The sequence below is a fragment of the Hibiscus syriacus genome, unplaced genomic scaffold (genome assembly GCF_006381635.1).
Source record: "Hibiscus syriacus cultivar Baekdansim isolate YM2019G1 unplaced genomic scaffold, ASM638163v2 tig00110330_pilon, whole genome shotgun sequence".
NCBI classification, from domain to species: Eukaryota; Viridiplantae; Streptophyta; class Magnoliopsida; order Malvales; family Malvaceae; genus Hibiscus; species Hibiscus syriacus.
In genome coordinates this window covers 204,788-273,446 of record NW_024062686.1, presented here as the reverse complement: position 1 = coordinate 273,446, position 68,659 = coordinate 204,788, and the positions used below count along the sequence as shown (strand labels likewise).

Below are 68,659 nucleotides of genomic sequence, written 5' to 3'. Positions count from 1 at the left end.
AACTTAATCAACGTATTATCTACGTGAAAATAATATAATTTTAATTTTATATATTTACCGTACCACGTCAGTAAACCGTTAAAGATTTAACAAATGTTAACCTTCAGTAACTACATCTAAATTAAAACAAAAACGAAAGTGACCAAATATTATAATTTTTTGAATTCAATGAAAAAAAATTTTAAAACTCAAACGAAAGTGACTAATTCTATTGTTTATCCTACTGTATTTTACTTTACCGAAGTTGATATGACTCCTAGACTAAAATAAAAATGTTTCTGATGTTTAAAAAAGTAGCCGACCACGTACAAACTTGTTTATGTATTAAAAATGCTTTTAATTACATCTAAAATGTAATAGGTGAATTTCATTAAAAAAATTGTAATTAGTGACTAATTTCACTGTTTTCTTTCATATCCTTCTCCAAAGTGACCTGGCAGTGGCCGGTTTGGTTAATCGTATGTTAAATCATGCATTTGTTTTTACACATGGTTGAAGCCACGTGTTATAAATGACAAAACCTTGATAAATATTCTTATATCAGTGTACACCTTAAAATCTGAATTTTCTTCGATTAATTACTTATTTTACGGACGATGTCCACCTGAAATTTTATTTGTACCCATTTTATTTAAAAATTTTATGTTGTTAACATATGTGTACACACACTAAAAAATATTTCTGAATCCGCCACTTGATACAGTTATATAATATAATAATATTTTAATTTCATATTAATTTAGAACGAGTGTAAATTGACGATTGAGATTAAAAATTAAAAATAAAAATATATTTTAAAAAATTAATAATATATATGCATCTAGAGAGAGAGGGGAAGAAACATATAACATCTAGAAGGTCTACAAATAACTATTATATTATTTATGTTAATAACATTATACTATGCAAATGCTGTAGTTGAAAATTTGTTACCTTGTTTAGTAAATGAACATATAATTATCAAACATGACAAAGATTATTCCACTAACTAATTAAACAACCCTAATATAATAAAATGATAAATTATACCGAAGGCGACTTGTGAGAAATGGACGAAATTGAGGTTATTTTCTCTAATTTAAATTCATGCATATAGATATTAATAGTGTTTAAAATAATATAGTTCTTATTTTATAAATATTTTTAAAAATTATAATATAAAACCGATTATTTTGTATTTAAAATGATGATAATAATTCTAAAAATTATGTAAGAATATTGGTTTTATTTATTTATTTAAAAACATTTTTAAATTATTATATAAAAATATTTTGAAACTTTATCGTATAATATGCTAAAATTAATTTTCAAAACCAAAAATTAAATTAAAATCAATTTATAATAAAAATATGAATATTTTAAGGCTGTGTCTAGGATGCATACTTATCCTAATTTGGATAAAGAAAACTCCTAGATTTATGGCCATACAAAACAAAACTATAATATCATTAATTGATGTGCATATATTATATTAAGAAAAAAAATATAAATTAAACAATCTCTTTATTTTGTTAATTTTTTTTAAATATGTTGTAACTCTTTATATGTTAACAAGGTTTAAGATAGAATCTATTTATTTAAAAAAATTTAAATTAAAATTTTATTATAAGTTAAATCGGTTAATTATAAGGTAATATTTATTTAATTTTTTTCTTAATTATTGACAATGTACACGCGTTGATTAGATGCAAGTACTCAAACTCAGGTTATTTAAAGAGAGTTAAAACCATTAAATGAATTTATTTTATTTTAATATTGACATTAAATAATAAAATTATTTTAATACAAATAAACTAGTTTAATAAAAATTGAATTATTTTTAAATGATGAAATTTAATTCTTAAAAATAATATCCTAAAAAATTTAATTATATTTTTTATTAAATATAATTATAAATTCTAAACATAAATAATAAAACAAAAGATAATAAATAAATAAAATCCAGATAAACCCAAAAATGAAACGGCAGAGCACTAGCTGACTCAGCCGAAACTCGTTCTGTAGACCACCAGAAATCGGAAAGCAATGCATCAATTTGCTAAATCAAGAGATTAAAAGTCAAAATAAAATTAAAAAATAAGATAAGTAAGATATTATTTTATTGAATTTTTAACTATTAAAAAGTTATAAAATAATTTTTTGATTATTAAAAATTATAAAATGATGTATAATTATAAAAAGTTATTTTATTGAGTCCTTCAATTATTAAAAGTTACAAAATGATTACTGAGTGTTCATTATGTTCCAAATTTGTTAGTTTTCGTTAAAAATTAAAGGTCATTTGAATTGTACGTTAACATGTCGAGTGAGATATTTAAGATTATGAGATCAAAATTTATTATATCTTAGTCAATATGTGAATATCTAACTCAGATTACCATTAATTTTTAAAGAAAATATCGAGTTTAGAACATAATGAATAATAAATAATCATTTTATAACTTTCAATGGTTGAGAGGCTCAACAAAATAACTCTTTATAGTCGAAGGATAATTTTGTAACTTTTAAATGTCAGAGAACTCAACAGAATAACATCATATAATCAAGTGATGATTTGTGTTATTTACCCTAAAAAAACACAACCTTAACTATTTTCTCCCAATAAATTATTATATATAGTCCCCTGCCTCTCCAATTGTTTCTCGAAAAAAAGAAACTCCGTAACGGAATCATACGATGCTCTCTTCTCTTTCTATCTCAGCCTCTCTTTCAGTTTCTTCAATTTCTCCGCCGTCAACTTGCCGCGCCAGGGTTCGGCCACCTCACGCCTCTGCTACCTGGTCTAATACTTACACTTCTCAACAAGAGAAGGATCGGCGAGTGGTTATCTGAGCCGTCCAGGAATGGCAGCGTGCACGTCGCTGTACCAGGTTCTAGGGATTCCCATCGGTGCTTCGAATCAGGAAATCAAGTCGGCGTACCGCCGATTGGCTAGGGTCTGTCATCCGGACGTGGCGGCAATTGATCGGAAAGATTCATCGGCAGATGAGTTCATGGAGATCCACGCGGCGTACAGTACCTTATCGGACCCCGAAAAACGGGCCGTATATGACAGTAAAGTTTTTGGAGAGTCCAACGGCCGTTGACTTCGGATTCTAGGTTTTCAGGATATAGGGGGAGGAGTTGGGAGACCGATCAGTGCTGGTGAACGAGTCAACTCCCTCATTAACGCTACCGGGCTGTAATTCGGAACTCTATCAACGGTTTTTAGCCTGCAAAAAATCTATACAGTTAATCAGTCAAGTACATATCTCAGGGGGAAAAAAGGCTGATCTGCTAACGATAAAAAGAAAAAAAAAAACCAGCCGGGAAGTTTAGCGGGAAAAATCAGAGTCAATGAGTCATTGATTGTGTCACGCAAGAGCTTCGCTCTTTTTCCTTTCGCCTTTGTGATTTGCCTGATGCATCGAAGAAGACTCTGGGAAACCGTTGTACTTCTACTGTAGTTGAAAGAATTAAGCTTTCTTTGCTTAATTAACACAATTACACTCTTTTTATGTTAAAAATTATCTAGGAAACCCAATTGTTCGAGCTAGATTGTTTAGGAAAAATAAAAATAAAATTACTAATGAAACCAGTCAATGAGTCCGAGTTGATATTAAAAAAATTATTTTAAAATTATTATCTCAATTTTAATCTCATTCTTTTTTTGATAATTTTATTAGCGATATTAACTTTTTAATTATATTATAACATCAAATTGCATTACTTATCAACGATGATGTTATTATGTGCCTCTTTTGAAAAAAAATAAAATTTATAAATTTGTTAAAAGTACTAAAATAATATACAAAATTAACAGTATTATCTCAAATTTGAAAAAAAAATTATATTAATTTAAAATTTGTCAAAAAAACATATTAATTTAAAAACAAAATTTTAAAATATCTGTATATATTAAGCATGAATTTATAACCCAAAGTCTAAATTGGAAGTGCACAATAGAGGGACCGACTAGCATGTCGAAAAGCCAAATGGAAAAGAGTGATATGGACCTCAACGATTTGTTTATATGAAAAGCCAAATTTAAAATAATTTAATATTAAGATAGATAATTTTAAAAACAATTTAAATGTTGAACTGAAATAATTTAAAAAAAAAAGTATAGATTTAGAATGTTAGGGTAAAATAATAGTGAGATTAGAAATGAAAAACCTAATTTAAAATAAAAATAGTAATAAAATAAAAAAGAGAAATCGAGTCGACGGATATCCGATTAAGGGTAATTTTGTGATCTGGGTCCGACCTAAAACCCTGCCAAAATAACGGATCTGATAATCTACCCGCAAAATCAAATATTTACATTCAAAATAAATCATATTTTTATACCGGATCAGATAGTTCGAGTAGAGTATTTTTAAACACCCCTGTTACTATGCTCATGCAACGACGAAATGAAACACCTTCAGTTAATTTGGGATCATCCGTTAACTTGGAAAGCATATGGCCGCTGTTCTCTTCCACAACTTGAATGTTATATGCTGTAGAACCTTTTGGATTCTAGCTGCTCATTTGGACTTGTTTTTGTGGGAAAATGGTTGTCCTTTTTCTCATATATATGGGTAAGGGGAGGTAAGATAGTAGGCTACTACTAACATCAGGTTGAGAGCAGCTTCCGTAAGAGACCTCCGAATTATGAAATGCCCTCAGTGGGACTCGATCCCACGACCTCATGGTTAAGAACCTTGTGCTCTACCAACTGAGCTGGATGGTCATTTCAACCGAAGTGGTTGTCCGAATCCATTTCAGTTACGTTTTCTTAATTTATATGTTAACTGATGATTTAAATATAAAAAAAAATATGAGATGGAACAAGGTGACATCGGGATCTAGTTAACGGACCATCTAGTTTCCTTGATCGGCTTTACTTCGACTCTTGATTAGAAACTCCAATAACTTTTAAGATAATGCTTCATATTTTTACCGCTAATAAGAATTAAAATTAAAATTTAACTGATACCTTTATTTGATTTTATTAGCCTTTTATCTTAATCTCTTTAGTTTTTATAATAATGCTTTTTGAACATGAACCGAACGATTTAAGGGGTTTTATTCTCTTTAGAGATTTCAGGTTCGAATATGGGTAAATATTCATTGTCAATTGATTGAGATTTTTTAAATAAATGCTACCTTTTATTTATCACGTATTTATAAAAGTTAATATTTCTTAATTTACGTTTGTTTGGGAACTATTTTTATAGATATAATTAAGAGCCTCAAAATATTTCCCCATGAGAGAGGTAAAATGCCAAGTGGAGCATAATTTTAATGGTTGGAAATGAGAGATGGGTGGACATTAATACATTCACTCACACCGCATACAAGAGATGGATGGAAGTTGTATTAATATACGGTTAAAATAATAACAAAACCGGTAAAAAATAACCTAAAACATTATTATTTCTATCTAAAACATCAATATTTTTTAACATTTTCGATAAAATAACGTCTTTTTTAATCATATATTAAGATGTCGTACGTGATTATTTCCCCAAGAATAGAGATGGTTAAAATCCAAATCCGTCGGGACTTAACCCCACTCAAATATATAGGGACAATTTTTTTTTATTTCGGGATCGAGGTGGGATAGAACGAGTTATATGGTATAAAGTTTTGAGGTGAAGCGGGTTCGGTTTTAAGGTGAAAAATACTGACCCGACCTGACCCAATTATTCATTTATATATATATATAATATTTTAAAATTTTATTTTTATAGTATTGAAATATATTATTTAATTATTAAAAATATTAAATTGAATACAAAATATATTAATTTAATCTTTTAAAATATAATATATTATTATAAATATATTATTTTAATTATTTAAAATATTAATATATTAGGATTGGGTCAAATCGGGGTCAAGGTATTAGTCTAAAATCGGGATGGAAAAAAACCTAAAATTTATCGGGACATGGCGAGACCCGTTTTAGGTATATATTTTTGGTGGTTAGGTAGGCCAAAAAACCGCCCTATCCCAGGGTAGGGAAGTTCAATCAATTGGTTTGGTTAACTGATCGAATTGAATTATCTAAAATTTATTAACTAATTTTTTAAATTGTTTATTGAATCAATTTTTCAAAAATTTGTAATGAATTGAACAAAATTTAGTTAATTCGGCTGGTAAACCTAATTAACTGAAATCTTTGTATTTTTAATTTTTTTATTTTTAATTAGATTAATTTAAATTTATTAGTGTGTTTTCTCATTTAGCTTAAAATTTGATTGGATATTTAAAATTTGAGTAAATTACGTGTTTAGTACCAAACTATCAGTTTTGGCCCGTTTTAGTACCTAAATTTTCATTTTTTAAAACCATATCTAAATTTAGTTTTTGTTTCATTTTAGTCTCTCATTCAAAATTTAACGTTAAGTTTTAAAAACAAATGAAAATTTAGATACTAAAATGGATCAAAACTGATAGTTTATGTATTAAACATATTAAGTTTTTAACGGTGGAGTACTAAAATGAAATGAAAACTAAATGTTAAATATGATTTTAAAAAAATTGAATGTTTAGGTACTAAAACAGACCAAAATTGATAGTTTAGTCACTAAATGTGTAGTTTACCCTTAAAATTTTAATAGGTTTAGTATTATTAAAAAAATAGTAGGATCTTAATTATTAAGGAGTTTGAGCCTAAAATATATATGTAAAATATGTAAAATGTTAAATATTTAATAATTTAGGTTAATTCGTTTAATAAATTGATTTAAAACCGAATTAATGAATAATCAAACTTTAGAAAATTTCTTAACCTTTAATCAAATTAATATCAAATTAACCGATTGATTAACTGAACTAAATTTTGATTCGATGAGTTAATTCGTTTAAAACCAACAATGAATACCCCTACTACCGAGGGTACGCAAGCGCAGGGCCTAATGATGGTTCAGTTGGTGTCTTGCATACGAAATGCTGAATGATGGCAAAAAAGTGGGGTGTTGCCTGGAGCAACCCTAGAGGTGCAGACAGCAAGGTATTCATTTACCTGCAATAGATTGAACCATTGAAACGTAATTATTGGATGATGAACTACATGCAGGTCAGCAGGTGTACACTAATATCGTGGATGCGAATATTGGTTGGGCTCAAATAAAAAATGGAGCTTGATGAGGTCAAGTTATGACGCTGTTAGGTTTGGATATACAGAGAGCAGGAGTTGTAATTGATGATCCAAAAGCATGCTCACCAACAGTGACTGCATATATTGAGCCTAGTGGTGGATCCACGTTTAGTCTAGTTAGGGTGGGCACCTGCTCAAAATCCGAATTTTCTTCTGTTATTCAGTTTATTGATTATGTCCATCCTGAAGTTCGTATTTGCCCGCTCATGGCCTCATAGACTGCGCCTATCAATGTCATTCCCGGCTGCATTACTACTATTATTACCACTAGTACCATAAATTTGACAGTCAGCGGATAAGTACGTGTGTCTTCAAGTTCGGGCCTTCAAAATTATGTCATCGCCATGCATGCATGCATGCCTGGCTTGTTGTATGATACTATATTACTATATAAGTACGCGTCTTCGTTTTCTTGATAGAAAGTATGGTAAGAAGAAACTGTTTTGAATTTCACACCATGAAAGGCTTTTAAGCTGTTGAACCATTTGGAGCCACATCGATGCACCGGCACCGGCATCCTCATCGCCATGATCTTCAAATGTTTGGGAATGTTACTGTAAGTTATAGCTCTGCAACAACAGCAGGAGGCTAATTATAATCACTGCAACAGATAGTGTCAAGCACATGCAAAATCGGCGTCGTTATCAAACTATTTGCCGGCGTTTCGACGAAATCTGTCGATAATTAATGGGTTGAAGATGAACATCAGCGCAGCAAAGAGAGAATCCAACACACATAAAAAGAAGGAACTGCTGCCATTGTATATAATATTGCCCGTCTGCCCTTGGCTGGACAGATCATACCATGAATGCACCTTTCGGAAAGTACTTTGATTGGAGCCTCAATGCCATCTGTTTGAATTTGCAGACGCTCCAAAGCATTAGCCCAAGCGAGCTTCAATCCCTCTTAAGCATCCCTTTAACCCCGCTTGCAAAACTCAGCTGACGCCAACGCTCTTCTTGGTTCTTCTACTTCAATTGTTTTTACCTTATTCTTTTAAAAAAATTAAGGGTGTATTTTGATTTAAGTAAATTCAAATTATTAATTTTGTTTCTGATTTTTAATTGCATTAATTTTGTTTCGAAGTAATTAATTTTATAAATTTTATTGTTTAATAAACGTTGATCGTTATAATGCTAATAAGATAGTTAATAGTGTTGATTTTATGGTCTACTATATTGATGTGGTAACCTACCGTGACAGTCTACATATTTATAAAAAAATGAAATTTTTAGACCTTTGGATTTGATTTTGATATGAAATTTATGTTTTTGGATAGTTTTATTACTTCTCTCGATTCTAATTTATGGTTTGTTGGTGGTCTTTTAATAGTTTGATATACTTTTATGGTTCATTTGTCGTTGTTGTTGGATTTATTTGTATATACATTTTATTCAAGTTTATTTGGTTAATTTTTTAACCTTTTCTTGTACGTACGGTTCTTATATCATCTTAATTGACTATTTTATTTTGTTAATAATTATATAAAATATCCTTTTTATATATTTAGTTTATGAATGTAATTATAAATATTCATTGTAATTTGAATATTTTTTTAATTTTTAACAAAATTAACTGTTTTTATCTTATAAAATAAACATCCAACGTATTATCATTGATTTTTTTTATAAAAAAAATTGAAAAATAGTTTTCGAGAAACATGCTTGGTCTCGTACGTAGGGGTGAACGTTTGATCTAGTCAAGTCGAGTCAAAAACTTTCTTGTTATTTAAGTTGATGAGTCCTATTTTACAACTTGAAGTTGACTTGAAATTTTTTCGAGTCGAATCGAATTTTGAAGTTTGTGTTTAAATTTAATTATCAATATTTATAATATTATGATATTATTTTATTTCAATTTAAATGGTTTTTTATGGTCATATACAATACACATATATATAACAATCCATTCTTGTGTATTTTTGATAAAAATACAATATATGTATATTTTTTCATATGTGATATACATATATCATACATAATTAAGGGGCTCAACTCAAACTTGAAAATTCATCCACTAATTACTAAAAATTTCGAGTTATACGAGTTGTATTTTACAACTCGATTTGAACTTGAATTTTTTTGAGTCGAGTCGAGTTTATGAAATTACAATTCGAAGTTTTCGAGTCTAGTTTTTTTAATCGAGTCTAGTAAAAAAATCGATTTCTCTAGTCAAATTGTGTCGAGTTTTGCTCACCCTACTCGTACGTGATATAAAACAAATATATAATCAATACGATGGTCAATAGCAGCATTACATATTTTATTAAAAAAAAGAAAAGGGCAAACTACTCATTTAGTACAAACTATTAGTTTTAATCCATTTTAATACTTAAACTTTTAATTTTTTTAAAATCATGCCTAACATTTAGTTTTTGCTTCATTTTAATACCCCACCATTAAAAACTTAACGCGTTCAGTACCTAAACTATCAATTTTGGTCTATTTTTGTACTTAAACTTTCAATTTTTTTAAAAAAATTGACATTAAATTTTGAACTGAAGTACTAAAATGAAATCAAAACTAACTTTAAGTATGATTTGAAAAATTAAAAGTTTAATTACTAAAACAGACTAAAATTGACAGTTTAGTACTAAACACATAATTTACCCAAAAGAAAAACTAAAGTTACGACGATGGAGGAGAACTCTATTGATTTAATTTTTTTTGGATAAGTTACGTGTTTAATATTTAAATTATTAATTTTAATTCTTTTAGTAGTTAAACTTTTAATTTTTTAAAATTATACTTATTGTTTAGTTTTTGTTTTATTTTAGTATTTACCGCTAAAAACTCAACGTGTTTAGTACCTAAACTATAAGTTTTGACCCATTTTAGTATCTTAACTTTCAATTGTTTTTAAAAACTTAACTTTAAATTTTTAACGGTATACTAAAATGAAACAAAAACTAAACATTAAGCATAATTTTTTTAAAAATAAAAATTATGTACTAAAACATATTAAAATTATTACTAGTTTAGATACTTGTAGTTTACACTATTTTCTTTTAGTTAATGAAATCTCGGATTTTGGTTATATATTATAGACCGTGAAAATATAATAAGTCTACAATTTAAATTAGCGGTTAAGGATTATGCTCCCTGTCTATTACACTTTGGTTACAGGCTTAATTGAGTCTTCTTTTAGTGTTCCTCTTTCTTCTGCCCCTCTTATTCAATGGCTACTCTTCAAGTTTCCATTGTATTGGTTATGTTCTTCCTTCAACTGTTCTATGGTCACAATCATTTTTCTGATTGATCTCTCATGGTTGTTCTTGTTGTTGTTGGTTTTAATTGGTTTCCATATTTGTGTTACAGGTGCTCGGTCGTCGACATTTACGATTGCAAACAAATGCAGCTATACAGTTTGGCCAGGGGTGTTGTCAAGTGCTGGAATCCCACCACTTTCGCCCAAAGGTTTCGTTCTTCAACCAGGAGAATCGACATCTATTGGTGTTCCGGCATCTTGGTCTGGTCGGCTATGGGGTCGAACGCTTTGCACCAAAGACTCCTCCGGGAAAATTTCTTGCCTCACTGGGGACTGCGGCTCGTCTAAACTAGAATGCTCGGGAGCCGGTGCCATCCCCCCTGCTACTCTTGCGGAGTTCACATTGAACGGTGCCGGTGGATTGGATTTCTACGATGTTAGCCTTGTCGATGGGTACAATCTACCAATGATGATCGTTCCACAGGGTGGAACGGGCGGTAATTGTAGCTCAGCCGGATATGCTGCGGATTTGAACGGTGATTGTCCTCTGGAGCTTAAGGTGGTTGTGGGGAGCCAAGGAGTGGCGTGTAATAGTGCATGCAATGCTTTCGGCGACGCACGATATTGCTGCAGTGGAGCATATTCGACTCCGAATGCTTGCAAGCCGAGTTCTTACTCGGAATATTTCAAGGTTGCCTGTCCTACAGCTTATAGCTATGCCTATGACGATGGAACCAGTACCTTCACTTGTGCTGGTGCCGATTATGTTATTACTTTCTGCCCTACCCCTTCCACCTGGTACTAATTGCATTGCAAGTTCCTTGTTTATCATGATTAGTTTCAGTCATTGAAGTTCCTTGGAACAATCTGGCATTAACCAATCATCATCAGATCTAACTTATTCAAAATTTGTCACCGATATCGGTTTTTCGTTAGCAGTATTAAGTCGTCCAACTCCAATCCCGTGGCGGTCGATGTCTCAGCCGGTTCCGGTCCTACATCATCGGCTCTCATTGCTGGTGCATTCACCACTTTGGCCGCAGTATGGCTCTCTTGAAACTATTGTAAAATACAAGTACAAAATGACAGTGGTTAGTTGGCTAACGTTAATGCTTTGTTGGTTAGTGTTGTCATTTGTCTCCATTTTCTCATACGGAAGTGCCATTTCTTCTTTTTAATATATATATATATATATATATATATATTAGTTTTAATTTTTAATATCAAATTGACCAAATTAGAGGGGTCCCTCCCTTGAAATAAAACTAATATATATATATATATATATATATATATTAAAAAGAAAACACAAATTTTGAAATAAAACTAAAACTTTGAAAACTTTTATTTCAACCCCTAAACCCACACCGACCACCGCCTTTTGCTGTCGAAGAAGCTCCACTCCCCTCCCCTTGGCGACCAAACCCCCCATAAAATCATGACCGATCGATGGCCGATCAATGATGAATCAACGTTTTATACCCCGCGGACCGTAGGATAAAAATCGCGATTACGACGGTCAATCAATCGATGATTGGTCACGATTTCATGAGGGTTTTGGTCACGAAAGGAATGAGAGATCGGGTGGAGCTTCATCGACAGTAAAAGGCAACGATCGACATGGTTTTAGGGGTTTAAAATAAGGTTTTTAAAGTTTTGTGTTTATTTCAAAATTTGTGTTTCTTTTTAATATATATATATATATAATTTTAATTTTAAATAAATTTTTAAAACTATCAGGTTATGACACGTGTCATTTAATGGTCCGTTACGACCTAACCCAATTTGAGTTACAGAATGAAACGTTAGATACTAAATTAGAACAAAATAAACGTTAAACACTAAACTAGAATGAAAGACATACATTGGACACCTTTAATATGTTAAAGCTTTTTTCAATTTCTTATAGGTTGATCCGGGTTTATTAATAAATTTACATTGTAAATTAAAAAAGTAGGTACTAGCTAGTCATAAGTACCAATGAAAGTTGATTGATGTCAAAATTAACTTCAACGTACATCTGAACGACGATTTTTCTGACTAAGCTTTCATTTCCACCAAAGATTATTTTTCAGTATATTTAGAAACTATTCTCGTGACCAATCATATGTCGAACGCAAATTTCATATACAAATACTTTTAAAAAAATGAAAACTTTTCACACAATTAATTCTATTAGCATTTTGCTGAAGAAGAATCTGGTGTAGATGTAGCAATGGACCGTTTGCTTTCATGAATCCTGACATAAACATTTCTGGTTCTGATAGCCAACAACACATCCAGCCCCAATCCAAGAACGCATGTTATAGCCATAATCACAAACACAAGGCAGTAACAATGTGCCCCAACACACGTGTTACCTCCACCAGCAACCGGAGTGGCCTGGGCATCGTATAGATACCCAGCAAGCAGTCCAGAGAAAAGAAACGATCCCACGGGAAGATTGAGGATAAGTACGTTGTACAAAAGACCATAATATTTCAGCCCGAACAACTCCGAAGCAACCGGGACCGTTATCGTCAACCGGACCCCGTAGCATATCCCGACCAGGATCGATCCGATGTATAGTGAGCCTGGAAAGGAAAAGGCCATGATGATATATCCGATAGCCATTATAACTTGAGATGCTGCATTCCATAGAGGCCTTGGTGTCCCAAATTTCCTGCAAATATCAGATTAATTTTGTTGAGAGGATGAATGGTTTGGGTTTTTTCAGAGGAGCGGGAGAAGAAATTTGATTACCAGATGAAGTATTCGGATAATAAACCTGAAGCAATGCGTCCAAAGAAGCCCCAGATGCTAGTAAGAGATATGAAAATGGATACATCAGAGTATCCGACAGCTATCCCCATTTGTCCCATGTTGTTCATCACACACAGTCCTGTTCCAACACCGCAGAGAAATGAGAAAAATAATAACCAGAAATCGAATGTTTGTAGCATCTCGACCATCGTATGGTCTTGTCCGATTAACGGTTGTTTTCGTTCGGTATACTGCAGCTCAACACCAGCAGTTGTCGTTGTCGGTGTTGTTGTCTTCGACTTCTTTGATTGGTCCTCTAGCAATGGAACTTTCATCGGTTGCTCAATATCGGAATCGGACCTTGGTTTGGACAGAACAGAATATAATGGGATTCCCAATGGAGAAGCTAATAGGATGAGAAGTCCTACTGCAAATACCAATGACAGAAGCTGGCCATGACTTCCAGTGATGTCAAACGCCAAAAGATAGACAGCTAATGTGATAGCTATGCCATTGAAGACGTGGAAATATTGCGTTTCTTGTTCGAATTCACTTGGCTTTGAAGCCGGAGAGGTTTCATGGAGGACGATGGCAGCAACGAGGCAAACAACGGTCGGAACAATGGCTAGAATGAAGAGCAATGTAGAAGGGTCCGAAGAAAAGAGAGCCGTGCATATATCAGTGAATATTGCAGTGCCGAGTCCAAGGTAGCCCTTAAGGATCCCCGACACCGGGCCTCGATTTTTCGGAAAATTCCGCATGCAAGTCACTAGAACCGCCGTGTTCATCCATGTCGTGCTATTGCCTCCCAGACACATAAATATACAAATCTGCAATCGTTCATGTAATACAAAGTTAGCTAAAGCATCGCAGGCAGACACATGACACATCATACATTCATATGCGTCAATATAAGCAGTGTACAACAAGAAGCTTACCTGCCAGTATGGAAGAGGACGAATTCTCTGGCTAACAACAAGCCATTGAGCCCCATATCCTATAAGCCCTTCGAGTGATCCGACGATAAGTAAAACCGACGTCGGCAAACAATCGGAAGCGAAGCCTGAAACGAGTCCGAAAGCCTTGCCGACATCTTTAGCGACCGAAAGGTTATTGAGCTGCAGCTGAGTAAGAGCCATAAGTGATTTCAACGCATGGGAGTAATTAGCAAATGTGTAGTTGTTGCCACAAATTGCCTGAACCCAAATAGCTGCCACCAACCCGACCCATTTTCCGGTACCGGAAGTTGAAAACAGAGGATCCATGTTGTGAAAGGACGAGGAAGAAAGGAAAGAGATACGAAAATGTTGATATGCATGAGCCTTATGGAGAATAATATTGGCAATTGACCATCGATTTTTATAGTTTCCGTTTTACCTTTGAGTATGGTGAGGAAATTACAAAACAGTCGGCTGATGCTTAAACCTTGGTTGGTTTTGAAACCCACGACTGGAACCAGCGGAGAATGGAAACTGTCGGCTTATTTGGTTTGTTTATTACAGTGGATTAACTAGTACATACAATAAATAATAGGGTAAATTATGTGTTTAGTGCCTAAACTATTAATTTTAATCTGTTTTATTACCTAAACTTTTAATTAGTACATACTGTAAATAATAAGGTAAATTGTGCGTTTAGTACATAAACTATTAGTTTTTATCTATTTTAGTATCTAAACTTTTAATTTTTTTAAAATCACACCTAAAGTTTAGTTTTGGTTTCATTTTAGTAAAATTAGTTGACCCTTATTCCCATATGTAATGGGATAAAGGGAGGTAAGATATTAGGTTGCCCTCAACACCAGGTTGAGAGTAGCTTCCGTAGGAGACATCTGAATTATGAAATGCTCTCCGTGAGACTCGATCCCACGATCTCAAGGTTAAGAACCTTATGCTCTACCAACTGAGCTGGATGGTCATTTTAGTACCATCGTTAAAAACTTTTATTTCATTTTAGTACCCGTTCAAAACTTAACATTAAATTTTAAAAAAATTGAAGGTTTAGGTATTAAAATGGGCCAAAATTGATTGTTTAAGTACTAAACACGTTCAGCTTTTAACATAAGGTACTAAAATGAAATGAAAACTAAACGTTAGATATGATTTTAAAAAAAATGAAAGTTTAAGTATTAAAAAAATGATAGTTTAAGTACTAAATGCATAATTTACTCTAAATAATAAATGATTCGCTAATTATGTTTCAGTCCCTCTATTTTGAAATTTTGGATTTAATCTCTAGACATAATTTCGTCCTTCTACTTTTATAATATTATTAGTAGATTCAAATCGAAAAACTTGATTAATTATTTTTCTAAAGTGATATGTGAATTAATTAAACAATTTTAAGGTGTTCAACTTACACCTAAATTTATAAGAGTAAAATACACTCAATATGTACGTATTTGGTAACACACGAGTCATTTTCTTTAAATAAAATATTATAATTTGACCAATAAAATAAAATATTATTATAAACATGTCGTGGCCTTTTAAATATTAGATGAAATAGTGGTTTCAACTTGGTATAATAATTTTAATCTTAAAACTTTTATATTTTATTAATTTGGTCGTGGTTCGAAATAATTTAATAAATTTTACGTTTCATATTTAATTTTTTTATCATATTAGTGTTTGTTCTTCTCTTTTTTTTTTACAATGCGAACTAAATTTCATTAATAAAACGGAGGACTCAAAATTACAATGCATCTAAAAAGAAAATTGGAGACAATGGTCACCAAAAACTCATACATAAAATAAAAATATTAAACCTAAAGATACGAAGAAAATGAAACTTTCTAAACATCAATACAATCCAGTAACCTTCATAAAACTAATTGTTTATGTCGAACGAGACACTTTACGATGTGATAAAAGGAGTGGTGAGCAAACCAAATAATTTGATAGAATAATTCGCTACATAATTCTGATTATATCGGCTAACGACCATTTACAAAAGATGTGATCTAATAATATGTGCCCACCGATAAGCCGATCAGAAAATAAATGTCGTGAGAATCTTTGTAAAACACCAACACGACCACAAAAGTAAATGAAAAACTTATCGAAAACCATAAGGAACATGACACAAGAGCAGAGAAAAACGTGTCACAAAAACATAAATTCTTATTTAAAAATGAGAAAAGTCAAGAAAAAAAACAAAGACATAATATAAAAAAACTAAGAAAATAATAATTATCAACAGTAATAAAAAAATACACTCAATATGTATGTATTTGGTAATGCACGAGTCATTTTCTTTAAATAAAATATTATAATTTGACCAATAAAATAAAATATTATTATAAACATGTCGTGGCCTTTTAAATATTAGATGAAATAGTGGCTTCAACTCGTATAATAATTTTAATCGTAAAACTTATATATTTTATTAATTTGGTCATAGTTCAAAATAATTCAATAAATTTTACGTTTCATATTTAATTTTTTTTATCATATTAGTCTTTGTTCTTCTTTTTTTTTACAATACAAACTAAATTTCATTAATAAAAATGAAAGAATCAAAATTACAACTCATTTAAAGAGAAAATTGGAGACAATGGTAGCCAAAAACTCATACATAAAATAAAAATATTAAACCTAAAGATACGAAGAGAATGAAACATTCTAAACATCAAAACAATCAATAACCTTCATAAAACTCATTGTCTCTGTCGAACGAGACGCTTTACGATGTAAAAGAGTGGTGAGCGAACCAAATAATTTGATAGAATGATTCGCTACACAATTCTGATTATATATACTAACGACCATTTACAAAAAAGGTGATTTAATAATGTGTCAACTGACAAGCCAATCAGAAAACAAATATCGTGAAAATCTTTGTGGAAGCACTAACACGATCGCAGAAGTATGCGAAAAACTTACCGAAAATCATAAGGAACGTAACACAAGAACAGAAAAAAACGTGTCACAAAGACAAAAATTTTTATTTAAAAATGAGAAAAGTAAAAAAAAAGACATAATATAAAAAAAAACATAAAAAATAATAATCACATACAATCGATAATTAATATTAAGATTAGTGTCGCCGCTTACTAACAAAAGACAAAGGAAGAGAACAAAACGTCTTTGTTCTTCTCTCATAAATGTTATATTACTTTATTGATATACTAATAGTTTAACAATAATGTTTTATGGTTGAATGCAGTTAATAGAAATGGTTGTAGGTGTTTCCTTATTCCTTGCAGACTCATCTGGTCCGGTGAAACGGCGTCGTAAGCTTATTTGAGGCCCACTTTGATTTCTCGTGGTAATAATGGCTTCCCTGCATTGTCCCTAGCGTGTGTATATATATATATTCAAAGAGCACCTGTTGTTCAAATCAATACTTCGTCGTTTTCTAATCAGCAACCCATCCCCTTCATTTCAAGTAAAGTACCCAGATTAGATTTGTAACTTATTAGCCCAAAATTCTTCACTTTCTCTAGATCTTTCCTTCCTTGCTTCGTTTCTCTTCGCCGTCGTTCCACCATGGTGCTCGAGGTAATCTGGAACCTCAATTTCCCTTTTCTACCCCAAATTCAAAGCCTTTCCATTTCCTTTCACTTAAAAGGTGTTTTGATCTCAAACTTTTGTGCACTCGCAGGCAACGATGATCTGCATTGATAATTCGGAATGGATGCGGAATGGTGATTACGCTCCCTCTCGGTTTCAGGCTCAAGCCGATGCTGTCAACCTTATTTGCGGAGCTAAAACTCAGGTAAACAGGATTTCGGAAAAGGAAACATTTTGATTTTTTTAAGCAAAAAAAATGTATTTTGAGCTTTTATTGAATTTGGGGATCTAAAAAAGGAAACAATTTGATTGTTCGAGAAGGTTTGAGCTTTTATTGAAATGGAGGGTTTTGTTTACAGTCTAATCCAGAGAATACAGTTGGAGTTTTAACAATGGCAGGAAAAGGTGTTCGTGTTTTGGTCACTCCTACAAGTGATCTTGGCAAAATCTTAGCTTGCATGCACGGTTCGTTTCTTAGCTTATTTTAGCTATATGGATTCCAATTCTCTTAACATTGTACCATAGTATTAAAGTTTCTAAATTGGAGCTTTGGCTTATCAAATCTAGGCTTAGAAATAGGTGGTGAAATGAACTTGGCAGCCGGAATCCAAGTGGCACAGTTGGCGCTTAAGCATCGGCAGAATAAAAAGCAGCAGCAAAGGATTATTGTCTTTGCTGGAAGGTGCGTTTTTGTTATTGCTGTTAGCTGTTAACTGAGAAATGTTCTCTTTCTATGTTTTTGGTTGTGAAGATATGCGTTGATTGCTTGCAGCCCTGTCATGCACGACAAGAAGGCGTTGGAGGTGATTGGAAAGAAGTTGAAAAAGAATAGTGTAGCACTTGATATCGTAAATTTTGGTGAAGATGATGAAGGGAAGACAGAGAAGCTTGAAGCACTTCTTGCTGCTGTTAACAATAATGATACTAGTCATATTGTTCATGTTCCTGCTGGTCCTAATGCTCTCTCTGATGTTCTTATAAGGTTAGTGATTCAGTTGTTTTTTCTCTTTCCGGTATGATAATGGGTTACAATTATGATATTATTGCTGAAGCTGGATATTTCTTGTGTCCATGAAAGTACCCCCATCTTCACTGGGGATGGGGAAGGTGGAAGTGGTTTTGCAGCATCGGCAGCAGCAGCTGCAGCTGGTGGCGTCTCGGGTTTCGAGTTCGGTGTGGATCCCAACCTTGATCCTGAACTGGCCCTTGCTCTTAGAGTTTCAATGGAAGAGGAGAGAGCCAGGCAAGAAGCAGCTGCTAAAAAGGCAGCGGAGGAGGCATCAGAACAAGATGCGACAATGACGGAACATGCCAGTGAGGGACCTTCAGGAGCTGATAATAAGAAAAATGAAATTCCAGTCAGTATCATTATACTCCCTTTTAATCATGTGCCATTTGTAAAAGGGTTATATTATTTTGTCTCATTATTACTTTGTTTGATTGGATAGAGCTGCTTCAAGTGGAAGAATCATTTCATAAAATGGCACATGATTGACCCTTGCATATTCTTTCATGTTTAGACACAACTGAACTTTGCTTTTGTTCCAGGATGATGATAATACTTTACTACAGCAGGCTCTTGCGATGTCAGTGGATGAACCTGCCTCTACCCAAGATTTACAGGATACTGAGATGTCAGATGCAGCTGCTGAGGATCCAGATCTAGCATTAGGTATGTGCGCCTAAGTCCTTTTTTATAAGTACCCGCTGGAGAATCAGCAACATTTATAATAACTGTTCCTTGCCTTGTGAGAAAAACCAGTTACGTAGGTGTTAGGCAAAAGTTCAGGGCTGAACTGATTTCTTTTCCTCCAAAAATTTAGGGGCTTTTTAACCCTTAATCATAAAATGTTCATACCTTTTGTAGCTTACCATGCGACTCAAATCATCTTTCAAAATTAGTTGTCCTTTGTCCCCGAAATTTTTATGCAAGTTTAGACTGTGGATATGTTCCTATTAATTTCTTTTTCTTCGTATGCTGATTTAATCCCATGTATTTCCAATTCTCTCAGCTCTTCAATTATCTGTGCAAGAGAGTACAAAAGATTCATCTAGTGAGGCAGATATGAGTAAATTGTTGGCAGACCAGTCCTTCGTATCCTCCATCCTTGCATCTGTATGTCTGCTGCATTTTCTATTTATCTTTTTTCCCCCCTTGCACCATAGAAAAAATAAAGATCATTAATTTTAAAATAATTACTCGTGCAGCTTCCCGGGGTAGATCCAAATGATCCTTCTGTTAAGGAGATGCTTGCTTCCATGCAAAACCAGTCTGAGGTGAGCTCATCAAACTTAGCGGCTTGATAAAATGATTCTATAGCAGGGATTAGAGGACGTTTTGCACTTCTTGGTGGTTCACGGTTGTATTAAATACAGAGCTATCGGTTCCGTTTAGCTTCAATAATTTCTGATGATGTTTATGGTACTCTCAGTCCCAGCAGAAGCAGGATGAGGACAAGGCACCAGAAAAGAAGGAAGAGAAGGAAGAGAAGGAAGAGAAGTGATGTTTGTTCGGATTTGTTTCTCCTTCAGGTTGCACTCTTTGAATTTGCATACCTCATTATACATACGACCATCAATACATGCTATATATATATATATATATATATTTTAAATTAATCCCTTTGTGCAGATTTGGAAGCTCTTCATTGTAGCCACCAAGATGGATGGTGATAGTGTTATTATTTGTTTCAAAGGCTTTGTAAGCGCTTCAGTAATTTTCATTGAATGCGTCTCATTCATGTTTCCACCAATTCTGTAAAATATATATGTACTATAGAGCGACTATATTCTTATATGTGGAGACTTATTTGCAATGGCATCATTTTCTCGTAACACTTGGTAAAGGAAATTATTGATTGTTATGTTATTTTTTAAAATTAATTTGGGGCAAAGGCAAGGTAATATTGTTCAAAGATAAACTTTTAACTTTTTGACATTGAACGCTCACACTCATGACATCTATGGTGCTCGAAATTGGGTACTCAAAGAATAATAATAATTTTTTATTACGGAGGTCACTTAATTCGTGCTTTACTTATGTTATTTGAATGTGTACGAAAAGAATCTTTTTTTTTTCTCATTCATGAAACACATACATTGAACGGATAGAAACTATGATTTTGTCTGTAAGAGGTATAGTTAAAACCAATGACATATGTGTCGTTTTAGTTTTGTCCGAATCTTATATCTTATATTTGGCATTCACGGATTCATCATTGGGTCCCTCTACTTGAAATGTTACCTCACTTTATTCTCATTGTTTCCCTGAATGTTACCTCACGGATTCTACATATTCAAAACTGGCAAAAGTTGAAGTATAGAAGATGTTCAATGGAAGAACGGTATGCATCAAACTTCTCACATGTACAACGTACATGCATACATACATGCATGCATGGTAAACACAACTTGAGCTGGGTTTTTGGGGTTACTTTGTTTCAGATAAAGGAAGTGAAAGAAAAGAGCTTAACGACAAATCAAGCGAAGTCTGAGATGAAGAAATTGTCATGGAAAGTAGAAGGTAAGAATGGAGAAGAGGCTTCCCCTGTTAGAGGTGGTCCTCTTAACAACTCAACTCTGATAGTGGAGCTTGGTCCAATGGAGATCCGCACTTTCCTATTGAAATTTTATTCAAGTACCGGGATTTAAATTGGGGTTTTGGTCGCGTTTTTGATGTGTCGCGTTTATTGCGATTGCGGACATAATAGATATTATTACGGTGATTACGAATATCACGGTCATATAACAACAGTTTCGAGCTCTAAAGGACGAGTTCTAAACAGGAAACGATATAAGTTCAAGTCTGTTTTTAGCATCATATATATGTACAAAATTCATTTATTGACAATATAAATTATGCTCGTGAATGACGATGAATGATTACTAAATTTGTGTTTAAAAATTAACGAACAAAAGTTTGACCTATATAGAATTAAAGCCTTAGATGGTTGATTGGTAGGTTTTGTTCTCGTGTCCAAAGATATTTAAATAATAATCTCACATTCAAACTTTAAAAAGTAAAATCTCTACTTATTTGAATTTATAATAATTTTTTATTTTTGGTTGCCCTCTCGATTTCAAGGCTTCGTCTTGACTAATCTGGACCGACCCACGGCGTACACTTGGTTTTGGTGGGTGAGTCTCCCAACAGGGATTTTCTGCATACACAAAGACTCGAACCTGAGATCTTGCTTAAGCGAAATCAAGCTGTTTACCACTTGAACCAACTCATGTCGGTAATAATTTTAGTTTATTACTTTCTCTAATTTTATATTGAATCATAGTTTCATATTTTTAAATTAATAGATATTTTTTTACATGCATATGTATGTCTCAAACATTGATAGAATGAATTGATTTATGTTCGCAATCTTTTGAATATCTTGTCAAATGAATTAGTATACAATTAATTCTAACCCATATATTTTAGATTCTTTATTTCATCAAATGAAATCTAGAAGTTGAACCATTGGTTGAATAAAAAAAGCATTATTAAAAACTCAATCCCCTTATACATCCTCCTAAAGATTTGCTAGTTTCTAGTTAAATTATTGTTTTTATGACTTAGTCCTAAATTGGTTCTATTTCGTTATTTGGTCGATATTTTCGATTTGAGTAGCTAGCTTTTGGATTGTTAATTTTAATCATTGTTTAGGTTATTTTTAACAATTCTCTATCCGATCTTTATTTCGATTTTGTTTACTTCGCATATATGTCACCGTATTTATTTTACCCTTCATTTTAGTCCTTCGTGATTAATGCAAGAAAATGTGTTTAATTTGTACTTTTTAATCCTTTAATTCCCACTTCATATACATGAGTCGTTATTCTAATTTTACATACATACATATATATATATATATATATATATATATATATATTAAATATTAATGTATCTATCAAGCATTTGTAATTATTTAGTTTTATATAAACTTTAATATGGTGTTTGATTTTCGCATTCTGTTTTTGTACTTCGTGGATGTATATTATTTTGTGTTATATGTATGTATATACATTTATATATGTTTCTTAACCATCATATGCTTTTGTGTATTGTATTTTTATTTTTATGTTATTTATTTATTTTAATTTATAAAATGTCCATTTATCATTTTTACTTAATAATGATGTATTTTGAATATTTTATCTAAATATCTTCAAGAACACATATTTGTAGAACGGGCGTGAAAAGTATCACTTGATCGAAGTGATACAATCTAATACGACGTTTGAACGAAATGAGACTTGAAATAAATTAGTTTATGTTACTAATTAAATCTTTTATGATTCATTGTGTTTTTTATATAGCAATTTAATTTGTGCAAAGGTCGATAGCCAATTTATATTTGATTCTCATCTTTTAAATCAATGAGGATGGAAGATTCTTTTACAAATAAGAAATAGTTGAAATAGATTTCCCGATGGAGGATTGCGAATTTTAAGATTTCTTATCGTGTAAAAGGATTTTCTTTAAATAATTAACTCGAAGCAAATTAATCAAAGTTTAATAAATGAATCATATTTTAATTTTATATTCGATTCCTAATTTTCACCATTTACGACAACGTGTAAGCTACATAGTATCAATTTTGGGTGCTATGGGATGCTAATCCTTCCCCACGCATAATTTACTCCAGAATCCATTTAATTGAATATTTGATGGCGCAAATTAATTTTTGTCTTCTAAAATGATTTTTCTTAAAATTGTTTTAAAATACGTTTTTAGTTATTCGACTTACCTAACCCAAAGATCGATGGCGACTCCCTTTCTATTTAATTCAAATCAATTCAAAACCGTTAATTTTCCAAATAAAAATCATAATTATTTTTTAAACTTAATTATTTTAAAAAAAATGGTTACGACACCCATTGTTTCCCTCAATCCTTTTTAAAGTCAAGAAAATCCATTTATTTAATCCCCATTAATAACTTCCTATAAAGTGAGCTTTGGCCGGCTGCCAGCAAATAGCCCGCAGTTGGTTTGTTTTGTCTTTTTTGTTATTTCCATTTATGATGCTTGGAACTGTCTGCTCGGTTTTTATAAATGTAACAATGACATTGACAACAATGCGGAGAACTGGATTATTGCTGTGAAAAGATGAAGAAAATGATCCAGCATGAGATTTTTTCGGCTTCAGCTTTTGTTGTTCTTGTTTGTTGTTTTTATGTGAGGACAGTTGAAGGAGTTTATGTGAAGTACGATACCGGAGCCCGGATCGTTCCCGGGAAACTGAACGTTCATTTGGTTCCACATTCACATGATGATGTTGGTTGGTTGAAGACTGTTGATCAGTACTATGTTGGATCAAACAACAGCATTCAGGTTAATTGATATATTTTTTTAGCAGTTCACCATGTTAATGTTGCTATTGCTCTGTGGTGTTCGATGATTTTAAGTGATTTTATTGTGCAGGGTGCTTGTGTTCAGAATGTGCTTGACTCGGTTGTCAAAGCATTGCGTAGCGACCCGAATCGAAAATTTGTTTTCGCTGAGATGGTAAATCCATCCAGTTCATCATATTGGAATCTGTTTCCTCGCTTGTTTCTCTTCTAGTTTTGAGTTTGATTGTTACTCGGCATCGAATAATGAAGTTTGATATGAAAATAGGCTTTTTTCCAACGGTGGTGGACAGAACAAAGTCCGGAAATACAAGAACAAGTGAAAAAACTTGTAGATGCAGGGCAACTGGAATTCGTGTATGTTGATTCCCAAGCAACTTGATATCTGAGGTTTTGATTTTTACATATATATTGAAACCGGCCTTTTGGGATGTATTTGCAGTAATGGTGGTTGGTGTATGCATGATGAAGCTGCAACACATTACATAGACATGATCGATCAAACTACTTTAGGTCATCGCACAATAAAGGAACAGTTCAACACGGTTCCTCGAGCCGGATGGCAAATAGATCCTTTTGGTCATTCTGCTGTGCAAGGCTACCTCCTTGGTGCTGAGGTGCATCTCAATAATTTAGTTGCTTTTTGTTTTCACCATTTAATCTGGAGAATAACACATCTTGGGTGATTACATTGTTCCTGCAGGTAGGCTTTGATTCAATGCATTTTGCAAGAATTGATTACCAGGATAGAGCACAAAGGAAGAACGACAAATCTCTCGAGGTCATATGGCAAGGATCCAACACTTTTGGTTCTTCATCTCAGGTTTGGAATTGAAAAATCCTGCAATTTTAACCTCTTCTTCTGAAAAGGAGTTTCATTGAATGAATAGTTTACTTGTTGGACTATCTGTAGATTTTTGCAAATGCTTTTCCCGTTCATTATAGTCCTCCAGAAGGTTTCCATTTCGAAGTGAATGATGACTCTGTGCCTGTCCAGGTTCTGTAATGTTTTAACAAAGTTTATGTGATCTATGTACCGACTGCTTTCGGGTTATGTGTTCGTCATGTATTTACTTTCCACAACTGCAGGATAACCCTCTTCTATACGATTACAATGTTGAACAGCGGGTTAATGACTTTATTAACGCTGCAATGATCCAAGTAAACTATTTGTTCCTTTTCGGGTTTTATTGTTTTTCGAGTTGTGATGTTGGAATCATGTTGGCTTATATCTTCCTAGGTGAACCATAAGCATTCGTATGACAGTTTTTATGTCTCCTTTATTCTGTCTATAGGCCAATGTGACAAGGACAAACCATATTATGTGGACAATGGGAGATGATTTCCAGTATCAATATGCCGAAACTTGGTTCCGACAGATGGACAAATTTATTCACTATGTTAACAAGGTAGTTCTCATGACGAAATCGATTTAATCACTAAAATTTTCAGAATTATAGCTTCCGAGCTTGAATTCACCTTTGATGCACAATGGATTGTTTCAAACTACATGTTTAAATAACTAGAGAAATCTGTGATTGCAGATATAAAATTAGTTTAAGTTTCCACTTTGTCTTTCTTTCTCAATATCACTATTTTTCTGCTCCATTTCCTCAGGATGGCAGAGTTAATGCATTGTATTCTACACCATCCTTGTATACTGACGCAAAAAATGCTGCAGATGAGCCATGGCCAACTAAAACCGATGACTATTTTCCGTAAGCACTCCATGTTCTTCTCCTTGTCGTTGTTCTCGTCTTCATATGCTTTATCACTTCTTTTCCAGTTAACCTGGGCTAGTCTACTACATATATGCTTGTCTGATCTGATGATTCTTGGCAGTTATGCTAGCAGCCAAAATGCTTATTGGACCGGATATTTCACAAGTCGGCCAGCCTTTAAACGATTTGTTCGGAAGCTTAGTGGATATTATCTGGTATGACATCAAAATAACTCCTGGGGCAGCAATGTTGAAACAGAACGACATAATGAGGAACTCATTTCCTCAAAACCTTTATAGATTGCATTTGCTTGAGGAAACCCTGAACCTACCACGACTTTTGTATATGAGTTTCAATTTATAATTGTCCATGTCAATGTAAAAATGTTTGCAATGGACTGATGGAGCCTCTTTGTGCATGTTGTTATGGTACAATCGAACTGAAAGTTTTGGTATATTTGAATAGGCAGCAAGACAACTTGAATTCTTGGTGGGAAAGAGAGCCAATGGTTCCAATACATTTCGTTTGGGAGATGCTCTAGGTATTGCACAGCACCATGATGCCGTCAGCGGTACTGCCAAACAACATACAACCGATGACTACTCGAAACGCCTTGCAATAGGAGTCACTGAGGTTGGCAACAAACTTCCTCCTTACTTCGACCCCATTGGTTGTTTTCGATTTCATATCCTGCAGTATTATAAATGTCAGATTTCTATTTTTCATCACTGAAAATCGAACAAGTTACAGGCCGAAGCGGTTGTATCTTCCGCTCTCTCATGCCTAACCAAGAAAAATTCTGGAGGTAAATGTGAAGAATCTGGAAATACATTCAGCCAGGTAAGACATTAAGAGGTGTTAATGTCTCCTCATATTGTAAATATCTGAGATTTTCTTTATTCGAATTTCGATATCTTACTTTGAAAAGTTTAGTTTCCTTTCTTTGTCTGACACTGCAACTTCCAACCATTTCAAACAGTGCCAACTACTCAACATTAGTTACTGTCCACCAACAGAGAAGGATATTCCACAAGGGAAGAGCTTGGTAATTTTTCTGCATTGTTCTTTCTTTTTCTTCAAGAAATCATTTTTTTTATTTCATTAATTGGTTTTTTTTTTTTTGAAAATGATCACTTTCAGGTGGTGGTTGCATATAATCCTATTGGATGGAATCGCACTGAAATTGTTAGAATACCAGTGAGTACATTTTGACACTTTATCTTTCTGGTTTCTGTTGATTTAGTATAGGTGTAACTTTTCGGTCCCGTCTTGAACCATTTACAGGTTAACGACGCCAATCTTATCGTCAAAGATTCTTCTGGTAATAACATTGACGTACAATATATAGCTTTGGATAATGTTACAAGAAATGTACGGGAGTTCTATACAATGGCTTACTTGGGACAGTCCTTGGGTACGGCTCCAAAGTACTGGCTACATTTTCAAGTATCTACACCACCACTGGGCTGGAATACTTACTTCATTTCTAAAGGAGCTGGTAAAGGTAGAAATTTCGCTTTATTCAATTCTGGCACCAGACTGCTGTTGAAGTCTTGATGTTGTATGCGAAAATGAAATTTCGTACATGACTGTTCTATCTTGTTTGTTACAACAATGGTGTAGGACGACGCACTGCTGGAATAGTCTCAGCGATGCCACAAAAAGGGACAATTGAAGTTGGAAAGGGAAATCTAAAGATGTCTTTTTCTACTATTTCTGGCCAACTCCAGCGGATGTATAATTCTCGAACTGGAGTAAGTTGTTTGTAGTTTCCAGACAATAATCATTATATGCAGCAGTGCAGAATATTTGATTTTTCCATTTCACCAGGTAGATGTACCAGTGCAGCAGAGCTACCTGTGGTATGGTTCAAGCCCTGGTGATTCTGATCCCCAGGTAAGCAATAACTGCACTCGGATTTCAAATGAAAGAGTTCATGTCGAGATCGTAAGAGCCTGTTTAAATTCCAGTCTTATAACGACGATCAATCTTACAGGCATCTGGTGCATATATATTCCGGCCTAATGGCTCACCTCCAACTGTTGTTTCACGATCAGTAAGCCCCTCATAGAGCGTTTTCATCAGACCACTGGTCAAATAAATTCTAATATGCATTATCCCCGGCAGGTGCCATTGAGGGTTACTCGTGGTCCCATAGTTGATGAAGTTTACCAACAGTTTAATGAATGGATACACCAGGTCATTACTTTCTTTGAGTTTTCTTTAGTTCTTCCCTCCCACAAAAGTTGCTAATTTTTCTATTTATGTCCATTCATTAGGTCACCAGACTTTTTAAAGACAAAGAGCATGCTGAAATCGAATTCACTGTAAGGCAGTCTAAAACGAATTCGAATCTTATCATCTATATTTTCTTTCTTTTCCGTCAAATGAATTTGAACCGTCTGTTATCGAAAGCAATGCCTGAGGTGAATGATATCTATTGTCTATAAAGTAAAATGTCGTTATTTCTCTAATTGATTGTTGCAAAGTGTTCATGTTTTATTTTGAAGATTGGTCCGATCCCCATGGACGACGGTGTGGGGAAAGAAATCATTGCTCGGCTGACAGCGAATATGGTCACAAACAAGGTGTTTCATACTGATTCTAATGGGAGAGACTTTCTAAAACGGGTAATTTCTGAAATATTCCTTCAGTTTGAGAATCTGAAAGTCTTTACGTGAAGATCACACGCATCTCAACATATCATAATGTTTCTTGTTGTTGGCTGGTTTGATCTTGAGTGCCAGCCTGAAATGTTAGATCATGGTTCCATTTCAGGTACGAGACTTCAGAGAAGACTGGAACCTTACAGTTACTCAACCTGTAGCAGGAAATTACTATCCAGTAATATTCTCAACTCTGGTTTACAAGTCAGAATTTACAGCCATTACTTAGCTAGTTTACTAGTCGAAATTTACGATCAGTACTTAGTCATAGGCTTGGCCAGCAGGCCAAAGTTGATGCAAAATGCTCCATGATATCTTGCTGTGAGTACTGACTCGGTTAAATGACACACATTTTTCCAGATTAACCTAGGAATTTATACGGTGGATAAGAAATCCGAACTATCCGTGTTGGTTGATCGTGCCACCGGAGGATCAAGTATTAAAGATGGAGAAATAGAATTCATGCTTCACAGGTTTCCACATTCAGCTTTCAAACATTCCATACATCTGTGTCCAATGTATGCTGACGAGGCAACATAGATTCTCACTCATGATACGTGCATTTTAACGAAAATACAAACCTGCTAAACTATCTTTTCTTTCTTAGGCGGATGATCGATGATGATTCCAAAGGAGTAGGCGAAGCCCTTGACGAAAGTGTCTGTGCGGGAAGCACATGCGAGGGACTTACGGTACACTCTACTGAAATGTCTACTTCTTATCAATATTCAACCGACATTCCCAACTGAAATGTTGCTTGGTTGTTCATCGAACTTCTGAAACCGGCTCAGATTCGAGGGAATTACTACGTTAGCATCAACCGGAAAGGAGAGGGTGCACAATGGCGTCGAACGACCGGTCAAGAAGTTTACTCGCCACTTCTTTTAGCTTTCACGCATGAGGTAACACGGCAACTTGTTGTGCCACACACGTCCAACTATAGGATGCAATTAACTGTAAACAATGATTGATCATTCAGAAAACGGAGACCTGGAAATCATCCCATTTGACAAAGGCAACTGCCGTGGATTCGGGGTACGCTTTACCGCTCAACGTTGCGTTAATCACTCTTCAGGTGACAGTTCATGCATATGCAACTTTTCTACTCCATACAGCTCTCTTCCTTTCCTCTAAAACCAGCAGTTTCTTCTGCAGGAACTGGATGTCGGAACTACTCTAGTCCGTTTAGCACATTTGTACGAAGTAAGTAACTCGATATCCGATTCCGTAATTCATTCGAGCACACAGTGAAACAGTTCTGCTGAACACATTTCAATTTTCAAACATCCGGTGTATGTTTCCATTAGGAGGGCGAGGATTCTACATATTCAAAACTGGAAAAAGTTGAACTAAAGAAGATGTTCAATGGAAGAACGGTATGCATCAAACTTCTCACATGTACAACGTACATGCATACATACATGCATGCATGGTAAACTAAACTTGAGCTGGGTTTTTGGGGTTACTTTGTTTCAGATAAAGGAAGTGAAAGAAACGAGCTTAACAACAAACCAAGTGAAGTCTGAGATGAAGAAATTGTCATGGAAACTAGAAGGTGGGAATGGAGAAGAGGCTTCCCCTGTTAGAGGTGGCCCTCTCAACAACTCAACTCTGATTGTGGAGCTTGGTCCAATGGAGATCCGCACTTTCCTATTGAAATTTTAATAACCACTGTATCCCCACTTCCAAATAATAAAATTTTAAATATAATATAAAAATTAAAATAATATTATTATAATAAAATAATTAAAATAAACTTTTAAAGTGTAATTTATTAACGAATTTAACAAAATTTTAACAAATAGATGCAGTAAATTTATTAAGACTTGATATAAGATTAAGTTCCTAAACTATATTCAAAATTTATATTTGGTGTCAAACTTTTTTTTTGTTAAAATAGATGGTTAAAATTTTCTTTGTTATACTTGCAGGTGTCTATCGTTAAAAAAACGTTAAATGACACGTGTCACATTCAGATTTCTTAAAAAAACATTTTTAAATAATATTTTATTTAAAAAATATATATAAATGTAACATGAGTCACTTAAAATTCTTTTTTAACGGTAAATACGAAAAAAAATGTAATGAAAAAAATATTAATACCTATTTTTTATATTTTTAATAAAAAAATTAAACACTAAAAATTAAGGGTAAACTACACAAAGGTTACTAAATTTTGAGTAAGTTTTCATTTTCCCCACATAACTTTCAAAAGTTATATACTGATCACTAACGTTATCGATTTGTAACAAATCAATCATTCGTCATTAGTCACGGTTAATGTGGGTGACGAAAAGTTGAGTTGGGCTGCTAACCGCTTGCCTGGATCCATTTTACCACACGTTAGACTTTCCAAAGCTTTTGACTAGTGTTCTTCCCCGTTCTTTTTCTTCTCTCTTCTTCCTTGTTGGAGAAGTTGAAACAACAGACATAACCATATTAAACCTCCAGCTTGAAACAAGGAAAACAATGAATGAAATCAAAGCAAAGCAGTTTTAAAATTTTGTACACTTTTTTACCCTCAGAAAAACATTTCTTTTCAAAAATTCCTATGACTTTGTATTTGAGAGTCGAGAGAAGAAGAAGAATGGGGAAGAACACAAGCCAAAAGTTTTGAGAAGTCAAACGTGTGGTAAAATGGGTTTAGGTAAGCGGTTAACAGTCCAACTCAGCTTTTCGTCATCCACGTTAACGACGACTAACGATGAGTGATTGATTTGTTACAAACCGATAATGTTAGTGACCAAATATAACTTTTGAAAGTACAGTGGAAAAATTGAAATTTTACTCAAACTTTAGTGACCATTGTTGTACTTTTCCCAAAAATTAATTCTAAATATAATTTTAATAGTTATTTTTGTATTAAGCCTTTTATCAAAAACACAACTATCATATTTATAGAGGAAAAAGGAAATGGGCAACCCATATCTAATCTTATTGAACTTACGCGGGATATCCAATACAGTTTATAAAGAGCAAAAATAAGAACAAAAATACTTAGTTTCGAAGATTCGTATCGTAGCTGAAGATAGTTTTAGACTTTTAGGTTTTGTTTAAGTGTGGTTGAAACAAATACTAAGGAAAGTGCTCCTAATTGTTTAAGTGTGATTTTCGTTTTATAAGGAGCATGGTTCCAATATAGTGAAGGTAATTGGGTGTTTGGGAAAAAATGGAATTTAGAAGGAAAAAAATTGGGTCAATTAGATATAAAATCATTGTTCAATAGCTTATTTTGATATTTTAGCAGTAGTTTAGAGGTAAAACGAAATATTAACCTTTTTGTTAACATTGTCACATCATCAATTTAACAGAGATGATGGTGGAGTGATCATTTTGTTATAAATCGATAATGTTAGTGACCATTTAGTTACAAATCAATATAATTTGTGACCGATTTGTTACTTTCAAAACTCTAGCGGGGAAAACGAAAAATTACTCAAAAATTAATGACCATTGGTGTAGTATGCGCTATTCGTTTTTATTAAAGTTTTTCCTCCTTTTGGGCTTTCATTAAGTTGAAGCTCTATACGAAAAAACAAAGGTTCAGCAACTCTGTTAGAGAGGTTATAGCAAAAGTAAATCTAAGGAATAGAAGAAAATGGCGAGATACGACAGAGCGATAACGGTGTTCTCGCCGGACGGCCATTTGTTCCAAGTCGAATATGCCCTCGAAGCTGTCCGTAAGGGTAACGCCGCAGTTGGTGTACGCGGCACTGACATCGTTGTCCTTGGTGTCGAGAAAAAATCCGCCGCCAAACTCCAGGACTCCAGGTTTCTATTATCTCTGTGCTACCCCTTCACTTCACTTCCCTTTTCATTTCTGTATCTCAAACATCGATTCTTACAGCTTTTTTGTTAAAAAAAAATAGGGTTAGGGTTTTATGATTTGGATTTGGAACTAAAAGATTCAACATTTTTTTAGCTTAAGCCTTGGGATTTTCTAGAGAAAAATATTCTTTACCCCATTTAAGGAAAACTCGTTTTTATGAAGGATTATCTTGATGATATAGAAAGTAGAAACCTTAGCAATTATATGATTAAAACATGCAAGGAAAACTCTAGAGTTTTCAAATTTCCTAAAATTGGGGAACCTTTTTACACTTTTACTGCTTCTTTTGTGTAGATCGGTTAGGAAGATTGTGAATTTGGATGATCACATTGCATTGGCATGTGCTGGACTCAAAGCAGATGCTCGTGTCCTCATAAATAGGGCTCGGATCGAATGTCAAAGCCACAGGCTGACTGTTGAAGATCCGGTTACCGTTGAGTATATTACTCGTTATATTGCAGGTCTTCAGCAGAAGTATACTCAAAGTGGAGGTGTTAGGCCGTTTGGTCTCTCTACTCTGATTGTGGGATTTGATCCGTATAGCGGTGTGCCATCACTATATCAGACAGATCCGTCGGGTACATTTTCCGCTTGGAAAGCTAATGCAACTGGGAGAAACTCAAATTCAATTCGGGAATTCCTAGAGAAGAATTATAAGGAGACCTCTGGGCAAGAAACCATTAAGCTTGCAATTCGTGCATTGCTTGAGGTAAGTTTCATTGGCTGATTCTTCATGTGTTAACTTTTACTTTGCTTTCAAGTGTTTTCCATTTTGCCATTCCATGTCCATTTGTTGAATCCACAGAGATATGAATTAAATCTAAATTTAGCTTGTAAAACATTCCCTGCATTCCATATGTATCATGGCTTTTGAACATCATGTATGCAATCTTTATGCCTTGTAAAAACGATTTGGCTTAACGACTCATACTGTTAGAAAATGGAAAATGCCTGGATCAAAATCATGAAATGAAGCAAAACACTCAATCTGAACATTGATTATATTCATGTTTCAAGAGAAAGTTCTTATTTCATAGTTGTTTATTTTGAACACCGCAGACACCTAGGGTAAATGTTTTGAGTATAGTGTGTGGAATATTATGTTGTAATTGTTTTTATCATTGCACTGCTAATTTGAGCCATGACCGCAATAAAGACTTGCATGGTGAAAGTATATTTTGCTAGATTTAAGAAGAACAGCGTCTGAGGTTTAGTTGTCTGGATAGGTCAAAGACTGTCTTTTGCCACTAAGAAGTCCAACATCAGATTTACGTGCAGTCCATTATGTGTCACTAATATGGTAAAGATGAATGTCATATGATGAATAATAATGATTGATTGTGTTTGTCCCTTTCATGTAGGTTGTTGAGAGTGGCGGAAAGAACATTGAAGTTGCTGTGATGACTAAGGAGGGTCTGCGGCAGCTTGACGAAGCTGAAATTGATGCAATTGCAGCAGAGATTGAAGCAGAGAAGGAAGCTGTTGAGGCTGCAAAGAAGGCCCCTCCAAAGGAAAAATGAAGCATCAGCTGTTAACTTTTCATTTCTTTTGCTATTTTCTTCTATTCGACTGGCTTTGAAGTTTGTTTCATTGTACACATGAGGGATTTGTTTACCATTGGTTATTTCAGTTAAGAATTTCAACACTTTCCGGAGGTTGAAGCTATTTCTGCAGGTTTTATTTGCTTTTAAGATTGCTTCGATACTATAAGGAAATTGCAGATGTGAAACTTGCAAGGAAAGAAATCAGAATTTGGACCTTGTAGGTCTCAAACATGGCGTTATTAGTACTCTGTTCTAACCAACTGAGCTAGTGGGCCATTTGATGCACTTTAAATTTACAAAAACATGAAATTTGACAACATAGAAACTACTAGACTTAGTCTTGAAATAGATTAAGAATGTATCACTAATTGTAATATAATAATTGCAAGTTGATGTAAGAAAAAAAATATAATATAAAAAAATCATTATATAAATAAAAAACATTAATAAGTTATTGTTATACCTCTCAGAATATCTCCAAAAACAATTAGCTCTTTACCTTTCAGACAACTTCATATAGATAGCTGTACTCACTAGAGTTTTCAAAGAATTTATATCCTCTGAACACAAATTTTTATATCACTAACAGTTTATAAACTATACTCCTGGACAAAATTTCTGAACAGGTTCACATGACCTATCTTGGTATATAAAGTTGATATTATAAAAAAATGCCTACCTAAAATTATTATTTTTATTATAAAATATTAATATTAAAATAGTAATATCTTAATGTGCATCATCATCATAATCATAATAATAATAATAAATTGAATAGTATAACCACTTACATAATTACATCTGTTAAAGTTATTTTGTAGTGGTTTGAATGTTTTCTGTAACATCCTCCATACCGGGTTAGTGATCAAATTGTGAAATTTTAAAAATTCAGTGATCAAATGGGATAAATTGAAAAGTTCAAAGAATTTATTTAAATGTTTGGTGTAGGATCAATTAGCAAAGAAGGTGGAATTAAAGGGGCAAATGAGTCTTTTGTTAAGGAAACAATTAAATATTAATTGATGAGATTTTATAAACCACGTGGAAGCTGGTGAGAAAGACCAAAAGTTTCCAGATTTCTCTTCTTCTTCTTTCTTCTTCTTCTTCCCCGTGAGACCAAGCTAAAGGTGAGTTTTCTTGTTAATCAAATTCTTGATGAATTTAAGGTTGCTTATTGATCATTAGATGATAACTACGCTTAAGGAAAGCTTTGGTTATCTTAAAACCATAAGATGATGGGTTAGGAAGGATTAAAGAAAGGAAGTAAAAAAGTAAAATCTTGGAATAAAGTTCATAATAAGAATTAGAAGTGGGATTTGACTTGTCATTAAGCTAATTAAAGGATATGAAGTGTTATAATTCGATTTAGAACATGTTGGAAATTGAATGAAATTCTTAAATTTTATATGGAGAATTGGATTTCTAAGTTTTAAAGGTATCGAATGGATAATAATTAGTTTAAGTAAGTGTATGCAAGTTAGGGATATAAAGGAGGTGAAATATAAAGTGTAGAGAAGATTATAAAGAGATCTTCGTGCTTAAAATGACATTTCTGGGCTATATGCATCGATGCACATTCAATGTGCACTGATGCATCAAGGATAAATCCCAGAAATTGTTCAAGGTGTATCGATGCACATGAAGTGCATCGATGCACTCTTTTAAAATACAAACATCGAATGCCATTAGTGCATCGATGCATAAGGAGTGCATCGATGCACCCCCTTAAATATAAACATCGAATAGGATTTATGCATCGATGCATGGTGTGGTGCATCGATGCATACCTTCATTAAAAGATGAAAATTTCTTTTCTTTTAGCCCAAGAAATGATAGTTTAGAATACCTTAATTAGTATACTAATTAGCATCAATGAATTACTCTGTAGATACTGAGCCTAAACAAGTTCCAGAACAATTGTCTCATAAGATCGATCGAGGAAAAAGCAAGGAAATATAGGTGAGTGCATATGCATAGCATGAATATAGTATTCTATTCAGTTCTAGACTTGTGATAAGTCTAGATTCAATATTTTGATACATGATCGCATTTCATATTATGATACATGACATGAATTCATATTATATGCATTAAGTGACATGAATATGCAGGAAATGTTATAAAAGCTATGTGATAAAGTGATAGAACATGATATGTTCATGTGATAAAGGAATGGAAATTATATGTCTATACAATATAAATTATGGGAATGGTGAAAGCCCATGTTATGTAGATAAGAACTATAGGTATAGTTAGCATGCCAAGAGTAGAGGGTCTACGCAGTCCTTCGGGGTATATATGTATTCTTTGGAATATGTGTGAGTTCTTTTAAGACACATACTTGATCCTTGGCATATGTATATGATTCTTAAGGAAATTTTCTATGTGGTCCTTAGGGATAATCTTATATGGCATTACGGTGCAATTTATGCGGCACTTCGGTGCAATTCTACGTGGCACTTCGGTGCATTTATACGAGCTGTGGTGACAACATAGTGCACAACCTCACAGTACTCACATACCTTAGGTTCTCAGTATTGTATCATGGGCTAATAATCTTACTAATATGAATTCATGAATGTTAATATATTATGCTTACAGATAAAAACATGGTGATATAAACTGCATGGTTAAGCATTTGATTTCGTCTCATTCCATTTAATTATGGCATTTCCATTACATTTCTTTGTTATCCTTATTATTATATTGCCTCACTAAGTCGATGACTTAGCGTGTGAGTGTTTCACACGTAGGATTCGAGAAAGTAGACGATCAAGGTTAAGTAGCTAGACAACATTACTCCTGCAACTATCAGATCAGAGGCAACTTGAGCAGTAGGTCCTTTTGTTATGTAAATGAATGTTGACATGTAATCAAAGTGTCAAGTGATGTATGCTCTAATTATTTTGATAAACTTGTATTAATATATGTATAGTATTGTATTTTAATAAAATAAGTTCGAATGTTTTATCAGTTTTTTTTTAAATATTGTTTTGTTTAGTCAATGTGACATCCTGGACTCGTATTCGGGTCGGGTATGGGTTGAGGGTGTTACATTTAATGGTATCAGAGCCATGGTTTAGCCGATTCTAGGCATAAACCAAAGTCTATAGAGTCTTTAAATGGAATACATGCCAATAATAGTGAGAACTTCTGATATGGTATAGTATGAGTATGTTGTTTTGCTAATAGAACAATGTGTTTATTTTATTAGATGTCCGGACATAGTAGCTCCCGAAGTGAAGCGGGAGAAGATAGGTCTACTGAAAGCAGTAATTCACCTGCCCTGGCCCGGCATCTCAGGAGTGCCTGTACAAGATCAAGACACTTTCTTCAGGACGTTGGACGCTATTCTGACGCATCTTCAACCTCCTGCCCCACCAACTCAAGGAATGAATGTAGCAAAAGAGTTGAGAGGTTTAGGAGCTCCCGAATTTAAGGGAGAAGTCGAGGAAGGGTCGGTTGCGGTGGATCTTTGGCTAAATGACTTGAAAATCATATTGGATGGTCTCTACTGCTCTGAAGTGGAGAAGTTAGATGGAGCTGTCTCTTTACTGAGGGGTCAGGCGAGGATATGGTGGACGAACGTCACCATGAGGATGTCAAGTAACCAATTAACTTGGTCTTTGTTCTTAGATGAATTTAAAAACAAGTATATTGGAGATCAATTTATTCGGCAGATGAAGCAGGAGTTTATGAACTTGAAACAGATGAACCGCTCTATATATGAATATAAATGTGAGTTCAACAAGCTGAGTAGGTTTGCATCTGAGCTTGTGCCTACTGAAAAAGAGGCTTGTGAATGGTTTGTGGAGGGCTTATGCCCCAGATTGAAAGAGATGTTGATAGTATTGAATTTATCCTCGCTTCAAGAGGTGATCAATCGTGCCAAGGCTCTTGAAAGAGCTCAGAATGAGAGATTTTGAGACTCAAGAGTTCAGACATCAAAGAGGATGGGTGCTTATTCTAGCTCAGCACCAACAAAAAGAGGAAGAGACTCAGGATTTCGATCACAAGCTAGATCAGAATCAGTTGCATCATCTGCTAGGGGAGCAAGTCAGGCAAGACCTAGACAGACACAGTCAGTGGGATCTGGTGTTGGGAGGTATACTCTGAGTCAAGCGAAACAGTGTCAGCACTGTGGGAAAAACTATTCTGGGGCTTGTCGGATGGTTGCTGGGACTTGTTTCCGATGTGGAGATGCCGGACATTTTATCCGGATTGTCCATTGATGGTTAGTGAGCCTGCACCATCTGAAAGAGTTGGTTCTGCCACACAAAGAGGACGAGGAAGAGGCAGATGAATGAATCAGTCTGAATCCTCTGCTCAACCTGAAGTTCGGTCAACCGCACGGGTGTACAATCTAAAGACAAGTGAAGACCGTTATGACCCTGATATTACAGCATTTACTTTTCAGCTGTACGATAAATTAGTATCGGTACTGATTGATCCAGGCTCTAATTATTCTTATATTATGAGTAAGTTAGTAAAGGAATTGAGGATTCCCTTAGAAGCTATGAGTAATGAGATTATAGTAACTAATCCTTTAGGTCATAGTGCTCGGGTGAACAAAGTCTGTAAGGGGTGTCCCATAAAGATTCATGGAATTGAATTCCCTGTTAATCTGATGGAATTACCCTTTGACAAGTTTGAAGTGATTCTAAAAATGGATTGGTTGTTCCGTTACTATAGAGATATTAATTGTAGATCGAAAAAGGTAACCCTAAAAAGTCCAAGAGAAACAAAATTAAGTGTGAGTAGTGAAAGGTTTAATCCTTTAGCAAATGTAATATCAGTAATATCTGCTAAGAAGCTATTGTTACAAGGATGTCAGGGTTTTCTTGTAAATGTGATTGATACAAGAGCTAAAGAAAAAGTATTGAATGAGATTTTAATAGTTCGGGAATTCCTTGATGTTTTCTCGACTGAGTTGCCAAGATTACCTCCAAATAGAGAGGTATAATTTCAAATTGAAGTAATGCCGGGAACAGCTCCGATTGCAATGACACCTTATCAGATGGCTCCGAAAGAATTGCAATAGTTAAAGAATCAATTGCAAGAGTTGTTAGAAAAGGGATTTATTCGACCAAGTGTGTCGCCTTAGGGAGCTCCGGTCTTATTTGTTAAGAAGAATGATGGATCAATGCGTCTTTGTATGGATTATCGACAGCTTAATAAGGTGACCATCAAGAATAAGTATCCCCTTCCGCGCATTGATGACTTGTTTGATCAGCTAAAAGGAGCTTCGGTATTTTCGAAGATCGATCTACGTTCGGGTTATCATCAATTGAAGACTCAGGAGAAAGATATTCCGAAGACGGCTTTCAGAACGAGATATGGTCATTATGAATTCATTGTAATGCCATTCGGAGTAACGAATGCACCTGCTGCTTTCATGGATCTCATGAACAGGATTTTTCAGCCCTATTTGGACCAGTTTTTTGTTGTCTTTATTGATGACATACTGGTGTATTCGAAATCCATTGAAGAGCACATCACACATCTAAGGATAGTTTTGTAAATTCTCAGGGATAAGAAGCTTTATGCGAAATTGTCCAAATGTGAATTTTGGCTAAATGAAGTAATTTTCTTGGGGCATGTGATCTCGGCATATGGGATTAGAGTGGACCCTCAAAAGGTTAAAGCTATAATGGACTGGGAAGTTCCTAAGAATATATCTGAAGTTCGGAGTTTCATTGGACTTGCCAGTTATTATCGAAGATTTGTTAAAAAAATTTCGATGATAGTGATGCCTTTAACGAAGCTGATGAGAAAGAATGTACCATTTGTTTGGACTTCTGAATGTCAAGAAAGTTTTGAAGCTTTAAAGAGGATTCTGATAGAAACTCCTATATTGGTTCAACCGAAATATGGCAAGAATTTTATCGTATACAGTTACGCGTCCCATAACGGGTTGGGGTGTGTATTAATGCAAGAAGGGAAGGTGGTAGCGTATACATCGAGGCTGTTGAAACCACATGAAAAGAATTACCCCACCCATGATTTAAAAATAGTTGCAGTGGTGTTCGCCCTTAAGATTTGGCGTCATTATCTGTATGGAGAACGATGTTATTTGTATACGGATCATAAGAGCTTGGAATACATGATGACTCAAAAATAGATTAATTTGAGACAAAGGAGATGTGTGGAGTTTTTGAGAGATTATGATATAATAATTGACTATCATCCTGGAAAGGCTAACGTGGTAGCAGCTTCTTTGAGTAGAAAGACGTTTGCAGCTTTGCGAACTATGGATGCAAGGTTATCTTTGACTGGAGATGGTGGTCTATGTGCAGAGTTAAAACTTAAACCAGTATGGTTGGAACGAATAAGAGAATGACAAAGTAAAGATAAAACGTGTTTGAAAAGAATTGATCAAGTAAAGAGCAAATAGATTAAAGACTTTGAGGTTAATTCGGATGGAAATTTGTATTATAAAGGAAGAATTGTGATACCAGATTATGAAGAGTTGAAGAAAGATTTATTGACAGAGGCTCATTGCAGTCCATTGACAATGCACCCGGGTGGAACTAAGATGTATATGGATTTAAAAGATCGGTATTGGTGGCCAGGGATGAAACGAAGCATCATCGAATTTGTGTCTAGGTGTTTGACATGTCAACAAGTCAAAGCCGAACATCAAGTTCTGTCTGGATTGTTGCAACCACTTTCCATTCCACAATGAAAGTGGGAAAATGTAACGATAGATTTTGTTTCGGGGTTACCCCTGACTCCAAACAAAAGAGATTTAATTTGAGTAATTGTTGACCGATTGACCAAGTCAGCACATTTTCTTCCTGTCAGAACAAATTTCTCTATGGAAAAGTATTTGGAGCTGTATATTAGAGAAATTATTAGATTCATAGAGTACTTGTTTCTGTAGTTTATGATCGAGATCCTCGATTCACCTCGAGATTCTGGAAATCCTTACATGGAGCGTTGGGGACTCGTTTAAATTTTAGCACAGCTTTTCACCATTAGACAGACGGATAATCAGAAAGGATAATTCAAATATTAAAAGATATGTTGCGAGCATGTGTCATTGAGTTTAAAGGATCGTGGGAGAAATACTTACCACTGGCGGAGTTCGCTTACAACAATAGTTATCAGTCCAGTATTAAAATGGCACCCTATGAGGCGTTATATGGAAGGAAATGTCGTACGCCATTAAACTGGTATGTGCTCAAAGATCGATATGTACTTGGTCCAGATTTGATTCAAAATATGGAAGAGAAAGTTCAGGAAATTCAACATAACCTAAAAGTGGCATTTGATCGGCAAAAGTCATATTCTGATCTTAAAAGAAAAGATATTGAATTTGAGGTTGGAGATAAAGTTTTCCTTAAAGTATCCCCCTGGAAGAAAGTATTACGATTTGGTCAGAAAAGAATGTTAAGTCCGAGATTCATTGGGCCATATGAAGTTGTTAAGAGGATAGGACCCATGACATATCAGTTATCTTTGACACCAGAGATGGAGAAAATTCATAATGTTTTCCATGTATCCATGTTACGAAGATACAGGTCCGATCCTTCTCATGTTATTGCACCAGAACAAGTAGAAGTTCAACCTGATTTGAACTATGAAGAGGAACCAATACAAATTTTGGCTCACGAAGTTAAGCAATTGAGAAATAAATCTGTTCCGTTGGCCAAAGTTCTTTGGAGGAATCACAAAGTAGAGGAAGCCATGTGGGAACGTGAAGAAGATATGTGATTTCAATATCCTCATCTGTTTGTGCAATGAAATTCGATGACGAATTTTCTTAAGAGAATGAGATTTGTAACATCCTCCATACCGGGTTAGTGATCAAATTGTGAAATTTTAAAATTCAGTGATCAAATGGGATAAATTGAAAAGTTCAAAGAATTTATTTAAATGTTTGGTGTAGGATCAATTAGCAAAGAATGTGGAATTAAAGGGGCAAATGAGTCTTTTGACAAGGAAACAATTAAATATTAGTTGATGAGATTTTATAAACCACGTGGAAGCTAGTGAGAAAGACCAAAAGTTTCCAGATTTCTCTTCTTCTTCCCCGTGAGACCAAGCTAAAGGTGAGTTTTCTTGTTAATCAAATTCTTGATGAATTTAATGTTGCTTATTGATCATTAGATGATAACTAAGCTTAAGGAAAGCTTAGGTTATCTTAAAACCATAAGATGATGGGGTTAGGAAGGATTAAAGAAAGGAAGTAGAAAAGTAAAATCTTGGAATAAAATTCATATAAGAATTAGAAGTGGGATTTGACTTGTCATCAAGCTAATTAAAGGATATGAAGTGTTAGAATTCGATTTAGAACATGTTGGAAATTGAATGAAATTCTTAAATTTTATATGGAGAATTGGATTTCTAAGTTTTAAAGGTATCGAAAGGATAATAATTAGTTTAAGTAAGTGTATGCAAGTTAGGGATATAAAAGGAGGTGGAATATAAAGTGTAGAGAAGATTATAAAGAGATTTTCGTGCTTAAAATGACATTTCTGGGCTATGTGCATCGATGCACATTCATTGTGCATCGATGCATCAAGGATAAATCCCAGAAATTGTTTAAGGTGTATCGATGCACATGAAGTGCATCGATGCACTCTTTTAAAATACAAACATCGAATGCCATCAGTGCATCGATGCATAAGGAGTGCATCGATGCACCCCCTTAAATATAAATATCGAATAAGATTTATGCATCGATGCATGGTGTGGTGCATCGATGTATACCTTCATTAAAAGATGAAAATTTCTTTTCTTTTAGCCCAAGAAATGATAGTTCATAATACCTTAATTAGTATACTAGTTAACATCAATGAATTACTCTGTAGATACCGAGCCTAAACAAGTTCCAGAATAATTGCCTTGTAAGATTGATCGAGGAAAAAGCAAGGAAATATAGGTGAGTGCATATGCATAGCATGAATATAGTATTCTATTCAGTTCTAGACTTGTGATAAGTCTAGATTCAATATTTTGATACATGATCGCATTTCATATTATGATACATGACATGAATTCATATTATATGCATTAAGTGACATGAATATGTAGGAAAGGTTATATAAGCTATGTGATAAAGTGATAGAACATGATATGTTCATGTGATAAAGGTATGAAAATTATATGTTTATACAATATAAATTATGGGAATGGTGAAAGCCCATGTTATGTAGATGAGAACTATATGTATGGTTGGCATGCCATGAGTAGAGGGTCTACGCGGTCCTTCGGGATATATATGTATTCTTTGGAACATGTGTGAGGTCTTTTAAGACACATAATTGATCCTTGGCATATGAATATGATTCTTAAGGAAATTTTCTACGTGGTCCTTAGGGACAATCTTATATGGCACTACGGTGCAATTCTACGCGGCACTTCGGTACAATTCTATGCGGCACTTCGGTGCAATTCTACGTGGCACTTCGGTGCATTTATACGAGCCGTGGTGACAGCATAGTGCACAACCTCACGGTACTCACATACTTTAGGTTCTCAGTATGGTATCATGGGCTAATAATCTTACGAATATGAATTCATGAATGTTAATATATTATTCTTACAGATAAAGAACATGGTGATATAAACTGCATGGTTAAGCATTTGATTTTGTCTCATTCCATTTAATTATGGCATTTTCATTACATTTCTTTGTTATCCTTATTATTATATTGCCTCACTAAGTCGATGACTTAGCGTGTGAGTGTTTCACACGTAGGATTCGAGAAAGTAGACGATCAAGGTTAAGCAGCTAGACAACATTACTCCTACAACTATCAGATCAGAGGCAACTTGAGCAGTAGGTCCTTTTGTTATGTAAATGAATGCTGGACTTGTATCCGGGTCGGGTATGGGTTGAGGGTGTTACATTTTCGGTCTTTGAAGCTCTTGTCACTTGATTGGAGTCGTCATTGATTATTTTTGGTTAGATATGACTCAATAATCATAAGTTCGATTTGTGTCATCATCGAGATCATGATTCGATTTTTAGAATATTTATACGATTATAAATTTATTATATTAGTTAAAGTGTTAACACAAGGTTAAAATAGTAAACAAATTTGGTAATCTTTCTATAATGTTTTTATATGAAGAAGATATAAGATTTTAACTAAAAGCCCAGTGTACAAGACTTGAGAGACAGTGGTATACGAGGTGGAGTGTTATTGATAGAACATACAGAAGTGCATTCGTGTACAATATAGTTAACAGATACATTTATGTATTCAGGATCATAGGCATAGTGTTATTGTGTTCTACAATACTTGTACATTCACAGTGTACATACGGTGCAATCATAGGACACTAAATGTTCCATACAACTACATATCACAGGCAACTATGTTGCATACAGTATAGTATAGTATAGTGCACATACGGTGAAATCACAGGGCACTAGATGTGCCATACAGTTAGAGAATACAGTCAGCTCTGTTGCACATAGGGCACAAATGTGCCACACAGTTCAGGCAGTTTATACTACTCATAACATATAACACTCAAGCATAGACTCACGTGCCATTTATTTTCATGATTATGCATTGGGCTATAAAATAAAAGTAAAACATATAGAACAGTAAAAGATACAGTACAATAAGAGAAATAGTATAATAAAAAAATGATACAATAAAGGAATCGACATAGAAAAAGAGCAAGTATAAGAAAAAGAACGATACAAGTTTAATTATTATATTTTTTATATTTTTACAGTAAATTTTTATAAAACATAGGGTAAATTACACTGAATGGTTTATAGACAAGGAGTTATATTGGTTTGAATTGGCATATGATTATAAATGTTACAAATATTATATATAGAGAGATATAAAAAGGAAAATACAGAAATTGCTCAAATGAAAAATAATACAATATAAGAAATGTAATAAAGAAATGTGAAAATATGATAAGATACTAAGTGGTTATGCATAAGTGTAGTAAATGTTATAAAGATTAATCGGTTAAATTTTAAATTAGTTAGTAATAAATTATGATATAAAATAGTATTAGACTGTCTAGATGTTGCACGAGATCTGATGTAAATTAGAAATTAAATATTACATTATGATTTCATGTGGTCAAATAGTATGATGATAAATGATAAATTAGGGGATTTTAAAAGAAATAAATTTTACTATTTTCGAACAAGAAATGTTATACAGAATCTTTGTGACATCCTTAGCTTGTATTCGGGTATGAATGCATGTTAAGGGAGTGACACACATGTTTACTAAAGCTATAGTACAATACTTTGGAAGAGATGTTAGAAGTCTTATTGTGATAGTGCTCTACGAACAACTCAAGCTAATAACCAACAAACGAAAAATCTGAATGTTGAGCTTAAGAAGCCCAACAATATAATAGATAATCTAGAACATCATTATGAGTCTTATAAACACAAGCATGCTATAAGATATGATACTAAGCAGTTAGTACATGCATGAAAGTCTTAACACCACAAAAGATTAGAAATATACTACATTATGTTAGAAACCCGAAATAAAGCTCCTTTAGTTAACCAACACTCTCATCTAGAACTTGGTTGCTTATTCACCTTTTTCTAGCAAAAAAGGAAACCCAAGGCTTTGAATCTTCAAAACAAGTTTGCTAGAGTGGTTTGAACGAATTTGAAGTTTAACAGAAGTATAAAAGGGCTCAAGAAACTTACCTTTAGTTATGACACTTGTAGAGGAAATAGGAAAAAAGGAAAAAGAGAGAAGAAAATAATAAGAAGATAAAGGTTTTTCATCTTTTGTCCCCAAAACCCACGTATAAGACAGACAAAATCTCAAATAATGAGAAGAAGATGACACTTGCTAGAGGGTATGAATGCATGTTAAGGGAGTGACACACATGTTTACTAAAGCTATAGTATAGTACTTTGGAAGCGATGCTAGAAGTCCTATTGTGATAGTGCTCTACGAACAGCTCAAGCTAATAACCAACAAACGAAAAAATCTGAATGTTGAGCTTAAGAAGCCCAACAATATAATATATAATCTAGAACATCATTATGAGTCTTATAAACACAAGCATGTTGTAAGATATGATACTAAGCAGTTAGTACATGCATGAAAGTCTTAACACCGCAAAAGATTAGAAATATACTACATTATGTTAGAAGCCCGAAATGAATCTCCTTTAGTTAACCACACTCTCCTCTAGAACTTGGTTGCTTATCCACTTTTTTCTAGCAAAAAAGGAAACCCAAGGCTTTGAATCTTCAAAACAAGTTTTCTAGAGTGGTTCGGACGAATATGAAGTTTAACATAAGCATAAAAGGGCTCAAGAAACTTACCTTTAGTTATGACACTTGGAGAGGAAATAGGAAAAATGAAAAGATATAAGAAAATAATGAGAAGATAATGAAGGTTTTTCATCTTTTGTCCCCAAAACCCACGTATAAGACAGATAAAATCTCAAATAAATCAGCCTCATTTTCACCAATGGTCTAATTGTACTTTTGATCCCTTTTATTTTACCTTTTATGCAAAAATCTTCTATTTATGGCCAATCGGGCCCAATTTACATCCAAATAAGCTCTCACTTAGCCTAGGGACTCCAATTACAAACTCCACATGGTCATATACCACTCAGGTAAACTCAAAACTATTAGCCAGAAAGTTGGGGTGTTATAAACATGCACACACAAAAGACTTTATAATATCCAATCTATACTACACTATAAAAAATACAAATGTGGGAACAAGCTCTTTCAACCCTGATCGTATGGCCACAACACATTGTGATCTAATTACTCTTGGTATTTTTGGTGTTGAAAGAGAGTTGAGGAATTGAAATTCACATGTTTTTGTGCAGGGCACTAGGGTCTAAGGAGTCAACTCTGTGCGGATTGATAAGGTTGGTAATTGTATTTTTTTACGAATTATAGAAGAATAAATCTTTTAAAAAAATTATTGCAACGTAATACTTCCGTTAATGTGTAACAAAAATTACGGTTAAGTGACTAAAATTGAACGAATCGATAACATAGGGGACCAAACACGTTTAATATTTTAATTGGTGATCAAAGTCGATCAGATCAAAAACAAGAGGGACTATTCGCATAGATTACCCTTGAATTAATTAATAAGTTGAAGTCAAATTTATTAATTAATTTTGTAATAAATGATCTTCGTTCGGCCTACCATTTACAATACCCAAACATTTTTATTGAAGCGGATTTTGAAACGCGATTTGTATCATCTCAATCGAGACGAGATTTGTACATTTCCAAGGCAGATGTCTCCTTGAAACATAACCGAATTTCAGTTATCTTTCCAACGCATTTTGTATCGTCTCAATCGAATATCAGAAACTCAAGATATGCTTATTTTAGTGAAGACAACGTATGTAGAAAATTGAATATGAATCTAATACGAGAATTTCATTATCTTTCCAACGCATTTTGTATCGCCTCAATCGTTTGGCCATTTTTTTTAATATCTCATTGAAGAGAAAACCAAAGAATAAGTAAAAGGATTGCAGATTTGACTCAAATTATTTTTATTTTTTATTATTGACATTAATTTATTTAATTTTACAGTGATAAACTCTCAAAGATAAATGTTTTGGATATTTTCTTTAAAATTCAGCTCAAATTTTAATTTTCTTTACTAAGACAACTCAAAACCGTGTTGATATCGAAAGAGCAATGTGGGGGGTGGTCATCCTTCCCCACACGACTCTCGAACTCTTCCAAGTGAATCTATGGTAAGACGTATACTCAGTAAAAGGTAAATTTAGGTATCCGACCTTACCTAACCCAAAATGTATGTGATTACTCCAAAAGGTAAATTATTTACTTTAAGTCGAAACACAATCTCGAATCATCCAAAGGACTATTGCAACAAATTTCAAATTATAAAACAAATTGAATTAATTAAAAAATAATCTAAATTTATTAATCCATTTCAATTAAGGGTTCAATTTTAATTTCTTGGACATAATCAACAAGAATCAGAACCATAGAGCTAGAAAGCAATGATAACATAAAAAAAGATTGAATTAAAAGAAATAAAAATTTGGAGGACTGCAAAAGTATTTTACCCAAGAAATGAAAAGTGTAGATCTCTCTAAAAACTGGTCGGGCATAGGCGTCGAATCTCCTCCAAAAAAACACTTTAGGTTGTCTGAATAAGCTTTTTTTAATGACGTGGTTTTGAAAATTTTCAAAGGGTAAACTTTGCTGATAGTCCCCTACTCTTTGTTTTGATCGAATTTGGTCACCAATTTAAAAATTAAGGGGGAATGATCTCTAACGTTATCGATCATTCGATTTTAGTCCCTAACATTATCGATCCATCCGATTTTAGTTTCTCTGCCATTAACTCCCTTCAATTTTAGTACCTTAGCCATGTCAGGGACTTAAACAAAAGGGGGTTAATGAAATTCTAATGTTAGGGATCATTCCCCCTTAATTTTTAAATTAGTGACCAAATTCGATCAAACCAAAAACATAGGCAACTATCCGCATAGTTTATCCAATTTTAAATATTTAAAAAATAATTTCCTTTTTCTCTCTCTATCGTTCTTTTTAAGACTCTAGACTCGCTAGGTAGTTATTCAACTATTATCGTCGTGCGTCAGCGATGTTTGTCGTAGTCGTCTAAATTTTATCAATCGGGTCATCTGTATCACTCAATTTTGAATTCAGAGTCGATTTTTATCCAAAAACATATTAAGTTGTATAAATCTTATCAGAAACTTATCGAATTCTTTTTTTCATTGTTGTAATCTCAAGTGCAATCTTCGATTGACAAGAATGGTGTTCTATCAAAAATATTTTGTCATTAATATTATCATTTGTGACATCTTAGTCACTCATCTATTAACTGTAATCAAAAGAATTTAAATATTAATATTGATAAATTTTAAAATTAATGATAAATTATAAATAATTAAACAAATTTAAATTATTTATAATAAAATATAAATTTTATAATATTTGTTTAATTTGAAATTATTTAATCTTAAATTTCGAATTTCGAATTTCGAATTCCAAATTATAAGATTATTTTTTTAACTGTAAAATTTTGAATAGAGTGGATGACAATTTCGAAAGGTTATTATTGGAAAATACAAAATAGAAAAGTTGCAACAAACAATATTATTGTACATATAGAATGACAATAATGCCTATGCCATTTTGGAATTGTTTTGGTCTAGCAAATGTTAGAGGGTATAATTGCAAATAATACAATTTCACATGTCATATCTCTAAATATAATGAAATGTAGGGCTTAAAAGCGGGAATATCAGTATTCCACGTTTACACAACGGCTAGTACGCAAAACGGTAACCTCAACGGTCGAAATTTCAAATATTTTTCTACAAAACCCTAATCCTCGCTTCACTCTTCTCTAAACCATCCTCTTTTTCCCTTTTAATTTACCACAAATCTTTCTTCATCGTTGAAAATCACTGCAAAAAATCAAGTACATTAGGGATTAGGCGCAGAAAATTTGAATTTTCGAAGATGATGCAGGATTTGTGGAATGCTCCTCCAGGTTTCAGGCCTTCTAAATCGGCCCCTACTTCTCCGGCGAAGCCTCTCGGTGTTTCGAGAACTCGGTCTGAGTCCTTCCATTCCATCCACAAAGTCCCAGTTGGTGACACTCCTTACGTTAGAGCCAAGAATGTTCAAGTAAGCAGTCTGGGTATTTTTTTTTCAAATTGTTTTTGTTTGTGTTTCCTTTATGGGTTTTTATTATGTTGGTATTTTTGTTAATTCAGTTGGTAGATAAAGATCCAGAGAGGGCGATTCCTTTGTTCTGGGCAGCCATTAATGCAGGGGATAGAGTGGATAGTGCTTTGAAAGATATGGCTATTGTTATGAAGCAGCAAAATAGAGCAGAGGAAGCCATTGAAGCTATCAAGTCATTGCGTAGTAGATGCTCAGATCAAGCCCAGGAATCTCTCGATAACATTCTATTAGATCTCTACAAGGTCTGTTTATGAAGCATGAATTCAAAGAATCATATCAAGTAGTTGCTTCACTTGATTTATTTTTATTGGTTGTTAATTGTTATAAATTCTACAGAGATGTGGAAGATTGGATGACCAAGTTGCACTATTGAAACACAAGCTGTATTTGATTCAACAAGGGCTGGCTTTCAATGGGAAACGCACCAAAACAGCCAGATCTCAAGGAAAGAAGTTCCAGGTCTCTGTGGAACAAGAAGCAACACGGTTGCTGGGAAACTTGGGGTGGGCATTGATGCAGCAAAACAACTATATCGAAGCCGAAGATGCTTATCTTAGGGCACTTTCGATTGCTCCCGATAATAACAAGATGTGTAATCTGGGTATCTGTTTGATGAAGCAAGGTAGAATCACTGAGGCTAAAGAGTCTTTGCGAAGAGTGAAACCGGCCGTGGCCGATGGACCCAGAGGAGTCGATTCACATCTCAAGGCCTATGAGAGGGCGCAACAGATGCTCAACGACCTTGAGTCTGAGATGATGAATAAGGTAGTCGATCGGGTCGAACAAAGCCGGCTCTTCGACGCCTTCCTCGGTTCTTCATCGATTTGGCAGCCTCAACCTTGCAGGGATACCATCACCTTGCCTACTGCAAAACCAGTCGATCGGGCACATCATGATTTTGCCGATGAGAACACCAATTCCAATACAATGTCAAACCAGATGGTGGCGATTCCTCAGCCGAAAATGCAAAACAGTTGCTTTTAACATCGATGCACCGCCGTTCTATTCAGCAAAATGGGTGAAGGAGCCTATTACGGGGAATCAAATGAATGAGACCCTTAAAACAAGGTCTGGGAACTCTGCTAACTACTCCAAGCCTAGGTCTGCAGAAATAGAGAAGCCTGAGATTAAGAGCAGAAGGCTGTCCCCTTCATCTGAAGAGAAAGGGGACGATAAATTGGCGGATTTGTTACCTGACAGCAAAGATTTTGAAGAGGCAATCATTGCTGCGGTTCTAGGGCCAACAAATGAACCAGAAACCGCAAAGGTGTTGCCAAAGAAAATTGACAAGAGGCTTAAGGTTTTCCAAGACATTACTCTTACTCTGTCTTTGAGTCCAAGAGCCTGACCTTTAACTTAGTATGATTAATCCAATCTGGTTTCTTAAGCTGTTCTTCTAATGTTGGAGATGGACTTGTTCTCCGAATCCCCTCCGACTGAATCCGGTTGAAGAAGGGGATCTATTCATTTGTTACACATCCATCAAAATATAATAATAATAATTTCTTCATTTCAGCAATTGAAAAGTGACTTTGGGTTTAGGGTTTAGGTCAAGCACTTGGTAATATATATATATATATATATATATATATATATATATATATATATATATATATATTGCTTATAAAGATGTTTATATTATGTACTATAATTATAATTATAATTTTTATGTGATGTAAATACAATATATAAAGATTGAACTAAACCATATTTTAAATAGGTTTATTTATTTTTTATTCAATTTCATTTTTCAAACATACTAATTTTATTCAAATTTATCATCAATCAATTAAAGTAGTATTAATATTCTTTTATTATTCTTTTGGATTAGGGCACATATTTTGATAATAACACTTTTTTAATTTTATAAAAAATTACCTCTTCAATTAAGAAATATATAATAAATTAACAATTAAGAAATATATAATAAATTAAATTTTATAAATGAAAAGGCATAAGAGGTCCTTGTATTTTTTAAAATAATAAATGTGATATTCGTATTATTTTTTTTATCTTTATATGACATTCTAACTTAGAAAATAAATCCAATGTGATCCTTTGACCAACATTTTTTGTCGATGATCGTTAAAGTGTTGACGTAACAGTTCACGCTGCTGATGTGGCGGTCCACAGTATTAATGTGCCAATCCATGGTGGTTGATCTCGTAGCGGATAACATGACAGATGCATTAAATTAAACATAGCATATGAACTGACACGTCAGTATCGTGGACTGTCACGTCAGCAACATAACAGTTAAACGATGAAAAATGTTGGTCAAAGTACATGAACCTTTGATTTTGTTTTGCTTAATATATTAATTTTTTTTCAAAACAATGCAACTTCATATGTGAGAAGCATGATTCATGGTCATGTGAGTGACTAGAGTTACAAAATAAGATTTCAGATTAGATCCATAATTGATTGTTTAACATTCATTTCAATTTAGTCCCTATAATCATCTACTCAATCATTATTACTTTTGTAGTAAATGCAAAACATGAGATCTCAAAAAATAATAATAATTTTATTATTATTTAGATTATCTGGTTAGCATAATTATTATTAATTTAAAATGAATATAAAATGTTAAAAATAAAATTATTAAAACAAAAATACTGTTAAATCATTTAGAATTTAATAATTATTTACTTCTAACATATAAGATCTAATGTTTAATATTTAATTTATGTAGTTCAAATATATTTAAATAATTTTCATTTAGAATTTGATATTTGAATTGACGAAACTACCTACTTGATATGATATTAATATATTAAAGATTTAATTAGAAATTTTGAAAACTGAAGACTAAATGAAAATCTATACTATAATTTCAGGGCTTGTAGTGCAAATAACCCTATCATGTCATCTTCTTAAAATCAAGCTATCCAATTTGCCATCCCAGTTTTCCCCATTCAAATCAAGCTTTCCAGTGGCCGTTGAAAGAAGGAAATGACATGACCACCCCTCAGAATTTTCCAATTCAAGCATCCATGCCGTACATCTACGGATCTACTTAGGGTCACCAAAATTCGATTCAATTAGAAAATTTGATTTTTTTGACTCGACTTAAGTCGATTCAAATTAATTTCGAGTTGTAATTTTATAAATTCGACTTAACTCGAAATTTTTTAAGTTCAAACCAAATTGTAAACTACAATTCGAATAATAACTCGAAATTTTTAGTAATTAATAGATTGTTTTTTAAGTTTGAGTTGAGTCACTCGACTTTGTATCATAAATATATACCATATGTAAAAAAATATACATGTATTGTATATGATTATAAAAAACCATTTAAATTATAATCAACTAATTTCATAATATTATAAATATTTATAATTAAATTTAAATAAAAATTCAAAAATTTAACTCGACTCGAAATTTTTTTTAAGTAAACTTCAAATTATAAAATAGAACTCCCCAAATCAAATTACTTGAAAATATTTTATTCGACTCGATAAAAGGCTCACGCCTACCTCTACCATATGAATTGGGTTCCCTACTGCAGATTCAAGGTGGTATGTTGCAGTAATTAGAAAACAAGAAAAAGTACATTCCCAGAGGGCAATATCGTCAATAAGCGAGAATATTTTAAACATTTATTTTGGCTCTTCGTCCAATGCTGGTTGTCTCTCGGTACCTCTCAGAATTGCTGATCACCGAGTGCAGACATTTTCAGTTTAATGTTCCGAGCAGTGAAAGTGTCAACAAAAGAAGGTTTTTCTTTGCTGTGAAAGATTGTTTGTTGAAGATGAGAGTCCGCCATTAATGAAAGCTACAAGCGGAAAAAGCAACAGATCTTTCTTTCTTTTTGTAAAGCAGTTTCCTTTTCACTGTTTAGTTAGGTGAAAATTAGCAGGAAGCAAAAGAAAAAAAAGGAGATTAAGGGGTTTGATCTGTAAGCAAGAAGAAAAAATGGGGTGTTGGTACTCGAGGATTGATAGACAAGAGATCATTTCACGGTGCAAGGCGAGGAAGAGATACATGAAGCAACTGGTTAAGGCTAGACAAGCTCTTGCCGCTTCACATTCTATGTATCTGCGCTCTTTGCGTGACACGGGTTCCGCTGTGGTTCAGTTTTGGAGCAACGAAACCACTCTCCATCACCACCAGGTCCACCACCTATCGCAACCGTCTTTCGGTTGAATCCCGGAATTAAGTTTCGATTTGAAAAATATGAATTGGAGTCACCACCGATCATTTATTTAAAAATAATTGGGTTGATCGGATACCCTATTTCTTATCTGATATGCGTCTTACCAGAAATATGTCGGGCTCGAGAGTCGGTTACGGTCAATGAAAGATTAACACCCTTGAACTGCCCTTTCGGTACTACGTAATTTCCAGTTGTCTTAATTAAGAAAATTATAATTTTAAATTAAAAGGTAAAATTTGATCATGAATTAATTACCTCTGATTAATTGACGAAAATACCCTTAAAAAGTCATAAAATGTGTTAGAGGGAAAAAATGAATAAATGAAAAAAATGAAGAATACAAATAAGTAAAAATAAATAAAAATAAATAAATAAATGAAATATTAATATATATATATATATATATATATATGAGTAAAATAGAAAAATAATATCATAACAATAATGATAGTAATATAAAATATAATATAATATAAACAAAATAAAAAAACCAAAATAAAAACAAATAAATATATAAATCAAATAAAAGTATACATATAATGATAATTGACTTATAAATAAACTATTAAAACATACATATATGTATAATGATAAAGTAAAAAATTAATAAAGATAATTATAATATATATATGGGTAATAATACGCTTATAAGTAAAATATTTAATATATATATATATATTATATATATATATATAAATAATAATATTAAAATAACCAAATGAATATAAATAAAAAAATATATATATATAATATATATAGTGTAAAAAATCAATTGAAAATCATTTAAAAAAACATACGTATATATATTTATATAATGACAATAATGTAAATAATAAATAAATAAAAATATCTATACATTAAATAAAATGACTAATATAAAGAAAAATAAAGATTGAGGCCAAATTTGAAAGACAATTAACGTTGATATTGCGCATTAGGGGGATAAAAAATGAACACGCCTCGGGGTAGATCTAGGTTCGACACTTCGAAACCCCACCCATTTTTGGTCATCGGCGCAACCCACGTTTTGGGTTATTCGAACCAAATCTCAAGAAAAATAACGTGCACATGCGAGAAATGAACGAATCAAAAAAAATGATACCTTTTATTTCCTTTTCGAATCGTTTACAATAGCTTTGCATTTGTATTTCCCGTGTTTTCCTCTGTATTTTGTCTGTAAATCGTGTGTTACAATAGTGAGTTACAATGACTATTTATAGTGCTTGTGGATCCTATCTTTAGGAGTTTAAATCATAGTAGAACTCTATCCTATTTTTAGGAGTTTGAATCCTAGCAAAATTCTGTCATATTTTTAGGAGTTTGAATCCTAGTAGGACGAAAATGTGTGTTGACAGCTGCCCCTCTTTGCCCATAGTCGTGTAACGGGGATAGGGCAAAGATTAAAAGACACACTTTTCGTTCGGTGGAGTTGAAAATTGACTCTGATGTTTCAATAACTCCCTGTCGAATTGAGTTACGGATGACTCCTCCGTCGTGAAGCCGAGTTCATCTTGAAATGATATAAAATTGAAGCCGTAGTTCGGAATTTGAATCAGTACGTGGCTTCTCTTTGCCCTTTAGTTTTCTTCTCGGTTTAAAGACATTGGATCGGAATCGAACTCAGAAATCTTCATTGACAGATAGTTTTTGCTTGAAAATGGTTGTTTGTCACTAAAGCACAGTTAACCCAGGTCCTCTTCTTGACTTGAAAACCTCGACTGCAACCAGAAAGTAGTGCGATTGATGTGTCATCGAGCTGAATGGAATCGAACTCGACAATTTTGATGGCAGATAACCCTTCTAGCCTTGAGTTATGCTGTAAATGATGTGCCTTGGAGCTGAGCGTAGTCGAACTCGAAGGTCTTTGTTGACAGATACTCATTCTTTGAGTTGGATATCCTTCGTCGTGAAGTTGAAATCCAATCTAAAGATGGATGATGCTTGTGTGCACGATTCACTTCGTCGTGAAGTTGAAACCGCGGGGGGCCCCTTCATCGTGAAGTTGAGCCTAAAATTGGATATCCTTCGTCGTAAAGTTGAAATCCAAGTAAGTAGCATTGTTCTGAGTCCAATATCCTCCGTCGTGAAGTTGAAATTGGCTCTAGAACCGGGAAATTGTTTGTTGACAACCAGTCGTCCCTTCGTTGTGAAGTTGAACTTGTGTTGTCTCGAGTCCAATATCCTTCGCTGTGAAGTTGGAATTGACTCTGAATGAAATTTTATTGACAATCAGTCGCCCCTTCGTCGTGAAGTCGAGCTTGTGTTGCCTTGGGTTCAAGATCCTTTGTTGAGAAGTTGAAATTGGCTCTAAAATTGGGAAGTTATTTATTGACAACCAGCGGTCCATTCGTCGTGAAGTTGAATTTGCGTTGTTTTGAGTCCAATATCATACGTTGTGAAGTTGAAATTGGCTCTGAAATTGGGAAATTGTTTATTGACAACCAGCGGTCCCTTCGTCGTGAAGTTGAACTTGCGTCATCTGGAGTCCAATATCCTTAGTTGTGAAGTTGAAATTGGCTCTAAAATTGAGAAGTTGTTTGTTGACAACCAGCGGTCCCTTCGTCGTGAAGTTGAACTTGCGTTGTCTGGAGTCCAATATCCTTCGTTGTGAAGTTGAAATTGGCTCTGAAATTGGGAAGTTGTTTATTGACAACCAGCGGTCCCTTCATCGTGAAGTTGAACTTGCATTGTCTTGAGTCCAATATCCTTCGCTGTGAAGTTGAAATTGGCTCTGAAATTGGGAAATTGTTTGTTGACAACCAGCGGTCCCTTCGTCGTGAAGTTGAACTTGTGTTGTCTGGAGTCCAATATCCTTCATTGTGAAGTTGAAATTGGCTCTGAAATTGAGAAGTTGTTTGTTAACAACCAGCGGTCCCTTCGTCGTGAAGTTGAACTTGCATTGTCTGGAGTCCAATATCCTTCGTTGTGAAGTTGAAATTGGCTCTGAAATTGAGAAGTTGTTTGTTGACAACCAGCGGTCCCTTCGTTGTGAAGTTGAACTTGCGTTGTCTGGAGTCCAATATCCTTTACTGTGAAGTTGAAAATGGCTCTGAAATTGGGAAGTTGTTTATTGACAACCATCGGTCCCTTCGTTGTGAAGTTGAACTTGCGTTGTTTGGAGTCCAATATCCTTCGTTGTGAAGTTGAAATTGGCTCTGAAATTGAGAAGTTGTTTGTTGACAACTAGCGGTCCCTTCGTCGTGAAGTTGAACTTGCGTTGTCTGGAGTCCAATATCCTTCGCTGTGAAGTTGAAATTGGCTCTGAAATTAGAAAGTTGTTTATTGACAACCAGCGGTCCCTTCGTCGTGAAGTTGAACTTGTGTTGTCTAGAGTCTAATATCCTTCGCTGTGAAGTTGAAATTGGATCTAAAATTGGGAAATTGTTTATTGACAACCAGCGGTCCCTTCGTCGTGAAGTTGAACTTGCGTTGTCTGGAGTCCAATATCCTTCGTTGTGAAGTTGAAATTGGCTCCGAAATTGGAAAATTGTTGTTGACAACCAGCCGTCCCTTCATTGTGAAGTTGAACTTGTGTTGTCTTGAGTGGCACGATATTCTCCGTCGTGGATTTGAAATCGTGGATGTTTGGCTTCGAGCTAGATATCCTTCGTTGTGAAGTTGAAATCTACTCTCGAGCAAATTGTAAGTTCGAGAGAAACTTTCAATCTGTCGAGTTGGTCGAAGTGTAGCTTCTTGCTGCTGAGTTAAGCAACCAACATGAATCTTTAAAGGTTCTTTTGAATCGAGTATTCTTCGTCTTGAAGTCGAAACTTGACTATAAAAGCTGCAAAAAATTATGTATGTGGAAAATGATAAATATGATGCTCTAAAATGTATGCATAAGATTCATGTAACATGAATTGATTATATTTTATCTCTTGAAAAAGGTATGATAATTTGCATTAGGATGTTGAATCCCCAAATAATGCCCCAATATCAAAAAATTCCCCAATATTTGATGTTGAATCTTCAAAGATGCTCCAAATGTTCCTCATTTCTTGCTTCAACATTGATTATGAGCATGAGTTTTGTGTCTAAAAGTCACATGTCATTTACCAATATCCACTCTAGAGAGACTGTCTTGTTTGAAAAAAAATGTTTTTCTTTCTCTTTATTTTCAAAGTTATGAAAATATCAAAAGTTTTGAAAATATTGTCCCTTTCACGGTTTTACAATTGAGACGAATCATAAAACTAGAGTTCATTGGATATCAAAGAATTAATTACAATGTTAATCTTTCAATAAATTATAGCTATTTGACAAGTGCCAAGATCAAAGCTATCTTTGGGAAATGGTTGAGTAAGGAAAGGATAAAAAAGTCTCAGGTTATTGTGTTTGGTCAAAGGTTTGGCATTTGATGCTAAAAGGTTTGATGGGGTATCTTGCATTCTCCTCTACTAGAAGTGTTCTCTGACTCCTAACCTTCGTGGTTACACTCGGATTATGCGATGCCGTATCAAGGAACTTGTGTGATCGCCTCAGTTGCACAATTTTTATATTCGAGCTGCCTTTTCAGGTTTTCAACTCGAACCCTCCTTTGGTTTCAAGACGTTATTTAGGATTTACGTCTTGAACCCCCTGTCGAAACGATTTTTTCTTAAATGGTGAAAAAGTGAGATTTTAAAAAACCACATTAATTTGTAATTTACCTCTTTCAATTGAGTTTTATTTTAAAAACAAATGTGATTTGAAAACCTCTCGTTTCGAAAAAAAATCAGATTTCCTTTATGATCGAAAAAATATAGTTCAAAGAGTCGCCACCATCTTTGATTAGGGTGTGATTGGGCACCCAAAAATGTTTGTTATTTTAAATAAAATTAATTTTTATTAAACAACAAATTGAGGTCTGCGTTACCAAAATCCGAGTTCGGGAGTCGGTTACGTGTGGGGAAGGATTAGCACCCCCACAACGCCCTAAATCGGTACCTAATCGATTAATTAACGTTTTTGCAATGAACTTTACAAATTCGAAATTAATTTGAATTTTGATCCCATAAAACAAAAATGTAATTTAAAACATTCAAAAGCATTCAAAATAATTAAATTAAAATTACCAAGTCGTTTTAGAAAGATAAGAATGTTCGATTATCTACAAATATCGAGACCAGATCTTAAAGATATAACAACCTTTTCTCGATATATTTAAATAAACGAACATTTCTTTTTCTTTCGTTCCCAAATTTTAGGTGACGAATCAAATTTTTTGGTTTCACTTTCGGATACACTTTTAATTTAAAATCATTAAAAGCGAACCTCAAATCAGTTATGACTGCCCACTTCAACAATTTTAAATTAAAAGGGTATTACCCTTAATCCAATTATGTGATATAGTCAAGTTATGCAAATGAGGTTATCATGCATATTATGCAAAATAATGTCATGCAAAAACTAATTAAATATGCCATGCACTCAAACAAATTTCTAAAAAATAAAAAAATAAAAAAATATGTATTTACGACATTAACATACATTAGAATAAAACCATATACAATAAAACATACTATTAATAACTTGACTTCACATTCAAAATTACCATGAAGGACCATAATAAATAAATTAACTAAGCATGCAAAGTAGGAATTAACTATTAAATTAAAAAACATGCTGAGTGACTAAATTGTCAAACAACCAAATTACAATTACATTTCAAAATAAAACATAAAACATTTCAGGACTAAAATGAAAAACGCTCATAATATGAAGACAAATTAATAAGGTGCAAAAGATTCGTTCAAGGACCAAAATAAAAGTTCCGTAAATTACACAACCAATGTAAAACAGTACGAAAATGGCTCTAACATGATTCTGGGCTAAGATATAAGACTTTTAAAATTAAGAGACCATATTAAAATAACAACAAATCTCGAAATGCCTGATTTTGGGGACCGAAATGAATGCGCGCAGAATACTGGGTCAAATAAAAACTAGGAGAGTATCGGCTGAAACGACGGCGTTTTGGCTAATTCTAAAATAAAATCTATCCTAGAAACAAAACCCTAATATCTAAACCCAACAGAGCCCTCACCGTTATCTCCATCACTCTCAACTCTCTAACCCTCTTTCTTCCTCACGCAGTCTACCAGAAAAGGAGACCAGCTGCCAAATCTCTTCCCTCTCCCCTGTCACCGAAACCCCATAACCAGAAAATAGCCAAGACCCACACTCCGGTTGCCTTCTTTGGTGATTCGATGAGACCAAGACCGAGCCTAATAACTCCAAAGTATTCAAATAACTTCCCGAAATCCCGATCCAGTATTGACATCACCAAACACTCATAAATGGCCCCTAAATCTCCTTGACTTCTCGGCTATTCACTCTCCCCGACGACCTTTATCTCCTCTCGTTCTATGCTCAGCCGTTCAACAATGGTATGATGCTCAAACATTACAGTAAGTTTTAAACCTTATTTATTTCTATTTTACTTTTTATTTTTTTTTAAACCCCGATAGATGATAACCCATGACCCAAAAAATGACATGCAATGACTCAAATCACTCATGGTTACCCAACTTCGACGATCTATCGCCTCGACAGTGGAACTCTAGAGTCTATGATCCATTCAATTTCAACAACAAAGCTATACCGAAGGTATCTACTTCTATTTTCAGATTTTTGGATTTACACAAAAAAAATATAATACTAATAATAATTAAAACAATTGAAGAACAGATAAAAAATTAATGTAAATAACAACGAATAAAAACCTTGTATGAATTGAATTTCTCTTTGTATTGCTCTGGTTCACCGAAAGGAAGGAATTCCTCTTTGATCTTCGAATGAAAAAAAACAATACAATACTTTCTGTTTTTCCTATTTTTTTCCAAAAGAAACGATCAGGGAGGTTTTTTATTCTACTCTCGATTCCTTGCTGATATGTTTTTTTTTCTGTGTGTTTTTGATCTCCTTCTGGCGGTTAATTTTTGTTGTTGTTGTGGAATGCTTCCTAATTTTTTCCTCTGTTTTTTGTTAATCTCCCCCCGTGAAGTATGAAAATGTCTCCCTTTATTCCAATAGCAGTTAATTCCAATAAAACTGACCCTCCACGTTCTTTTGTTTTTTCAACTCCCAAAAACTACTTTCATTTGCCCATGATATAGGCCCAGACAAATTAAACATCTACAGCTGCCCCTCTTTGCTCATTGTTGTATAACAAGAATAGGGCAAAGATCAAAAGATGATCGAATTTGTCTGGTCATGAGAACGTTACGTCAGGATAAATGAGACTTGAAACATCTTCAAATGACGAGCCTGCTCCCTATTCCTTCAGGAAGTATAAGACTCGAACAATCTTCATAAAATGTGTCTGCTCTCTATTCATTCAGAGAGTATAAGACTTGAATAATCTTCAATAAAACGGGTCCGCTCTCTATTCCTTCAGAGAGTATAGAACTCGAACAATCTTCATAAAAACGGGTCCGCTCTCTATTCCTTCAGAGAGTATAGAACTCGAACAATCTTCATAAAACGGGTCCGCTCCCTATCCGTTCAGGGGGTATAGAACTCGAACAATCTTCATAAAACGGGTCCGCTCCCTATCCGTTCAGGGAGTATAGAACTCGAACAATCTTCAATAAACGGGTCTGCTCTCTATTCATTCAGAGAGTATAGAACTCGAACAATCTTCATAAAACGGGTCCGCTCCCTATCCGTTCAGGGAGTATAGAACTCGAACAATCTTCAATAAACTTGTCCGCTCCCTATTCATTCAAAGAGTATAGGACTCAATCTTCAACGAACTTGTCCGCTCCCTATTCATTCAGAGAGTATAGGACTCAATCTTCAACAAACTTGTCCGCTCCCTATTCTTTCAGGGAGTATAGGACTCAATCTTCAACGAACGAATTTGCTTCACTACTCTTTCGTGAAGGCTTATAGATGATTTGCTTCAAGGGTCAAACCAGTTATCTTCATCTCGATGCTTCAAACTCTTCAATCTCCAACTGTCATTGGGAAACCTGCAAATGCTTAAGTCATCATGCAATTATGAATGCCATGATCTTATTCATGCCTAAATGTATGCAAATATGCTATTTGATACATTTTCTTCTTTGAAAGAACTCTATCTCTTTTGATCTCGATGGAACTCAGCTTCATCTTGGGCATAGAACGTTTGACCAGTTCACCCCAGTTGACAATCTCAATCCCATATCTCTCGGCTTAACATGATCTTGACTCATTTTTTCTTGAAACCCACCAGTATCCATGACCAACTTCTTGATTAATGGTAACCTCATTGGGTCATCTTTTAATGGCTGAGATTTTCTTTGAATTTGAGGATTTTAATCTCCCATGGCCACACAAGCTTACATGTTTAAACCATTGTCAACTTCAGAATACCTGCATTTTCCAAAACCTTTTGCACAATAATACAAAATGATCTCATGTACTTCAAGTTAAGCCATATGTTTTAACCTTTCAAAATAAGATGTTTGCAAAAGGGAAATTATCAAGAAAAGACATCTCTTTATTTATATAAATACAGAGAATTTTAGGCAACTAAATGGCAAACTTTTAACTGGAAACAGTAAAAGAACAAAAGAGTAGGCGTCTTCAATATCAATAATGCAAATGCTTTTGAACTGGCACGCCGTTAGAATGTCTCGAGTGTAGCTTCTGTCAAAGGATCTCCAAAATTGTGATGCTTATGAGTATGAAGCTACTTCTAAACTCCCAAATCTCTATCATTGGATGCCCTAAACCAGTATTGAATCTCATATGCATTCAATTTCTCTTCTGGTTGTTTTCATCGAGACTCATTAATCTTTAGTCTCATCCTTGATCACCAACTTTCATTGTTACTATCCATATTAGGAGCTCTTTCCACTTCCAAAATTGATTCAGAACCTCCACCATGCGCGAATTCTGAATTTCAAATTCAACTCAAGTCGCCCTTTGCGGGTTTTCAACTTGAGACCTCCTTTGGTTCCAAGACGCCCTTTTCGGGTTTTCATCTTGAACCCTCCTTTTATTTCTCTTTTTTCATTTTTCTCTTTTTATTTTTTTCCATTTTTTCTCTTCTTTTTTTTTTCATTTTTTTTTCCGTTTTTTCCATCATCATTTTTTCTTTTTTCCTTCTTTTCTCTTTTATTTATTCTTTAAGCAAAATATCTCTTAACAGCGTCGGAATTCACTGGATATGGTAATTCTGATCCGTCCATTTCAGTTAGGACTAGAGCTCCCCCAGAAAAGGCCTTCTTGACAACATAAGGTCCTTCCCAATTGGGCATCCATTTTCCTCTGAAATCTTTCTGAATAGGCAAAATCCTTTTAAGCACCAAATCTCCCTCATGGAATTCTCGAAGGTGAACTTTCTTACCATGTGCCCGTATCATACGTTTTTGGTACATCTGACCATGACAAATAGCTTTCAATCTCTTTTCTTCAATCAAATTCAACTGGTCATACCTAGCTTGGACCCATTCTGCCTCATCAAGCTTTACCTCTGACAAAATCCGAAGTGAGGGAATTTCCACCTCAATAGGTAAGACAGCTTCCATCCCATAAACCAAAGAAAACGGAGTTGCCCCAGTTGAAGTCCGTACTGAAGTTCGATAAGCAAACAAAGCAAAGGGCAACTTCTCATGCCAGTCCTTATAGGTCTCAGTCATTTTCTCTATGAGCCTTTTGATATTCTTATTGGCCGCCTCTACTGCCCCATTCATCTTTGGGCGGTAAGTGGTGGAATTATGATGCTTTATTTTGAACTGTTTACAGACCGAGTCCATCATCTTATTATTTAAATTCAACGCATTATCGGAGATAATCCTCTCTGGTAAACCATATCTACAAATGATCTCCTTCTTCAAAAATTTGCATATTGTAGACTGGGTAACATTTGCATAAGAAGCCGCTTCTACCCACTTGGTGAAATAATCTATGGCTACCAGAATGAAGTGATGACCATTTGAAGCTTTGGGCGAAATTTGTCCAATAACATCCATGCTCCACATTGAGAATGGCCACGGCGCTGTCATTACGTGCAACGGATGAGGAGGAGTATGTATCCTATCTCCATAAATCTGACATTTGTGACATTTTCGGGCATAATTGATACAGTCTGTTTCCATAGTTGACCAATAATACCCAAATCTCATAATCTGCCTAGCCATAACATGCCCATTAGCATGGGTACCACATATTCCCTCATGTACTTCTTCAAGAATCAATTTGGCTTCTTTCGCGTCCACACATCTTAACAAGACCTGATCCAGACTTTTCTTGTACAGAGTCTCACCATCAAGCACATACCCTGATGCCATTCTTCTAATGGTTCTCTTATCATTCTCAGTAGCCTGTTCTGGATAACTCTGATACCTTATATATTGTAAGATATCATAATACCAGGGATTTCCATCTTCTTCCTCTTCAATATTAAAACAATGGGCCGGATACTCATAAGCCTTCATTTCAATGGGCATCATATTTGAATGCTCGCTCATCTTAAATGCTGCTGCCAGTGTGGCTAAGGCATCTGCCATTTGATTTTCTTCTCTGGGGAGGTAATTGAAAGTTATTTCTTCAAATTCTTCAACAAGCTCCATAACCAACTTACGGTATTCTACAAGCTTGGGATCTTTTGTCTCCCATTCTCCTCTGAGCTGGTATATTACCAAAGCTGAATCACCATACACTTTGAGCATTTTTACTTTGCGTTCAACAGCAGCTCTAATACCCAGAACACAAGCTTCATACTCAGCCATATTGTTAGTACAATCAAAATTAAGCCGACTGGTGAAAGGATAATGCTCTCCCTCTGGTGAGACCAAAATTGCCCCGATTCCATGTCCCAAGGCATTTGAAGCACCATCGAAGTTCAACTTCCAATATTTGCTAGTGGATGTCACTGCTTCTTCTACCGAAATAGCCATTAAATCTTCATCTGGGAAATCAAAGCTCAACGACTCATATTCTTCCGAAGCCCTGCTTGCAATGAATTCTGCTATAGCACTTCCTTTAATTGCCGTCTGGTTTACATACTGGATGTCAAATTCGGACAATAAGATCTGCCAACGAGCTAATCTTCCAGATAATGCAGGCACACCCATTAGATATTTCAAGGGATCAAGCTTGGATATAAGCCAAGTAGTATGATACAACATATATTGCCTAAGCCTTCGGGTAGCCCATATTAAAGCGCAACACAACTTTTCAATGGGTGAGTATCTTGTCTCACATTCAGTGAACTTCTTGCTGAGATAATAGATAGCCCTTTCTTTCTTCTCAGTTTGGTCACGTTGCCCCAACACACACCCCATTGAATTTTCATAAACCGACAAATACAGAATCAAGGGTTTGCCTGAGATGGGTGGTGCTAAGATTGGAGTGCTCGACAAATATCTCTTCACTGCTTCAAAAGCTCTTTGACAGTCCTCACTCCATTCTCCTGAGTTATTCTTGCGAAGAAGGCGGAATATGGGATCACACTTTTCTGTCAGCTGTGAAATAAACCGAGCTATATAATTTAATCTCCCCAAAAATCCTCTGACTTCTTTTTGTGTTCGTGGGGCTGGCAAGTCTTGAATAGCCTTTACTTTATCTGGGTCTATTTCAATTCCTTTTTGGCTTACTACGAAACCCAATAACTTCCCAGATGTCACCCCGAAAGTACATTTATTTGGGTTGAGTTTTAGCTGGCATTTTCTTAGCCTTTTAAAAAGCTTTCTCAAATTCCCGATATGTTCTTCCTCTGTCTTGGCTTTGACAATCATATCATCGACATAAACTTCTATCTCTTTATGCATCATGTCGTGAAATAACGTCACCATGGCCCTTTGATATGTTGCCCCTGCATTCTTCAGTCCAAACGGCATTACTTTATAGCAAAACGTTCCCCACATGGTAACAAATGTCGTTTTTTCCATATCTTCAGGGTTCATCTTAATTTGATTATAGCCAGAGAAACCATCCATAAAAGAGAACAAAGAATTTCCAGCAGTATTATCCACTAGCGTGTCTATATGTGGCAAAGGAAAATTATCCTTTGGACTAGCTCGGTTGAGATCCCTGTAGTCACACATTCGAACTTTCCCATCCTTCTTCGTACTGGGACATATTAGCCACCCATTCAGGATATTTGGCCACTTTAAGAAACCCGGCATCAAATTGTTTCTTCACTTCCTCTTTAATCTTGAGCAACATCTCAGGTCTCATTCTTCTTAGTTTTTGTTGTACCGGTTTACATTCAGGTTTTATTGGTAGTTTGTGAACAACCAATTCTGTATCCAAACCCGGCATATCTTCGTATGACCAAGCAAACACATCCTTGTATTCTTGAAGCAGTTCTATCAAATCTTGTCGACCTCCAACTGACAGAGTGGTACCAATCTTTATTTCTCTATTATCTTCATCTGTCCCCAAATTCAAAATCTCAGTAGGCTCTTTATGAGGTAAAATCTGCTTATCTTCATTCTCCACCATTTTCAGCAATTCAGAAGGTATTTCACATCTCTCATCATCATCACAATCTTCGATTTCCCCTTGACATATAGGCTTCTCGAAATCAATCTCCGGGTCAGAGTCATTGGCATTCATATTATTGATATCTGAGCTCCTGAAAAAATAATGAAAGAGAAGATATATATACATATATACATATGGGAGGATCTTTTCCCATATAAATAAATAGAAAGAAATAAATACATACATATATACAACAAAGAATGAATGAAATGCATGGGAAAATGTTTGCCATTTGGAACTAACAGAATGCATCTTTTATTGAAAGCAAGAAAAAACAAACAGCTTAACCCTTTACATAAAATCACCTATTGCCCCAGGGTATGAACAACAGGGAGAAAGTTCCAGTGCATTACTCTGTAACAGATTTGTAAACTACAGGCAGTTCTTCCGCGGTCCAATTGTTCAACACAAAGCCCGGTGGTGCAGGATAAATGCCCATAACTCTCATTTCCTCGGATTCATCATCAGTTATAACGTGAATGCCTAAATCTCCTAAGGCATTCTCAACCATCGTCTCAGTATTCCTTGAATTCCCTTGAAACATATGCCCCCCAGACATGAAAATGCTACTCAACGACGGGAATGTCATGGGTTCCCAGCTAAGGTCTTCACCAGCCAATCTGGCCTTTCTGATTTCTTGGCCCTTCTTAATTCCCCTCATCTTATCCCTCGAAGTTGGCTGATATCCCAAACCAAATCGATCTTTTTTAGTAATAAGGCATATGGGATTCACCGGTCCTTGCAACTGTCGGCCTAAACCCTTTCCAACTTTTGCTCCTCTTCCAAGAGTCAATTTAAGCCCCATCTTGGTACAGTTTGACAATCGAGGCTTTGGTATCTTCTTGCCTTCGGCCACAAACGTAGCATTGACAAACTCCAACGATCTGAAAGAACACTCGACCGCTTGCTCATCCACTTCAATGTACGGAGCAGTAGTAGAAACAGAAGCAATAATATCCTCTTCAGCATGAATACATACCAACCTTCCATCAATCACAAATTTCAGTCTCTGGTGTAATGTGGACGGAACTGCACCGGCCTGATGAATCCAAGGCCTTCCCAACAAACAATTGTATGTAGGCATAATGTCCATTACGAGAAATTCCACTTCATAAGTTGCTGGACCAATATTCAGAGGAACATCAATTTTGCCCAACACTTCTCTTTTAGTCCCATCGAAAGCTCGAACCACACTTTGACAGGTTCTCATAAGTGTACTATCTAATGGAAGCTTCTTTAGAGTCACTAAGGGCATCACATTCAAAGCTGAACCATTATCAACCAAGACCCGGGACAACACATGCCCTTTACATTTAACTGTAATGTGCAAAGCCTTCTGACTACCCATCATCCCAGAAGGGATTTCATCCTCAGAAAAAGATAAAAAAATTATCAGCTTGTACATTGGAAACTAACCGATCCAACTTTTCAACGGGCAATTCTTTCGGAACAAAAGTCTGGTTCAAAACCTTTAACAGAGCATTCCTATGAGCCTCTGAACTCAAAAGTAATGATAAAACAGAAATACGGGCAGACAACTTGTGTAACTGTTCCACAACACTGTATTCACTGTGTTTCAGAAACTTCAAAAATTCTACCGCTTCACTCTCGGTTACTGGTTCATTGATAACAGGCTTATCCTCTTTTATCTGCACGTCAACCTTTTTCCCTTTATCAACTGCAACTTTCTTCTCAGACTCTTTAGGTGGATTAAGAGAATAACACCTACCACTTCTAGTAAAGCGTCCCACCTCATCTATTTCCTCATTCTCTTTTGTTACATCTCCCATCTGGCAATCATATCTCCAAGGCACTTGTTTATTATCCCGATATGGGAATGGAGATGGAGGTGTAATAACCACTTTCGGGGCTACCTTCTCAGCAACTCGATTTTTGGGAGTAATAATTAGGGGACAACTGGCATTGTATACCCCTTTAGACGATCCTTCTGAAGCGCAAACTTCCGCTTCCTCTTCTTCAGCAATCTCTCTAAAGAACTCAATTTCTTTATTGTCCATCATGTCTTGTACCAAAGATAGGAAATCAGGACATTGCTGAATACTGTGTCCTTCACTGTTATGATACTGACACACCTCTCCACTGTTAAACTGTTCACCTGTCAAACTGGGCTTCAACAATCCTACCTTGACCATCTGGCACCACACCCAACTCATGGGGTGATACCACCTCACCAACATTCCTTACAATTCTCTTTCCTTTCTCTTCAGTAATCGCATTAACTCCTGCCCCTGCATGGCTTGGCAACGGATTCTGAGCTATATTTGGCTGCTCACTGTCACCAAAGTTGATGACATTCCTCGTTCTCAAAGCTTGGACAACCTTCTTAAAAGCAGTACAATTCTCAATGGAATGCCCAGGGTTCCCTGCATGGTACTCACACTGAGCACTAGCATCATACCATTTGGGAAAAGGAGGTTGCATTGGTGTCACGTGATACGGCGAAACCACATGCCGATCATACAAAATCTGAAATAATTCCTTATAAGTCATCGGGATGGGGTCAAATTGAGGTCTCTCTCTCCTCTGGTCCCTCGCCCCCTGTCTATTGTCATTTTGTGTCGATGACCCTGCTCCTTGAGGACGGGAAACAGTGATGTTATTAGAATCGTACTGCCTCACATTACTGACTTCG

At 34.5% G+C, this 68,659-nt stretch overlaps 5 protein-coding genes and 2 pseudogenes across 5 annotated transcripts; 6 read left to right on the top strand and 1 right to left on the bottom strand.

Moving 5' to 3' along the window:
• Window positions 1–2,614: 2,614 nt before the first annotated feature.
• On the top strand, window positions 2,615–3,478 carry LOC120119033 (annotated as a pseudogene).
• Window positions 3,479–10,269: 6,791 nt separating this feature from the next.
• Window positions 10,270–11,254, top strand: LOC120118942 (pathogenesis-related thaumatin-like protein 3.5). The gene is made up of 2 exons (XM_039138851.1): window positions 10,270–11,153; window positions 11,190–11,254. The coding sequence occupies exon 1, from the start codon at window positions 10,362–10,364 to the stop codon at window positions 11,139–11,141; it is 780 nt and encodes a 259-aa protein (XP_038994782.1). The 5' UTR covers window positions 10,270–10,361; the 3' UTR covers window positions 11,142–11,153; window positions 11,190–11,254.
• Window positions 11,255–12,400: 1,146 nt separating this feature from the next.
• On the bottom strand, window positions 12,401–14,406 carry LOC120118940 (protein NUCLEAR FUSION DEFECTIVE 4-like). The gene is made up of 3 exons (XM_039138849.1): window positions 14,017–14,406; window positions 13,079–13,908; window positions 12,401–12,998 (listed from the first exon to the last, which is right to left on the bottom strand). Exons 1-3 carry the CDS (start codon window positions 14,341–14,343, stop codon window positions 12,512–12,514), a joined length of 1,644 nt encoding a protein of 547 aa, XP_038994780.1. The 5' UTR covers window positions 14,344–14,406; the 3' UTR covers window positions 12,401–12,511.
• A 3,026-nt stretch (window positions 14,407–17,432) lies between these two features.
• LOC120118941 (26S proteasome non-ATPase regulatory subunit 4 homolog) lies at window positions 17,433–20,371 on the top strand. The gene is made up of 11 exons (XM_039138850.1): window positions 17,433–17,580; window positions 17,684–17,797; window positions 17,952–18,057; window positions 18,160–18,274; window positions 18,365–18,574; window positions 18,671–18,950; window positions 19,141–19,264; window positions 19,605–19,708; window positions 19,801–19,869; window positions 20,025–20,124; window positions 20,225–20,371. The coding sequence occupies exons 1-10, from the start codon at window positions 17,569–17,571 to the stop codon at window positions 20,094–20,096; spliced, it is 1,206 nt and encodes a 401-aa protein (XP_038994781.1). The 5' UTR covers window positions 17,433–17,568; the 3' UTR covers window positions 20,097–20,124; window positions 20,225–20,371.
• Window positions 20,372–23,679: 3,308 nt separating this feature from the next.
• On the top strand, window positions 23,680–30,011 carry LOC120119034 (alpha-mannosidase). The gene is made up of 29 exons (XM_039138946.1): window positions 23,680–23,917; window positions 24,008–24,091; window positions 24,203–24,291; window positions 24,377–24,551; window positions 24,638–24,757; window positions 24,848–24,931; window positions 25,024–25,095; window positions 25,230–25,343; window positions 25,552–25,652; window positions 25,777–25,870; window positions 26,121–26,288; window positions 26,406–26,495; window positions 26,635–26,700; window positions 26,796–26,852; window positions 26,940–27,159; window positions 27,279–27,409; window positions 27,486–27,551; window positions 27,652–27,711; window positions 27,783–27,854; window positions 27,935–27,982; window positions 28,166–28,285; window positions 28,434–28,499; window positions 28,682–28,794; window positions 28,929–29,013; window positions 29,113–29,223; window positions 29,301–29,396; window positions 29,477–29,524; window positions 29,629–29,697; window positions 29,798–30,011. Exons 1-29 carry the CDS (start codon window positions 23,693–23,695, stop codon window positions 29,984–29,986), a joined length of 3,033 nt encoding a protein of 1,010 aa, XP_038994877.1. The 5' UTR covers window positions 23,680–23,692; the 3' UTR covers window positions 29,987–30,011.
• A 1,890-nt stretch (window positions 30,012–31,901) lies between these two features.
• On the top strand, window positions 31,902–33,795 carry LOC120118939 (proteasome subunit alpha type-7). Its single transcript, XM_039138847.1, has 3 exons — window positions 31,902–32,092; window positions 32,445–32,859; window positions 33,512–33,795. The coding sequence occupies exons 1-3, from the start codon at window positions 31,920–31,922 to the stop codon at window positions 33,668–33,670; spliced, it is 747 nt and encodes a 248-aa protein (XP_038994778.1). The 5' UTR covers window positions 31,902–31,919; the 3' UTR covers window positions 33,671–33,795.
• A 15,264-nt stretch (window positions 33,796–49,059) lies between these two features.
• On the top strand, window positions 49,060–50,860 carry LOC120119052 (annotated as a pseudogene).
• The last annotated feature ends 17,799 nt before the right edge of the window (window positions 50,861–68,659 follow it).

Excerpts from the sequence above, each read along its gene's own strand:
- LOC120118940 (XM_039138849.1), bottom strand. The coding sequence starts at position 14,343 with ATGGATCCTCTGTTTTCAACTTCCGGTACCGGAAAATGGGTCGGGTTG. Across the intron at positions 13,909-14,016 it reads GTCCTCTTCCATACTGGCAG|ATTTGTATATTTATGTGTCT; the intron begins GTAAGCTTCTTG and ends GAACGATTGCAG. Across the intron at positions 12,999-13,078 it reads TTATCCGAATACTTCATCTG|GAAATTTGGGACACCAAGGC; the intron begins GTAATCAAATTT and ends TGATATTTGCAG.
- LOC120119034 (XM_039138946.1), top strand. The coding sequence starts at position 23,693 with ATGAAGAAAATGATCCAGCATGAGATTTTTTCGGCTTCAGCTTTTGTT. Across the intron at positions 25,871-26,120 it reads AGCTTAGTGGATATTATCTG|GCAGCAAGACAACTTGAATT; the intron begins GTATGACATCAA and ends ATATTTGAATAG. Across the intron at positions 28,500-28,681 it reads TAGCAGGAAATTACTATCCA|ATTAACCTAGGAATTTATAC; the intron begins GTAATATTCTCA and ends ACATTTTTCCAG.
- LOC120118942 (XM_039138851.1), top strand. The coding sequence starts at position 10,362 with ATGGTCACAATCATTTTTCTGATTGATCTCTCATGGTTGTTCTTGTTG.
- LOC120118941 (XM_039138850.1), top strand. Across the intron at positions 18,058-18,159 it reads AATCTTAGCTTGCATGCACG|GCTTAGAAATAGGTGGTGAA; the intron begins GTTCGTTTCTTA and ends TATCAAATCTAG. Across the intron at positions 19,870-20,024 it reads CCATGCAAAACCAGTCTGAG|TCCCAGCAGAAGCAGGATGA; the intron begins GTGAGCTCATCA and ends TGGTACTCTCAG.
- LOC120118939 (XM_039138847.1), top strand. The coding sequence starts at position 31,920 with ATGGCGAGATACGACAGAGCGATAACGGTGTTCTCGCCGGACGGCCAT. Across the intron at positions 32,093-32,444 it reads GCCAAACTCCAGGACTCCAG|ATCGGTTAGGAAGATTGTGA; the intron begins GTTTCTATTATC and ends TCTTTTGTGTAG. Across the intron at positions 32,860-33,511 it reads CAATTCGTGCATTGCTTGAG|GTTGTTGAGAGTGGCGGAAA; the intron begins GTAAGTTTCATT and ends CCTTTCATGTAG.